The sequence below is a fragment of the Lepus europaeus genome, chromosome 10 (genome assembly GCF_033115175.1).
Source record: "Lepus europaeus isolate LE1 chromosome 10, mLepTim1.pri, whole genome shotgun sequence".
Lineage (NCBI taxonomy): Eukaryota > Metazoa > Chordata > Mammalia > Lagomorpha > Leporidae > Lepus > Lepus europaeus.
In genome coordinates this window covers 98714081-98785018 of record NC_084836.1, presented here as the reverse complement: position 1 = coordinate 98785018, position 70938 = coordinate 98714081, and the positions used below count along the sequence as shown (strand labels likewise).

Here is a 70938-nt window from a genome sequence, read left to right as displayed (position 1 = left end):
CCAGGACTGGGGAATCTCCACCATCTTGGGGCTTTGTTCTTTTCAAACCCCGCCCCCTTCCACACCACGGCCGAACCTGAGAGGAGAAGGGAGGCAAGCCTGGTCCTCCGCCCCCTGGGCCTCCCCCCCCCCCCCCCCCCCCCCCCCCCCGGCAGGAGCAGAGCAGATATTCGATCAGTCTTGGGGCTGTGACATCACACTGCGCAGATGGCCCACTCCCTGGGCTGAGGGCTCGTGTTACAGGCCATCAGGCCTCTGCAGACCAGGCTCCCGGACCTTCACTCCCTCCACTGGCGAGAGTCAGGAGCCCCAGCCCACATGGCCCGCTGAGCCCCAGGAGGCAGGACCTGCATGGCAGCAGGGGCTCACTGGTGTGAAGACTTCCGGGGCCCTGCGGACCAGGTGCTGCCTCCCCCCATCCTCAAACACCTTCATCTTCCTGCCCCCTAGCACCTGCTTCCTTGCCTGGTCTTCAGAGAGTTTGGAAGGAGGCTGGGAATATTCCACAAGCGAATGGGAACAAACAGCAATTGATGCGGCCAGAGCGCCCAGGCCACCGACTGCACCCGAGTCCTCCCCACGGAGCTGGTAGCCGCACTTTACGACTGAGGCAGGAGGGCCAGTCCCAAATATTTAGATTGTTCTGCTGGATAAGGGACCCAACGTGGAGGGGGAGGTGACCAAGGCCAGCCTCATGCCCATAGAAACACTTGACTGTATAAAATGCATGACTGCAGGAAATTAGACCCCAAGACCCAAACCAGGCTGTAGGAGACTTTGGACTTAGCCCAGGTCAACCAGGGGGCTTGGAAGCAGTACCCCGAGAGCTGCTGCTGATTGGCAATGGTGGGCTCCAAGGCCAGGCCAGCAAATGGCATGGAGAGCGGTCAGTGCCCAGAGGACACCCTCTTGCCATGAAGGGGTAGCCAGAAGCAGAGCCCGGGTTCCCATCCCCATGGTAGAACCAGAGGGACCCCAGGGGTCATTCCGTCCCAGCCCTCCCTTACAGACAGGGTGGCTGAGGCCTGGATAGGGAAGGGGCGCGGGTTGGTCCACACGGGTGCTACAGGCGCATCCTTCTCCCCTCCTCATGCAGCTGCCTCCCACCCTAGATGGTCCAGGCCGAAAAGGGCCCTGCCAAGGGCACCCAACACAAGCATGTGGCTGATGAGGCCAGCAGGAGTCCCAGACCCCAGGCACGGGGTGGGCAACCTTCCAAACACTCCCAGTCCTCAGGCCATGAAACCTCACCTTCCAGGAGCAGCAGTTTCCAAACTTTTGTATTTTTAGCAGCAGAAGCCATCCTCCAACCAAAACCTTTTGCAAAACTTCAAGCTACAAAACAGCTCCCTGGGCTCCCACTGTAGTGGGGCCTGGGTCAGGCCCCAGGGGGCTCCCCCTCCACCCCTGAGACTCCTCCCACTGGCCCCAGGTGGAGCTCCGTTTGAAACCCCCAGGCCTTGGGGCCGTGGAGCTAAAGCAGCCAGACTTGCAGGCTCCTACTTAGGACCGCTGCAGGGTGTGGCTGGGCTCCGGGAGCTGGACAACTTCATTCTCCACCAGGGCCTGGCCCCCATCGCCGCTGAGCTGTCTCATGCGCAGGTTGATGGAGCCATAGGTCTTCCTGCAACCTCTGCCGGGGACAAAGGTCCGCCGGCGGTAGAGCTCGCCCTTGCACAGGGAGACCAGCAGTAGCACGGACAGTAGCATGCCGCCCACTGTGAGCAGCCCCAGGCCCGCAATGATGCACTTGTCCAGGTGGGAGCCCAGGCGGGCGTAGTACATCTCCAGCCGTTCCATCTCCCTCGCTGTCACTGTGTCCGGGTTGACGCGGGCCTCGCGGGGGATGGCATATGCTGTCACTACCAGGAGGATCCCACTCACCAGGAAAACCAGGGCGAACACGAAGCCGTAATCCACGGGGCGGCTCACGGGCTCCAGGCCCAGCCCCTCCTCCGAGTGCACAGACAGATCGTCCTGCTGGGATCGGGACAGTGAAGGGACACCCCCAGTGGGACTGGCATTCGTGGCGTTCTGGAAACGGGTCTCGTGCTCCTCCGAGGAGAAACAGGCATTCTCCACACCCTCCCTGGGTGGGGCGCCTGGGCCCAGGGGAGCTGTTCTCCTTGGGACCTGGGGGCCATTGCTCAGCGACTTCAGTTCCAGACCAGGGGAAGATGCCATTTGAGGGGAGGGTCCCAGCTCATCCCTTGGCCCCTTGGCCGCTAGAAGAGAAAACAAAAAGTTGGTTGAACTGACTGAGCAAACCTCTCGCACGTGCCTGCTGGTGCCGACCTCACACTGTGTGGTTTCCCCTCGGGAGAGCTCACCACACAGAGGGGAGATGGACCAAGCAGGGAAGGCCCTGTTAGCATCCTGCTCCCCCACTGGCTGCTGTGTGGCTGTGGGCAACTCACCTCGCCTCTGTGGGCCTCGGTTTCCCCACCTATAAAAGGACAATAACTCTACTACCCCCTACTTCCCAAGAGAGATGCCAAGATTGAGATAAACCACACTCAGTACTCAGAAGTGAGTGCTCAGTAAGGACTAGCAATGGGCTGTCACCACGGTGGAGGCAATGTAGCTTCAAATCCCAGTTCTACCACTTGAGCTTAGGCAAGTGATGTGACCTCCTCTCCAGACTTGGTGTGCCCATCTGTAAAATGGGAATAAAAACGCCTCTCCCTCATGAGGTTGTTGTGAGGATTTCATCAAACTGAGGCATGCAAAGCCTGCAGACTCAGGAAGTGACCACTGTTGGCAGGGGTGGGGGGAGGACTATGGTGGAGATGGCCATGGTGTTATGGGAACAAACAAGAAAGTCTGGGAAGCTTCTGGGGGGTTGCTGGCATTTAAGCCAGACTTCGGAGGATGAGCCCGAAACTCCCCAGCAGTGAGAATGAGGAGGTCACGCTGGGAAGGGGCAGGGATGACCTTCAGAGGTCAGCCAGGGTCACGTGCAATCCCTGTCCCACGGCAGAACCACATCATTCCACGTGCACACGCCAGAGCCCCAGGCACACAATCCGCACATGGCACGGAGCCCGCCAGGCGGAGAGGGGCTCTGTGCCACACACACACACACACACTTTCTCTCTCCTTTCCTATAACAGGATATTCTCTGTACGCTCAGTGCTTCTCTGTGTGTGAACACAAGCAAGTGAAGTGAGGATGCGTAGAGTGAACCAAGGAAGAAAGCTCAAGGAGCCTGCACGCGGGAATGCACTGTCCGATCCTTCTGACCTTCCCCTCACACGGACTTGCATCCTCTGAGCACACCCCGGGCTCTCCATCTGGGCGCAAAGCCCGCGTCTCCTTCCCACACACGTCCACCACCACCTCCCTCCTCCCACAGATGCCCCCAAGCACCTACTTCCTGCTGGGTGCTTCACGGGGGAGCATCTCAGACAACCCTCAGCAGACCGCACACCCAGGGAGCGCCATCTCCAGTGTGTAAAGCGAGATCACGCCGCCCGCGTGTGGGGGAGCAAGGAATCGCAGGCAGCGACCCTAAGAGGTGTTGGCACCCACACCCTGCAAACCCACGCTCCTGGGCTGCTGGCTGCACTCTGCCCCCGCTCCCAGGCTCCTCCAACCCTGCCTGTGGGCCTTCCACTTCATCCACCTGTTTCACAGCCACCAAGAGCATCTCGGAGGGCAGGAGTAAGTCTGAATTCCACCTGCAGCCCTGGCCTCCTGCCCTCCTGCCCTCGTGCCCTCCTGCCCTCCTGCTCTTTCCGGGGAACAGAAGAAAGGAGAGCGGGGCTGGTTGGCTTTTCACTCCTAGCACTGAGTGCCCAGCCCTAAATAGGGCCCACAGAGGGTGGGCGTGCCCAGATGCCCCTCCCATGCCAGCCCTCAGCACCTTGCATAGAACTCTGCTCCCGGCGCGGCTCGGGTCCCCGTTTCTAGACTGACACACTGACACCCCCGTCAGGGCACCCGAATTCCCGGAGCAGGGCTCTCCACCTTACAGGAACCCGAAACTTTTTCCTTAGGATGTGGGAGTGAGGCAGCAGAGAACAGGAGGCCCCTCCTCCCTCTCTGCTCTCATGTCCAGAGACGCCCACCAGGTACGCCAGTCCCAGCCTACTCCACTACTCAGAAGCAGAAACAATATCAGGCGGGCTCCTGCCCGCCTCACACCCAGCAGCGCTGCCATTCCCACCCCCGGTCCACATTCGCTCCCCAGAGGCTGTGCCCACACGGGGACCCACAGACAGGGGAAGCCACGTAGTGGGACCCACAGATGCACTGACGCCAGTGGTACCCAGACCCCAGGAGGGGTAGGGCTGGTCACACGCACAAAAACAGGGACAGACTGTTTGGGACTGCAAAGACCTGAGACCCCCGGGGCCCAGCATCCCACCCGCGATCCCTGACACCCGCGGAGAGGGCCGTGCAGCCGGGGCGAGCGCTGCTTCCCAAACCCGATCACAGACACACGCACAAGTTGTACACAAAGCCCCGGGCGCGCCGACACGCACACGCAGGTCCACGCTGCCAGACCCAAAGTTCCGCGCAGAAAGCCCCAGCTCCCCGGCTGCCCACCGGGCCCGCGCGCCCGCCGGCCCACGGTTCACGCCCCCTGCTCCTGCCCTTGACCACCAACGCTACCGGCCCGCCCAGGCCGAACGGGGCCCGGCCGGGTGGCGCCTGCCTCGGAGCAGCCAGGCGGCCTAGGGAGGCCGGGCTCGGCAGGGGCCGGTGTGCGCCCGGGTCCCCGGGCCGCGTGTCCTTCGGCGGGCCGCGAGGTCAGGCCACTGTCCTTCGCCGCCACTCCCCGCCTCGGGCCCTCAGCCTCCCGCCGCCCCCGGCAGGTCCCGCCCCGCGTGCGTACCTGTGCCGGGCCTCGCTCTCTGCCTCCCCACGCGGGCGGCGAAGGGCACCGGGCTGCCGAGGGTGCGTCCTCCCCGGGCGCCCGCCCACCTCCCTGCAGCCGGCGCCGCCCGCGGGGGTCTCAGCTGCGGCGCAGCCCCGGAGGGCGCGGGCCCGACCGCCGCCGCCGTCTCTTCCCTCTCCGGCTCCCGCCCCCTTCCCGGCCCGGCTGGGAGCCGCCGCCGAGGCGCACGTACCTGCTCGCGCCGCGCCGGGCTGTACCGCGGCGGCGGCGGCGGCCGCTGGGGGGCTCCAGGAGGGAGGGACCGGGGAAGGGGCGGGGGCCGGGGATCCTCGAGCACCGCGGATCGAGCTCCGCCCGCAGCTGGCGAGGGCGTCTGGAGAGTTAGCACGGCGGGCGATGGACCGGGGATGGCGTTGGGGGGCACCAAGGCATCCCCCTCCCTCCGGAGGGCGGGTCTGCGCCGCCTGCTCCCGGGCTTAGGGAACCCGAGCCGTGAGCCTGCGATCCCCGGGCGCAGGGGCGGGGCGGGGGGCTGCTGGAGGAAGGGACCCTCTCCCCGCCGCTGGAGAGCGCTATGGCGCCAGGCCCGGATGCCCTCAGCTCTGCACACATGCACATGCCCGCACACACGCACACATGCACGCAGCCCCAGGTAGGACCCAGGTGCCCTCCCGGGCCCTTAGGGCCGGCCAGTCGCCCCGGGCGCGTGCAGCTGCATGGCTCAAGGGCGCCCCCTGAAGGCTGAGAAGTAGTCTCTGACGGGCCCCCCCACCAGCTCGGTTTCTGCAGGTTCTTCTTACCCTGTGGGACAGCGGCTCCTCCAAGTCCCAGCCGCAGTGCCTCCTCCCCTGGGAAGCCTGTCCGATCCCCTCACCCGCACCGCCTCGCCCTAGAATCCTCTCAACTTCCATCTTCCTTTGCCTCCATTATCGACCTCATCTCTCACAGGTGTGCTTTTCCAGTTACTGGCCTGCCTCCTCCATCAGACTGGCAGCTCCTAGAGAAGAAGGCCCACGTGGATCCCCCAGCACTCAGGGTGGTTTGGTATACGGGGGACAAGTGATGAGGAGGGGTGACCATTACTGTGTATTTCCTACAAACCAAGAGGTTTGACCTGAAGAGCATGGGTGGCACAGGGTTTTCCAGAGGCTCAGTGGGCTCTGTGGCTCCCCCACCTGTGTGAGCCCAGTGTCCACCTCTGTCCATACCACCATGACAGCACAGTCATGGTGCATCAGCAGCTGGCGGCCATCTGGAAGCTCGGATAGACGAGAAGTCCTGTCCTGGCTCCTCAGCCTCCTTGTGGGCAGAGCCTCATCTGTCCTCCTCCAACGCCGAGAGCAGAAGTCCGCCCGGCAGCTGGGGGGCTGGGCCTCCGAGGCCAGCGTCACTGATCCCTGGGCAGGGGCACCCTCTGTCTCCTCCCTGTCTCCTGGCAGCCTGGCCTGCTGTTAGGACTGCAAAGGGAAGCGAACACTGGCCCCAGATGCCTGTGCGAAGCCCGGCTCCACCACTCACAGCAAGTGGCCTGGTGCCCAGGGCTCCCCTCTTGGAGCTCAGTTTACTTATCTGAGTGGACTCTGCAAGATCTACAAGGCCCGGATGACAGCTTCGGCTTTGGGCCGCCACTGCTCCTTGCCTCAGCTGTGCGAGTCCTGCCTTCGCTGTTCTTTGGGCCCCGGGGCCTTTTTCTCCAGGGTGTCCCCAGTGCCCAGTCCTGTTCCTCACTTCCTGTGAGTCTCTACTCAGATGTCACCTGCCCGGAGACATCTTCCCAGCCACCCTTTAAAAACTGGCAGTGCCCCTGCACTTCTTCACTCTGTGCTGCTCTCTGTTGTATTCGTCAGCCCCTGACATTGACTTGGTTCTTGGCTTGTTTATTACTAACTCCGCGAAAACCTAAGTGCCCAGAGGCTGGGAAGGGGCCAACACCTAGGAGGCCTTTATAAATGTTCTTCGAATGAAAAGAAGAAGATGATGTCACGCAACGCACATCCGTGGGGAACCATTCGTAGACGACCAGCTTCTGGGTCAGGGTTTCGCACATAGCAGAGCAGCCCCCTCGCTGTGATCTATTGAAAGTCAGCCCTTGGGGCCGGCACCGTGGCTCACTTGGCTAATCCTCCGCTTGCGGCACCAGCATCCCATATGGGCACCAGGTTCTAGTCCTGGTTGTTCCTCTTCTAGTCCAGCTCTCTGCTGTGGCCCGGAAGGGCAGTGGAGGATGGCCCAAGTGCTTGGGCCCCTGCACCCACATGGGAGACCAGGAAGAAGCATCTGGCTCCTGGCTTCGGATAGGCACAGTGCCGGCCATGGCAGCCATTTGGGGAGTGAACCAACAGAAGGAAGACCTTTCTCTCTGTCTCTCACTGTCTATAACTCTACCTGTCAAATAAATTTAAAAAAAAATTTTTTTAAAGTCACCCTCAAGACAAGGGTTTGTAAATATTATTTTCTAATTTTTATTTAAAAATGGAAAAAAAGAAAAAGCAGAGGATGAGCAAATAGTTCTTGCATGCCTATTATATCCTAGCTAACTAGACAGACTCCGCCCCCACCCTCGAGGACCCCAGGAGAAAACAGTAAGGAAATATGTCATCGCAACTGCAGGAAGTGCTCCCCGGTGAAGGTGCACAGTACTGTGCAAGTCTCAGACAAGGGTGCTAGTCTTGGGGACAGGGGTGGCTACCCTGCAGAAGTGAGGATTGAGCTGAGATCAGAAGACAGCCAGGACAAGAGGGCAAAAAGAGGGATTTCATGAGCAAAGGCCCTGGGGCAGGAGGGAGAATGGTATGAGAGTTGGAGGAAATCCATGTGATTTTAACAGAGGGCTCAGTAACGGACATGCTTGCTGGAGCTGGACTCGTTGGCTTGCCGGCCACTACAGGCACCACTTACAGACCATGAAGCTTGCTCTGTGTGCTCAGAGCAATGGGGAGCCACTGATGAGCATGGGTAAGGGGTGAGCAAAACCTTTTCCTCTTTTGTGTGAGAATTTGACCTTCGGTTAACTGTCAATCCTGTTTCCTGGAAACAGATGAATGCATGTCCACTATGTTACTAAGCAACATTGTTTAGGATAAAAATGCCAAGGAGGATGCTCTAAGGAGGAATGCAGACAGGATTAGAAGTGGAGATGTCACTGGGCACTTGGGGCTCACTCACCGTGGATGCAGATGGTTACAGAGAGAGATGTTCCCTACAGAGGTACGCCTAGCTGCGTGCTGTAGTGTGTTCATGCTCTGAACCTCTCACGATTTCATCGACTCCTCAAAACAACCTGGTCTGCTAGCATGCTAGGCCAGGCTTTTATATACAAGGGGACTTCAAAAAGTCCATGGAAAACGCTCATCTCTTTTCATTCCATTCTCCCAAGAACTTTATCATGAACTTTCTGAAGCCTCTTGGTGGGTTTGGGAATGCTCATGCGTGCATGTGAGAGTGTGAGTGTGTGTGTGTATGTGTATGTGTGCATGTGTGTATTTCCTACTCTGTCAGCCGAGAAGCCCAGAGGCAATGACAGCCCGCACTCCACAGCCACGAGCACTCCCAGCACTGAGATCTTGGTTTCTAACCCCATTCCCCAATAAAAGCAACCAGGGCCCCTTAGGAAACTGTTTCTAGGATTAAGGCAGCACACACAAGGAGTCTTCCAAAAGTTCATGGGAAGTGCATACTATGGAAAAGCTACACATGGATTTCAAAATGTTTTTGTACCAAAAATACATGTATCTTTTAATTCCATTTTCTAAGATCTTTTTAAAGAACCCTCATGCACAATGATCCTGGAGCATCTTATACTGCCAGAAAGTAAAGGCATGCCACACACACACACATACATACATATATACACACATACACATGTATATTCACATACACATATATACATGCCTACACACATACACAAACACACACACACAATGAAGGGGATATGCCAAGGGACACAGGAACCAACCAAAAGATCTCAATGCTGGGGCCAGCGTTGTAGCACAGCAGGTTAAGCCACCACCTGCAATGCTGGCATCCATGATGAGTGTCCCAGCTGCTCTATTTCTGACCCAGCTCTCTGCTAATGCTCCAGTTCCAATGCAGGTCCCTGCTAAAGCAGCAGAAGATGGACCATTGCCACCCACGTGGGAGACCTGGATGGAGTTCCAGCTCCTGGCTTTGACTTGGCCTAACCTCTGGCCCATTGCAGCCATTTGGAGAGCGAACCAGTGGTTAGAAGATTATCTCTCTCTCTCTCTTTTTCTCTCTCTCCCTCCATGTGTGTGCATATGTGTCTCCCTCTCTAACAACTACACAAGTAAATTTTAAGAAAAGTTCTCTATGCTAAAGCTGGGATAATTTTAATAACAAAATAAAGTAATATTGGATTGTAACTGAAAACGTGAAATGAACATCCATAAGTACATGCTAATATAAATAACTAAAAAAATAAAATGAGCAAATGAAGAGGAAAGATGAATGTACATGCAGAACCTCAAATCTGCAGATCCCTGGTCCTCAGGTGGAGTTGCAGGACTGAAACCCTGCGGTGTGGGCTGTGCCCTGGAACTTCCTTTCCAAGGCCATCTTGTGGAAAGGGGGAAAGGGACCTTTTACTTCGGAGGAACTCAAACTGGATGACCACAGCCAAGTGGTCAAGGTCAACACCAGCCACGAAATCCTGTGGCTGTCACGTGTCCTGGATGTGATGCAATAACAATGGCACTTGACCTCTGTGATTTTCCTCCTCAAAGCCCACAGCCCCAGTCTAATTGTGAGAAAAATATCATGTGAATCTAAATTAAGGGACATCCTGAAAAATACCCAACTAGCTCTCAGAACTGTCAAGGTCATCAGAAGCCAAGGAAAGTCTGAGAAACTGTCACAAACAAGAGGTGCCAAGGAGACATGGCAACTAAATGGCATCTGTGATGGCATCTGGGGACAGAAAAGGGCTTTGTGTAAAAACAGAAATGAAGTTTAGACTCTAACTAACAATAATAAAACAATAATGTCTCATTAATTGTAACAAGTGTATCACACTAACATGAGACTTTAATGACAGAGGAAACCCGGTACTTGGTATACAGGAACTCTGCACTGTCTTCCCAGTTTTTCTGAGAATCTAAAAGTAGTCCTCAAAAAATAAAGCAGTTGTTTGGAAGGGCTATAAATACCTGGTAGGGGCTGGCGCCGTGGCTCAGTAGGCTAATCCTCCACCTTGCAGCGCTGGCACACCGGGTTCTAGTCCCGGTTGGGGCACCGGATTCTGTCCCGGTTGCCCCTCTTCCAGACCAGCTCTCTGCTATGGCCAGGGAGTGCAGTGGAGGATGGCCCAAGTCCTTGGGCCCTGCACCCCATGGGAGACCAGGAGAAGCACCTGGCTCCTGCCTTCAGATCAGCGCGGTGCGCCAGCCACAGCACACCAGCCGTGGCGGCCATTGGAGGGTGAACCAATGGCAAAAGGAAGACCTTTCTCTCTGTCTCTCTCTCTCTCTCTCACTGTCCACTCTGCCTGTAAAAAAAAAAAAAAAAAAAAAAAAAAAACCCTAGTGGGAAACCATACTGGGGGCTGCTTCCTGAACATGGTCAGAGACATAACAGCAGATCCAAAGTTATTGGCTCCCATGAGATAAAACTTTAAGCCAGGACTAACCTTGTACTCTTGGGGATTCATTTTCTCTCTGAGTGGTACTGCTCTGCCAGTGCAAGAAGGACTCTCACCCAGAGGAGCGCCTGATGACTGAGCACCATAGCAGAAAGCTGAGGTTCCTGTCCTGTGTCCTTCAGGGTAGCTCAACGCCAACTGTGGCTTAAGCTCACCTGTTGAGGCTGAGTGTGCAGCTGAACTTGAGATGATCCCCTTGAGGATGCTGGAGGGGTTGATAAGCAGAGAGTGATGTGGTCACAGGAAAAAGTTTTTGCTCTAGCCATGTCCTAGGAGGTTGTTGTGGTCATGTTGACACCTGGTAAGGCCTTGATCAGTTAACTGCAATTACGTATCTGGGGAGACCTGTGACCTGCGAGAGAGAGTGAGGACCATAGACCATTAGAGAATCACTTCATCTAGAATTTCCCAAAGGCAGGTAGCACATGGCATAATTCAGGGTGTCATGTGGACTTTAGGTGTTTATGTGTTTAGGTTATCTATTGCTATGTATTCAGCCACTACAACAACTCAACAGCTTAAAAGGAAATCATAACTTACCTGCTCATGCTTTTGTGTTTTGGGCTGCCCTCAGCTGGGACAGCTCAACTCTCCTCTGTACGGTGTCAGCTGGGAAGCCACGTCAGGTAGGAGCTGGCTGGACAAATACAGACTTGACCATGTGCCTGTGGGCTTGGCTTTGTCAGCCAGATTTTTCCACTCCCATCCACATGGTTTCTCCACGTGGCTAGCTTGGGCTTCCTTACACAATGGTGGTCTCAAGGTAGTCAGAGTTCTTATACAGCCCTCAACTTTCCCCAGAGCACAAAAGAAGTTTCTGGATGTTCAGGCTTAAATCTAACACTGGCCCAGCACTGCCCCATTGCCTTCTATCACTGACTGCAGGCCACAGGCCAGCCCACCCTCAAGGGGAGGGTTCCACATGAGGGTGCAAACACTGGGCAACATGGATCATTGGGGGCTATCAAAGTAACAGCCTCCCATCCTCTCTGCTACGTCCATGGCCATATCTATACCAGTGTGTGTGTGTGTGTGTATGTGTATCTGTGTGATTGTTTCATTGGCTGAGTTTTTAAGTTATTTTAAAAAATAAATGTGTATATATAACTAGCTCGTGGGACTAGAGATATCATGGCTAACATTGCTTAAAGTATGTGGGCGGGGGGAGGATGAGTCTATGTGAAGCAAGAGCAATAGAGTCTGCTGGTTTCCTCCAAGATTTCTTTCCCCAGGGTAGAATGTGTGATCAACAGCCAGCACAGTGCACCCAAAACAAGGATTCCATTTCCCAGCCTCCCTTGCAGCTAGGTATGATCAAGCAGCTGGAAGGCCAGAGGAGGTGATGTGGTCAAAACACAGCAAATGTTCTGTAATTAAGAGGATGTTTCCTTCTCCCCGCCCCCTTTTCTTGCCTGCTTCCCAGATGTAGACACCTCATAGCTTGAGCTTGAGCATCCGTCTTGGAGCATAAGAGGAGAGTAACAAAACTGAAGGAACCCGGATCCCAGATGACCAGACAGAAACACCAGCCTGGGACAGTCCCCATACTTTCATATGTAAGAGAAATAGACTTCTATGTCATGTATGCTACTATTAATTGAGACTTCTGCCTCCCGGAAGAACTATTCCTATTAAGAGACCCAATTTAGAGACACATATAAGTCAGTCAAAGAGGAAGTGATAGGCTGAGTTGGAAAAGATGTATATGAGTGGCTGAAGTTTGAGAAACACAAACCCAAACCATCACCCTGGTGCCATGGGAAGCAACTGAGAAAGCAGCCAGCAGACTTGGGAAGACTGCATACAGGAAGTGGGTGGAAAGAGAGCAGGCAGCAAGGGAAAGTGTTCCTGAAAGAGGAAACGACTTTTTTTTTTTTTTTTGACAGGCAGAGTGGACAGTGAGAGAGAGGCAGAGAGAAAGGTTTTCCTTTGCCGTTGATTCACCCTCCAATGGCCGCCGCGGCTGGTGCGCTGCGGCTGGCGCACCGCGCTGATCTGAAGGCAGGAGCCGGGTGCTTCTCCTGGTCTCCCATGGGGTGCAGGGCCCAGGCACTTGGGCCATCCTCCACTGCCTTCCCGGGCCACAGCAGAGAGCTGGCCTGGAAGAGGGGCAACCGGGACAGAATCCGGAGCCCCGACCGGGACTAGAACCTGGTGTGCCGGCACCGCAAGGCGGAGGATTAGCCTAGTGAGCTGCGGCGCCGGCCAGGAAACGACATTTAAAAGGCCCAGAGATAACTTAATAGCAATGCATTGCTTGTCTGTTCATTTTATCTGATAAATATCTATATGGCCCTCCCCATATGTCAGGCATGTGCTTTGCAAGTATTAGTGCACTCAGTTATCTTAACCACCTTAGCATGTTTGCTACTATTATTAGCCCATTTTAAGGAATTCAAGGCACTGACTCATTAATGACCATGGCCAAGGTCATGGGCCTGCTGTCTCAAAATCAGACCTCAGCTCCATGCTTCTAATGACTATGCCAGGTTTCATCATAATTTTCAAAGCACTCAAAAACATTTTGAGAGGTTGATGATGTCATCCCCATTTTCACGTTTGGGAAAATCCAGTACAAAGAAGAGAAGCTATTATCCTACCCTAAACCATGCAGAGGTAGCAGAAGGCCAGTCAGACCCAAGGGGCCCTGACTTCCAGATTCATTGAGAGACCTCAGATAGGCCTACGTCCCAGGGTTGATGAGCCAGCCACACGCCTGCTCTCCCCTGTGCCCCTTGGTTTTCAAACTCTGTCTCGGAATCAGGCTGAGTTCTGGAGTCTGGGCTTGTTTGCTTGTTTCATATTTCCCCCCAACACCACCTGGGCTCCGTGGTTTGCCTGGAGCACCTATGCTTTCACAGAGCCCTCCTGATGTCACAGCACCCAGCATGGTTTAGGGATTTCAGGAAATGAATCAGTGGCGCCCTCTAGCCTCTGGGGGCAGTGTCTGCACCCACACCTACAGGCGTGCACCTCTGGCCATCCTGGCTGGTGTTCCCAGTATTGGCGAATGGCAAACCTGGCTGCTCTGTTCTCTCCTTGCTGTGGAAAGAGAAAAGAGGAGTGCAGGGGAGGGTGGGAAATTAAGATCCACATTCTCAGCTTCTGTTCACCAATCGCAGGAGACCTGGGTTCCGTCTACCATATAGTTCTGCCATCCTCACCTTGTGTTCCAAGTGATAGCTCCTGCTCCAGCCCTTATCATTACACTGCAGCCACCAGGAGGAGGACATGGGGGAGGGGAGGTAATCTCCTCGTCCCTTTAAGGGCACAACCCACACATTGTACTCATTACCTCCTTTGATATCCCATTGGCCAGGATTTAATCACTTTGCCTACTTATCTGCAAGGGAGTCTGGGAAATGTAGTCTTTTGAGAAGGGATATTGAGAGACAACCTCAATTTTTGTCATAGCTGCTGACTTGCTATGAACTAACCTGGGCCATAGTTTCTCCTTTTACAAATTATTTCCTTCACATATACATTCACACACACACTCAAACACTGGCAGACGTGTGGTATAAAGATGTTTGAATGAGTTGATTGTTAATGGACCACCTGATTAGCTGGACCACAAGCCCTGTGAAGTCGGAAGTGAGATGCTTCCAACTCACCACTGTATCCCCAGCCTGTACCACGGGGTCTGGCACACAGAGACTGAGCCACTGGCCGCCCAGGAATTTGAATGGACAGCCATTCCGGCTTTCTCTTCTGATTGTGGCATTTTCCTCACTCAAAGCTGCAGCTCCTCATCTCCATGTGCCAAGTCTTTTCTGAGCCTGTGAAGTAAAATGTGCTCTGAGTCAGAATCCCAAGAGTGAATTAAAAATAAATGACAGTGTATCAAAACAAGTTAACCACAAAAAATGGCTTTCCAGGGTAATTAGGTACCTGCACTGGGGACAGAGGACAGGTGCCTGGCTATCAAGTGCTCCCAGCAAGGACTCTGCTGGGCCTGGTTTGAGCCCCCACGTGGCCCTCTGGTGCTTCAAGACCCTCCCCATACAGGTCAGGAGAGGTTCGAATTCCAGCTCTGCTTACTGGAGTGGTCCTAGGAAAATCCGTGCCTCACCAAGCCTCAGTTTCCTCATCTGCAGAAAGTTGTTAACAATAGGGTAGACGTGTAATCATCTGTAAAATGCAATTCACAGGCGGAGGCGCCCAGAGCTTGTCTGTCGTCCTTTCACAGTGCACCTGGTCCAAGAACTACAGAACAGTCACTCATTAAATAGTTAGGCTCATACAACTTAATGATAGTTGTTCACACAGCATCGCAGATGTCAGTGTTCCCCTCAGAATTGTAACTATCTTGCAGTGTGTTCTTCTTCCATGCCTCAGGGTGCCTTGGCAGTTTGGGAACCACAGTCCTAGATTTTGAAGATGAAATGAGGCTGTGTATGTCCAAGGCTTAGCATGATGTCTGGTCTGGAGTAGAAGATCAACACATTGCTGACTGTCCTAAGTTATTGTGAAGTCTTGCTCTGAGACCACTTTCTTTCTAGTTCTTTCTCCGTCTCCTGCCACTGCTGTGCAACATTTCCTGTCTCCATCTCTGGCCACTCAGGGTTTCTGATTGTCACCTTCCCTCTGAGTCCTGACAAGCCTGGTCCCACTTCTGAACTGATCCCTTCCTAGTGCGGCATTCTCACTCCCACTTCTCTACCCTCCCTAACTGCACACACTTGCCTTGATCTTTCTGTAGGTGAGGTGTGCATTCCTGTGCATTAGCATTTGAAAGTCAGAGTTACACAGAGAGAGGAGAGGCAGAGAGTCTTCCATCCAGTGGTTCACTGCCCAGTTGGCTGCAACGGCCGGAGCTTGGCCAATGGCATGTAACAAAGACAACGATGTCATAGTTTTGAGCTTAGGACTAAAGCAAAGAGTGCATCCCTGCATGCATGATTCTAGGAAGACAGGGAACCCACGGACCAGCCTCAGACCTGCAGATCTGCTGCCAGTAGCACACAATCCCAACCAACGCACAGACTCAGGAGTGAAAATTAGTGATGTTTGTTTAAAACTATGGCGTTTGGGGGAGGTTTGTTAACACAGTGTGCTTGGGATAACCCAACTCCTCTGTCTCCGCAAACCCCAAGTCTCCAAGAACAGCTCTGCTTGGATCATTTGGTTGCCACACGGAGCACAGTTACTGGCATACCAGCCACTCAGGAACCAAGGATCTCCCTCCTGTCCAGTGTGCAGATGGCCTCCTTGGGCTGGGACACCCATCTCTGCTCCAAGCCATTGTCCCATGACGAGGGGGCCAGGTGACACAATGCCTGGTGACCTGCCAGGGAGGAGCCAATTCTGGAAGGTTGTGAATGTGCCAGATGGGAGTCTCTCAGATACACTTTGGTTCTAAAGAGTGATGGCTGAACGAGCAGACATTGCACAGAAAAATTTTACCTGCATGTGACAGTCAGAATGCATCTGAGACTGTAAACTCCAGGGTATGAGAAATGTGGGCTTCCTTATGCCTCAGTCTAGTAACTGCTTTGAGCCTTGTTTTGCCTAAGAGGGAAAGGATGAGGCCCATGCTCACAAAGAAAGTTTGGTAAAGCCAGAGGTGGAGCCCAGGTGTTCTGGCTTCCTATACAGCATCTCTTATCTCCCCCAGTGGTTCTCACACTTGGAAGGAGTCCCAGGTCCCACCCCCAAGCCAGTGCAGTCCCTTCTCTGGCCTCCCCACTCATCTGGGCTATGCTTCTGCACCCCACTGGCCAAATGGCCACTGCCTGGAAGAAGTCAAACAACCCCTTCCTCCCACTGAGTCCCAACCTGCCCCTTTATGGGCACCCACTGCCCTAGCTCTATCTTCTGGAAATGCAATAAATATCACTCTTCTCTTTAATTTATAGATGCTACAGTCTTTACTTCTATAAATTCTATTGAGTTCTTTTTAAAATACCGTTTTTATTGTATGTTGTCCCCTTTTTGTATGCCTTTCTTCCCAAAATATTTTAGAATTGTGTTCACCTGGAGTTCTTGGGGGAAGGGGGTTCCAGTACCGCAGTGGATGTTCTGCCTCCCACTTATGCTGGATGGTTCCCTTGTGTTTTTTTAAAAAAATATTTATTTATTTATTTGAAAGTCAGAGTTACACAGAGAGAGAAGGAGAGGCAGAGGGAGAGGGAGGGAGGGAGGGAGAGAGAGAGAGAGAGGTCTTCCATTTGCTAGTTTACTCCCCAATTGGCCACAACAGTCAGAGTTACACCAAACCAAAGCCAGGAGCCAGGAGTTTCTTCTGGGTCTCCCACGTGGGTTCAGGGACCCAAGGACTTGGGCCATCTTCTACTGCTTTCCCAGGCCATAGCAGAGAGCTGGATCGGAAGTGGAGCAGCTGGGACTCAAACCGGCGCCCATATGGGATGCTGGCACTGCAGGTGGCGGCTGTACTCGCTACACCACAGTGCCCGCCCTCCCTTGTGTGCTTTGTAATTTGGGGTTATGGCTTCATCTTCAGCAGATCTCTTTCTGTGGGTATCTTGTGCAGCCTCCCTCCAGCATGGATTGAGTTTGGCAAGTCAGCTCAGATCCTTATCTGAGATCACTAGGCTAATTCTTGGTCTGGGCCTCTACTTCATGTGTATGAAGTAAATTTACAAAAATTAATCCCTATAAGGAGAAAAAATCCTCTTTATTTTCATTAGAGCATTTATTTGGTTTTTATTTTCTTCTATCCACTGGGATATCAGAGCCAGGAAAACAAGGACTCTCTGTCTCTCTCTGTCTCTCTGTCTCTGTCTCTGTCTCTCTCTCTCTGTCTCTCTGTCTCTGTCTCTCTCTCTGTCTCTGTCTCTGTCTCTCTCTCTTTGCTTTGGGTCTGCTTCTTGCAGAACTTGGTACGCAGTCAGTAGATGCTCAATAAGTATTTACTGAAAGAATACTCATTGCTTGGGGTGTTGTGAAGCAGAAACTGTGTCAGTGAGGATTGTGTGTCCTGTAAGAAGCGAGTGTCCAATGACAAATGCAATCTATTGGCCCCCTCAACAGAGCTGCTGCTTTTGATTCCATGACTCAAGAGTTTCAAAACTCTGTCAGTTTCTTGGCCTTTGTCTGTGGTTGCAAGATGGTTACTGTGGCTCCAGGCATTGCATCCTATTCAAGGCAGAAGAAAGGGAGAGAAAATAGGAGTAAAGGGGAAATACCGGTGACATTTTCCATTTATCTGTTTGTAAAAAATTATTCAAGACAGATAGAGTGAGGGGTGGAGGGAGAGAGAGAGAGAGAGAGAGAGAGAGAACTGGGCCAGGCCAAAGCCAAAACAAGAACTCAATGGGCATCGGGGACTTATTTACTTGAGCCATAGCTAGTGCCTCCCAGAATCTGTATCAGCAGGAAACTGGAATCCGGAGCAGGAGTTGAGACTTGAACCCAGACCTTCCAATATGGGACCCAGGCATCTTTACTGGCATCTTAACCACGAAGCCAAATGCCCACCCCCATTTTTCCTTTCATTAGAAAGCTTCTCTTGGACTTAAGAAGTTTCTCCTTTGATCACATTTTCTAAAAATGAATCATGGGCATTCCAGAAGCAAAGGAACTTGGAAAGTGAGCCTATCCCTTTATCTAAATCCTGTAGATAAATGAGTAAGAAGGAAAATGGATTAGAGACACAGGGGAGCATCAGCCTCATATGAGGTAGACACATATTTGATATGCAAAGCACAAGCTTGGAAGGGGCTGGGGATGGTGGCACTGTGGCACAGTGAGTTGAGCTGCAACCTGCAACATTGACATCTCATATGGGTACCAGTTCAAGTCCCAGCTGCTCTGCTTCCAACCCAGCTCCCTGCTAATGTGCATGGGAAAGCAGAAGAAGATGGCACCAGGATTTGGACCCCTGCCACCCATGTGGGAGACCCGGACAGAATTCCTGGCTCCTGACTTCAGCCTGGCCTAGCCTGACCCATGGCAGCCATTGGGGGAGTAAGTTGGTGGTTGAAAGATCTCTGTCTCTCCTTCTCTCTCTGTAAAACTGCCTTTCAAATAAAAAATAAATCTAAAAAACAAAACAAAAAACACAAAAAAACCGATGGGCTCTCAGGCAGGAACCCCTGTTTTCATGATAATGATTATCGGTATCACTTAAAGATTGATGGTTTCTGAGATCCTACTGGCATCAGACCTGCCTGGCTCTGGATGCAGCAGCCACGGAGGCATCCATACCCTTGATGGTCTTCCTCTCTCCTTCCTCTCTCCCTCCCTCCTTCCTCTTTATTCTGTTCAAAGCACTGAAACCTTAAAAAAAAAAAAAAAGCCAAATTACATTTTCCAGTGTGAGCTACTTTCTGCTCTCATTAACTACAACCTCGGTGACTTGGCCGGACTCTGCTGCCAGCTTGACGGAGGTGGGAGGCTCTGTGAGTCAGAGGTCCCTCGGGCCCATCACTGGGGCAGTGTCAAGGTCTCTCCCAAGGACACGGAGATGAAAACAGCAGAGGAGCCAACCCCAAGTCTTGGGCAGACCCTGGAATGGCTGAGAAAGGAACTGGTAAGCCTTGCGTTTCTTTTGCCGGAGGCTCCCACCCCATATTTTCCAGGGTTCCCTGGTCTTCCTTCGCAGGTGCCCTGTTGGCTGAGGCACAGGCTTCGGGCTGGGGTATGGGCCCTGCATGTACCCCCCGAGACCAGCCACACAGCACACAAAGGCAATCTCAGGTGTTAGAATAAGTAGGTCGTGGCCTACATAGGAGGCACGGGGTGCAGTGTCTGCCAGACAGGTTTTAGGATTGCGCTGGCTCCTGGGCACATGCCCAGCTCTCGGCTCTGCAGCCTTGAGCGAGAGGCTTTACCTTTTTGCGCCTTCATTTCCTTATCACACAATGTGGATAACAATCGTGCCCACATTGCAGAGGTTACTGTAAGGATTCAGCAAGGAGGTTCACCGAGCGTACAGGGTACTTTCCAAAAGTTCGTGGAAAATGGAAGTAAGAGATAAGTTCATTTTGGTGCAAAAAAAATTGAAACCCATGTATATCAGAGATCTCAAAAAATTCATGAAAATCTCTGTCTCTCTGACTTTCAAATAAATAAAGATTATTTTTTAAAAAGAGGTCACGTGTTTTGCACAGACAGTTAAGCCATCACTTGAGACACCTGCGTACTGCATCAGAGCACTTGGGGTTGGAGTCCTGCGCTTTTTCTCCATTGCAGTTTCCTGAGAATGTACACTGCAGGTGGCAGCAGGTATCAACCACGTGGGAAACCTGGATTGAGCTCCTGGCTCCTGACTTTGGCCTGACCCAGGCTTGGATGCTGAGGGCATTTGGGGAGTGAATCAGCAGGAGATCTCTTTCTGTCTCTTTTCCTCTATCTCTCTGCTTTTCAAATAAATAAATAACTTTTTAAAAGCCTTGTTTAAGGCCGGCGACGTGGCTTAACAGGCTAATCCTCTGCCTTGCGGCGCCGGCACACCGGGTTCTAGTCCTGGTCGGGGCACCGATCCTGTCCTGGTTGCCCCTCTTCCAGGCCAGCTCTCTGCTGTGGCCAGGGAGTGCAGTGGAGGATGGCCCAAGTGCTTGGGCCCTGCACCCCACGGGAGACCAGGATAAGCACCTGGCTCCTGCCATCGGAACAGCGCGGTGCGCCGGCCACAGCGCGCCTGCCGCGGCGGCCATTGGAGGGTGAACCAACGGCAAAAAGGAAGACCTTTCTCTCTGTCTCCCTCTACTGTCCACTCTGCCTGTCAAAAAAAAAAAAAAAAAAAAAAAAAAAAAAAAAAAAAGCCTTGTTTAGTTTTTGAGAGGCAGAACAATAGAGACAGAGAGATCTTCCACCCACACCCAGATGGCTGCAACAGCTGGGGCTGGCCCAGGAACTCCACAGAGGTTTCCCCACATCAGTGGCAGGGACCCAAGAACTTAAGCCATCATTCACTGCTCACCCATGTACATTAGCAGGGAGCTCGCCCAGCTACGTTAGCAGAAGCAGAGCAGCTGGGACTTAAACTGGTGCCCCAATATAGGATGCCAGAGTTGCAGGCAGCAGCTTAACCTGCTGCCACAAAGAATTTTTTTAATTCATGAAAATGCATATTATCAGAGAACTATGAGTGGATTTCAAAAATACGGAGCACCAAAATAAACAAACAAAAAAAAGATTTATTTTATTTATTTGAAAGACAGAGTTACAGAAAAAGGGAAAAACAGAGAAAGAGAGAGATCTTCCATCTGCTGGTTTGCTCCCCAAATGGCTGCAACAGCTGGAGCTGGGCCAATCTGAAGCCAGAAGCCAGGAACTCCTTCCAGGTCTCCCACACAGGTACAGGGGCCCAAAGACTTGGGCCATCTTCTACTGCTTTCCCAAGCCATAGCGGAGAGTTGGATAGGAAGTAGAGCAGCCGGGACTCAAACCGGAGTGCATATGGGATGCTGGCCTGGCAGGCTAGAGTGTTAACTCTCTGCACCACAGCACCAGCCTGCAAACTTACTTTTTAATTCCATTTTCCAGGGTTTTTGAAGTACCGTATTGCTCTTAGCACCCAGATGTTGGCTATTATAATCCTGACCCATGTGGACATGAATTCCATCCGCTGTCTTAGCTCAGATCCTCTCAAAAGCAGAGGCTCAGACGAAGAGTGGAGAACTGATGATGTATGTGAAGGGGCAAGCCTGGAGTGCTGAGGGACAGGACAACTGGGAGTTGAGGCAAGGGCAGCACAATGCCAGGCTGTGCATGGTGTTATGGAGCTGACTTCCGGAGGAGCCTTAAAGACGCCCAGCAGGTCTCACAGCAGCAGACTTTCCCCCTGTGGGACTTCTCTGCAGCGGCTGACAGAGACACTGCCCCTGGCAGAGAGAGATGTGAAATGCATGGTCCAGATTGTCCTCATCTTTCACTTCCTGTTCTAAAGATCCAGCCCTTGGGGCACTAACTCTCCTGCACACCTGAGTTACATCCGTTGCTCTCTTGATGGCTGCTTGGGGAAGCCAGACTTTATTCCCTTCTTTGTGGCATTTTCTCCAAGTCCAAAACTAGAAGACTGCCCCCAAAGAGTGTAGGGACACCAGACAAGGGAGAGAAGGAGGCAGTGCAGGGACTTGAAGAAAGAAGCTTGTATTGCAACACACCTGTCTGTCATTATGGGAGGGAAAGATGGGTTTGTGTTTGTCCTAGAAGGATCTTTTTGGGTTGCCAGGCAACAGGCCAGCTGGGACCCACCCCTGTCTTTACCCCACAGAGAGGGCCTAACCCCATAGGGGCTTCTCTTGGGACTAGGGGATTCCAGCAGGGGCTGCAGCTCCTTCCAGCCCACAGGTACCCAGGGCTGGACAGCTGGACTTCCCCAGGCTCCCTGAACACTGGGGGCCTAAGCTGAGACTGCTTGGTGCCTGAAAACAAAGCGCCTGTTTCCCCACAGAGGGAGCAATGCCCAGGGGCGGAGGGGAGGTAGGTAACCTGAAACAGTCTCCGTGTCTCCCCATGACGCCAAGAGATGGAGTGGGGCTTGAGCCTCCTCGTACTGATCCTGGACATCTGGATCGCATGGAATTTGCATGACAATAAGGGCCCCTCCAGAGCCCACCCAAGAAGCCCCACTTGATGGTTGTCAGAGAAGGACCAGCACTGGATGGTGCCTGCATGGAGCAGAGGGGACAAATTAGGGAGGCCAGTGACTACCACAGTCGAAAGCACTCTCCCCTTCTTTGCCTGGGATCCTGTGGACCCCAGGGTCTTGGTGGGATCCAAGGAGGGGGAAGAGCCACAGACACCCGTAACCACACGGCTGACCCGCCTGATGCCTGTCTGAGTGCCTGTGCAGAGCTGGGCACTGCAGAGATTGAGCACCACACCTGCTCTGGACCTCTTGCCTTGTGAGATAAGACACTTCTCCACCACGCAGGGTCTCCTGGCCTCCCAGCCAGCGTCACCATGTCCACTGCCTCCCTTAACGCGGCTGCCCTGTTGGGTACCCCATGTTGTTCTCACCACACATACCCCGAACTGGTGCTGAAGGATGGGTGAAGAGATGTACGGGAGGAAATCCCTAGAGCGGAGGAGACATGGATTGAGTGTTTTCCTAGGAATTGGGAAGGGACCTCCCACAACCACCTGCTTTGCTACTGGAAGAATCCCAGTGTTCTCAAGGGTTTGGCCTACACCTTCACCTGCAAGCACTCTCTTCCCAGCTTCTCACTGTCCCGGCAGGATTTCTCATGCCTCAGAGGAGCCCATGGACTTGCTCCTTGTCTGGAAAACCACAACACTGCTTTTAATGGGAGAACAACATTAACACAGTTGTCATCCCTGGCTCCAGGGCCCCTGTAGATACCAAAACCCATGGATGCTCAAGTCCCTTTTAGAAAATGGATATTGGGGCTGGCATTGTGGCACAGTGGGTTAAGCCGCTGCCTGCAATGCTGGCGTCCTTTATGTTCAAGTCCCAGCTGCTCTGCTTTTGATCCAGCTCCCTACTAATGTGCTTGGGAAAGCAGCAGCAGATGTCCCAAGTACTTGGGCCCCTGGATCTGCATGGGAGATCTGGCTTGAGTTCCAGCTTCCAGACTTCTGCCTGGCCCAGCCCCAACCATTGTGGCCATTTGGGGAGTGAACTAGCAGATGGAAGCGCTCTCTCGCTCTCTCTCTCTCTCTCTCTGTAACTCTGACTCTTAAATAAATAAATAAATCTTTAAAAAAAAGGGGAAATGCATATAACCAACACGCATCCTCCTGTATACTTTACAGCACCTCCAGATGACTTCTACTACTGAATACCATGTAAATGCTATGTAAATACTTGTGATCCTGTATTGTTTGGGGATTAGTGACAAGAAATGAAAGTCTGAACATTTTCAATATAGAGGCATTTTTTTCCCCAAAGCTTTTTGAGCTGCAGTTGCTTGAATCCAAACGTGGTACCTAGAGCCATGGAGGGCTGATGATAATTATCTGTGGGAAAGAGAGGGGAGAAAGTGAGACTGCAAGTCAGGCCATGTGCTGTGCTTCAAGCAGCGTGGGAAGGGAAAGCTGGACCCATGTACACTGATGGCCCCTGGAGAAGGATTCTTTGAGTTCCAGCATGAAATAAAGGGAGAGACTTTAATTATATGCCCTTGGGGCCGGCGCTGTGGCTTAGTAAGTTAAGCCTCTGCCTGCAGTGCTGGCATCCCATACGGGCATAGATTTGAGTCCTCGCTGCTCCACTTCCAATCTAGCTCCTTGCTAATGGCCCAGGAAAGCAGTGAAAGATGGCCCAAGTGCTTGGGCCCCTGCACCCGCATGGGAGAGTCAGAAGAAGCTCCTGGTTCCTGGCTCTTGGCTTCGGATCAGCCCAGCTCCAGCCGTTGTGGCCCTTTGGGGAGTGAACCAGTGGATGGAAGACCTCCCTGTCTCTCCCTCTTTCTGTCTAAAACTCTGTTTCTCAAATAAATAAATAAATCTCTAAAAAAGAAAATAATAATATGATCTTAGGAGCTGTTAAATTTCATATCCAGTGTAAGAATTATTTAGTCAGAAAATAAAATGTTAGCATTTAGAGATTTTTAATGTATTCATTCTAGAGAAAGAGCGCATGAACGCGTGCCGCCCTCTGTTGGTTCAGTCTCCAAGGGCCTGCAATGGCTGGAACGAGCCAGGAGGCAGGAAATCAGGGCAGGTTTCCCCCGGAGGAGGCAGGGCCCCAACCACCTGAGCCCCTCTGCTGCCTTCTGAGGTCGTCATTTGCAGACGCTGAAGCCAGGGCTTTGGCTGCTCATCCAACTGGGGTCCTCCTCCACAGGAAGCCGGCAACCAAACGCCAAAAGCCTGCCCAACATTTTAACATTTTCAAAGGGAACACGAAAGAGAGAAAATGTGTGGGGAAAAATTCCTAGGGGAAAATGGGAGAAAGATTGGAGACGAACGAGCGGTGGCGGTAGAGCTTCAGTGCAGTGGTTCTCAGGCCTTTTGGTCTTAGGGTCCCTTTATGCTTGCAAAGTTTATCAAGGACACCAGTCTTTCATCCATGTGAGTATATCAATACTGACTGAATTAGAAACCAAAACTTAGGACATTTTAATATTTATTTATCAATGCATTTAAAATAATAACCTCATCACCTGTTGATAAAATCTGATTTAAAATAACTATTTTTCAAAGCAAATATTCAGCGAGGAGTAATATTGCTTTACTTGCTTGCAAATTGCTTTGATGCCTGGCTTAACAGAAGACAGCTGGATTCCCCTGTCTGCTTCTGCCTCCAATCTGTTGAGATATTACAGGTCATTAGCTTCTGGAAAACTCCACTGTGTGCTACTAAGAGGATGACAGTGAAAAAGGAAAACAGTGTCTTATTCTTGTGAAGAAGGTAGGTTTTTTTTTTTAAGATTTATTTTATTTACTTGAAAGGCAGAGAGTTACAGAGAGGAAGAGAGAGAGAGAGAATGGGAGAGAGAGAGAGAGAGAGAGAGAGAGAGAGAGAGAGAGAGAGAGAGAGAGAGAATCTTCCATCTGCTGGTTCACTCCTCAAATGGCCGCAAGCGCCAGGGCTGGGCAAGACTGAAGCCAGGAGCCAGAAGTTTCTTCCAGGTTTCCCACGAGGGTGCAGGGGCCCAAGCACCCACTGCTTTCCCAGGCCATTAGCAAGGAACTGGATCAGAAGTACAGCAGTCAGGACACAAACCCATGTGGGATGATGGTGCTGCAGGTGGTGGCTTTACCAGCTACTCCACAACGCTGGTCCTGTGAAGGTAGTTTTGACCTCACTGAACTCCTGAAAGGGTTTTGGGAACCCAAGCATTCCCGGATCTTATGTTGAGAATCACTGTTCCAACAGCCTCCAACCTGCCAGCTTTATCTTGTTTCACTAAGAAGCCATTCTCGTCTTAGTACCTACAAAATGATCCGTTAGTTACAGCGAAGATAAAAGGAGAGAGTGGAGTTACACACATCACGTTTTAGAGCACGTTTTTCTGCACATTCATTCATGCAGTCCTCGTTTGTAGAAAGTCGTTTGCTTTCTGCTTTGCAGACAAAGCAGCAGGCTTTGGTGGATACAGTGCTGTCAGGTTGCACACCTGCCAAGAAGGCTTGTCTTTGATGCGACAGTGACAGGAAGGGGTTTTATGGGGACCCAGCCATGCTCTGCACACCCCCTCACAGGCTCTTTTTCTGTCACAGGCTGAGATGCAGCTCCAGGACCAGCAGCTCCTGCTCACGCTCAGGCATCTGCACAGGGTCCTGGAGGAGCTGCGGGCAGAGACCGCCCACTGGGAGGACACCAGGTCCAGCGCAGGGACCTCCCCGATCAGAGCTCGGACGGGATCCGAGGGCAGGGGCTGCCCGTCTGTCTCCGCGAGGCAGCTGGCCCAGCTCCGAGCAGAAGAAAGCAGACGGAACTCCCTCCCTTAACTGGCCAGAGACGACAATGGGCTTACACCCTCCCACTCCAGTCTAAGGTGACTCTGGTGTTTCGGTGGGGAGAGCATCCGAATGGGAGTCAGGAAGCCAGACTCTGAGTTCATCTCTGTCCCCATCCTCTGTGTGTCCCTGGACCTATCTGTCCACATCTCTGTGTCTCTGGTTCCATTTCTGTCATGTATTAGAGGTTTCTTGTGAGGCCCTGGTAAGTTACTGGCTGTGAACACATTTTGAAAACACTACCAGGGTATATGGCTCTGGCAAGTACCACAGTGGTCATCCTATTCTTGGGAATCTCCCACAAGGCAGCTGTTCAAAGGAGCTGGCTATGTAAAGATGGCATCCAAGGGTCGCCATGGTGAGAAATCAAACCCTGTGTAGTGCTCAGCGACTGTCTTCTATTTTCTCAGCAGGTCTTCCTGTTCCCCTTCATTTGATAATAACAGGCCCTCTTGCCACCCTGGCCTTAGAGCTGGGCATGTTATTAGGCCTGGCCCATTATATAATTCATAGTTGCCCTTATGCTATTGGCCCAGTGGGTGGGCATGTGACTCGACAGAGCCAATCACCGTCCTTCCCCGGGATTGCTATCTGGATGCTGTTTCCACTACAATTAGAAAGTGAAGGCTGCCAGTGAGCATGTGCCATGACAGGGGACTGACTGTGGTAAGGAGGAGAGGCACAAATCTGCAGAGAGGAGCAGAGAGGGCTGCCCCAGAGACAGGGAGGCGGAGTGCCTGATTTCAGGCCCTAGTCTTGTGTTACCTCAGCATTCTTCCCAGTGGCTGAAGCCAGGAAACTCTACCACTACCACCCATAGGCACACACATTGGTTTGTCTTGCTTAAGCCGTTGTGAGCAGGGTTTCCTTCCTTTGCAACCAGAAGGGTCCCAAGGAATACATCCAGATGTTCCACAAAGCACCAGACAGTAATCATTAAGAAATGACATCTCATTCATTCATTCAGGATCTGTGACAACGACCTCCCTAACAACAAGCATCAAGCTCATAATATGAGGGAACTTCAAAAAGTTCATGGAAAATGCAATTAAAAGACAATTTTAGTTGGGTGTGGAAAACTTTTGAAATCCATGCATATTCCTGGATCTTGAAAGTGTTCATGGAAAATGAATATTATGAAAAAACTATGCATGTATTTAAAAATATTTTTGTGCCAGAATGAGCACCTTTTAACTCCATTGTTCACGAACTTTTGAAATATCCTTATACAACAGCACACTCCATTGTAAAGGTCTGCAGTCATGATTTTTTAAAAAATTTATCTCCTGGGGCCGGCGCTGTGGCGCAGCAGGTTAATGCCCTGGCCTGAAGCACTGGCATCCCATATGGATGCTGGTTCTAGTCACAGCTGCTCCACTTCCTATCCAGCTCTCTACTATGGCCTGGGAAAGCAGTAGAAGATGGCCTAGGTCCTTGGGTCCCTGCACCCACGTGGGAGACCTGAAGGAAACTCCAGGCTCCTGGCTTCAGATAGGCGCAGCTCCGACTGTTGTGGCCATCTATGGAGTGAACCAGCAGATGGAAGACCTCTCTATCTGTCTCTACCTCTCTCTGTAACTCCTGTCTTTCAAATAAATAAAATAAATTTTTTAAAAAAAATTTTTATCTCCTGGCCAAAAGAAGGGGGAAAGGAGGTAAAAATAAAAAAAGCCATCCTGTGAAGATAATCTGATTATTGGTAGCTTTTTCATTTTTAAAAATCTACTTGCATGTAGTTAAATCTCAAAAAAAAAAAAAAAAAAAGATAAATGAAACCCAACCATTGCCCTCACATAGGAGAAGGAAGGAGTTAACAGGGTTCAAGAGAGTGCAATGGTAATGAATGGTCGATAGGTGAGGATTGGGCAGGGGGGAAGGGGACGCTTTACTCGAGAGTAAAGTCAGCCTGCACAGGACAGAGCCAGTGTGGCTAGGACTTGGAAGAAGAAGCTGCAGCCCGAAGCCGAAACTTTCGGATCTGAACATTTCAGGTGTAGAAGAGTCCTCTTTGGGGACATTACCGTGAATGTATGACTTAGCTGCTCTGAACCCCTGCGAGGTACTCCTTAACAATAAAACAATAAAGTTAGCAGCCCTCAAAAAAAAAAAAAAGATCATTTTCATGGCTTTGAAAAAGTAAATCTGGGCCGGCGCCGCGGCTCACTAGGCTAATCCTCCACCTTGTGGCACCGGCACACCAGGTTCTAGTCCCAGTCGGGGCACCAGAATTCTGTCCCGGATGCCCCTCTTCCAGGCCAGCTCTCTGCTGTGGCCCGGGAAGGCAGTGGAGGATGGCCCAAGTGCTTGGGCCCTGCACCCCATGGGAAACCAGGAGAAGCACCTGGCTCCTGCCTTCAGATCAGCGCGGTGCGCCGGCCACAGCGCGCCAGCCACGGTGGCCATTGGAGGGTGAACCAACAGCAAAGGAAGACCTTTCTCTCTGTCTCTCTCTCTCTCACTGTCCACTCTGCCTGTCAAAAAAGAAAAAAGAAAAAGTAAATCTGTTGCACACAGAGGCAGAGTGGAGGGGGTACATTACACACAATCTGTAGTCAGACTGACCTGAGAGTTTTACATAACGTTTGACAGCAAAAAAATCCCTGCTCTGGGAGGCTGGGGCTGTGCCCCTACACAGCATGGACGTGTGTCACCGGCTGGTCCCGGTCAGGCCAGGCTGGAGGAGAGAGAAGGGCTCGTCCCCTTCCCTGGGAGCACGCTCCAGCAGTGCTGCCTCGCCACCCGGCAGCAGTTCCAAGCTGAGGCATCACCTGCTCCAGGGTGTAGTCCCAACCCCACGGGGTCCTTGCCTAAGCCCAGAGACAGTAGTTCTGCTAGCCAGGCCCCCTCCTCTCCAGTCTGACTCCCTGCCCTTCCACGGGGCGCCCAGTCCCAGCAGAACACAGCTCCCCTTCTGAGACATCTGAATTTCAGCTCCACGAAGCTTTCTCCGCATTTGGAAGCTTTGATAGTCTCAGCTTCTTTCCTTTGTTCCCTCAGGCCTGGGGGTGGTAGAGGCTCCCTGTAATTGCTACCTTCAAGTTCTTTTTATAACCTTCCTCTCACCCACTTAGGCACTTTATACCTAGTTAGTAATTCTTTATATGAAATTCTGTGTTAAAATAACTGATGTGGTTTCTGTCTCCTACCTGTCCCCAACTGACAATTTTTTGCTACTCTTCCCCCCACCCCTGTCATCGTTTTTGTTCATGTCTCCCAGCGCAATTTATGTCTCAGAGTTGAACTGGAGGCACGGGGATGCCCAAGTTGACCACAAATCTGTTTTCTGAAATGGGCTGTTCATTTGCACTGCCACAACCCATGCATGAGAGTTCCTGGGGCTCCGCATCGGGCCAACACTTATCAATCTTCTTGATGTTTGCTAGTATGATGGATGCAAGATGGAATTTGATGATGTTCATAACGTGTGTGGTCTGATTACAGATGTGTTTGCTGGTGCTGGTATTGTGGAACAGCAGGTTAAGCCACCACCTGCGATGCCGGCACCCCACATGAGCACTGGTTCGAGTCCCGGCTGCTCCACTTCCTATCCAGCTCCCTGCTAATTCATCTGAGAAAGCAGTGGGAGATGGCCCAAGTCCTTGGATCCTTGCCACTCATGTGGGAGACCAGGATGGAGTTCCAGGTCCTGGCCATCTGGGGAGTGAATGAGTGAATGGTAGATCTTTCTCTCTGTGTAACTCTGCCTTCAAGTAAATAAAGAAATCTTTTTAAAAAATGTGCTTGCTACCCCTTATTGTAATTCCAGCTCTAATGTTTCATTACTGTTTGCTTTAAATAACAGCTCCTCAGCCTCTCTGAGCTTCAGTTACCTCATCTGCAAGAAAAGGGATAATAACAGTGATTACTCAGAGGATTGCTGTGTGGATTAAATGGGATAATGTGCATAAACCACTTTATGGAGCCCTTGGCAATGGAAAGGGTAACAAATGTCTGCTTGTTCTTACTGCTATGGGATTGGTGTGTGAAACCGTGACCATGACAGACAGACAAGCGACATGCACCCATCACCTGGAGAGACCTCTGCCTGGTATTCAGGCATGCAAAGTAGACAGGACATCAGCTCCCATGCACAGTGCCAACCACCAGCACCTCTGCCTCTCCCAGCTTCCCACAGCTGGGCCCACAAACCAAACTCCCCACCCTCAAATCTGGAAAGATGGACCCAGAGTCCTCTGAACCTGCCCCCCTCTTGTGGACTATTTGGGCTTCTCCAAGAACACACATCTGGAATCAACTCTCAGTTTCTGATCCCAGGTCTGTGCAGGCTCATTCTGAGCCAGGTGCTGGGGCCCTGGAGGTTGGGGTGGGAACAATGTCCCCAGCGAAGGCTGGAAATCACCTCCATCCAGGACAGCCAGTGAGCGGCAGGGGGAGTGCGTGCACTGTGGTTGCAGAAAGCAAAGTCCAGGGTTTTTCCTGCCAAACAATACTATCCTTCCAAGCCTGGCTCCTCCCAGAGTGAGGAGCAGAGGGGACACAGATGGGAAGATCAACAACGGGGTCAGAAACCAAAACTTAGGAGCGAGTAGAAGAACTCTGGGACCCAGAGTGGTGAGGGCAGGCAGGCACTCTCACTATGATTAACGAGAAACTCTAAAAGGCCTGCCTTTCTGTGGAAGCCACCCTGAACCGTACAGACAGCATGAGTTGTGCATACTGGTGTGCAACAAACTGCCCCAAGTTAGAACAGCAGTCCTATGATTATTGCAACAACTACTCATCATTGTCATAATCCTATTTCCCACAGTCCTGGGAGTTGCTGCAGCACAGCTTTGTCTCTCTCAGCGTGTCTGTGTCAGAGGCTTACTAGCTCATGTCTGGCAGTGGATGCTGGCACTTGCATGGGACCTTAGCAGAGACTGGCCGCTGGGGCCCCTGCACACGACCCTCCATGGGTCTGAGCTTCTTCACAGCACTGGGCTGGGGCTTTGCCTTCTGGTCTTTCTCCATCTTTTCAGTTCCACTCCTACTCTTAGTGATTTCTTGAAGTTAATGTCTATAGGGAGGGATTTTGATTGGTCAGCTCATTTTATTTTAGGATTTTATTTTTATTTGAAAATCAGAGAGAGAGAGAGAGAGAGAGAGAGAGAGAGAGAGAGAGAGAGGCAGAAAGAGATCTTCCAGCTGCTTGTTCACTTCCCAGATGGCCTCAACAGCCAGGGCTGGGTCAGGCAGAAGCCAGGATCCAGGAGCTTCATCTGGATCTCCCACATGGGTGCAGGGACCCAAGGACTTGGGCCAGAGAGCTGGATAGGAAGTGGAGCAGCCGGACATCCTATATGGGATGCCAGGACTGCAAACGGCGGCTTTACCCGCTATGCCACAGTGCTGGCCCCAAGTCAGCTCAGTTTTTGACACTGGACACATTCTAGGTTATTGGCATATATTTCCTCCTCCTCGTCTTCCTCCTGTTTCTTCTCTTCTTCCTCCTCCTTTCTCCTCTCCCCCCTACTTCTTCCTCCTCTCCTTCCCTCCTCCATTCGTCCCCTTCTTCCTTCTTCTCCTCTCCTTCCTCCACAGCAGCAACACATAGGTAATATAACGCAGTGATTCCAAGTGAGCACTTTGACATCAGGCTGCTTGGGTCTGAATTCCAGGTCTGCTACTCATCGGTTTTGTGACATTGGGCAGATGATGTAAGTTTCTATGTTTCATTTTGCTCCTCTATAAAGTGGGGATGATGACAGAAACTACCTCGCAGGGCAATCTGTCAAATGCAATGCATGGCCAAGAAGAATTTCACATAGCTGGAGCGCACTTGGGTCCTGTCACAGGGCTCATGCTTGCTGAATGACTGCCACGCAGACACCAGGACACAACATTCGACTACTAAATACGTGTTAACACTTCCGTTTGGCAGAGGAGAAAACTGAGAACCAGAGAGCAATGCCCTGGGGCAAAAGCAGGACAGCTGAGAAGAAATGAAACCAGAGGTTCAAAGATGCCTTTTAGGCAGGTGTTTTCGGCTCCTTACCCTGAGTAGATGATTACTATGCTGTATGCGGGCGCCACCTAGTGTCCATGTAGTGTCATTCTTCCCAGGATCTCCCTCCTTGGGCTCCTTCACCATCTGCTTGCTCATTGTGGGGCATCTTATCAGGAGGCCCTCCGAGGATGACGCTTTCTGGCATCAGAGACCTGGGTATGAACTTCAACTTGGCCATTGACTGAGTTACCTGGGGGCAAGCCACTTCTCCCCCTCTGGTCCTCCCTTTAGTCTTTAAAATGAAAATGACACCTCTCAGAGCTGTAGAAACCATCTTGGGCGAATGCTTTGCAAGCTGGGTATAGCTGGGGCCAATAGAAAGAAACATTGTCTGTAATCAAATACTCCTGGATTCCTTCAAAAAGTGCTTACTGTGCACCTGCTGTATGCCAGGTACTGCTGGGGATGCAGGGATAAATACAACACAAAGTTCATGTTTTCATGCAGTTAACATTATGGCATCCCCTTTTTGTGTCACTCATTCGCTTGTGAGTATGTTTCTGATGCAACAATGTGTTACACACTTTCCGGAGGAATGGTCAGAGGATATCCAGTGTGGCTGGGGCCAGGGGTTGAGGGGCAGTGTGTGGGTGGGACCTGAAGCTGGCACAGTTCAAGGAACTCCGTAAGAGAAGGAGTACAGAGTCACAAATACAGGATTAAGCTAGAAAGGGAATTTTTTTTAGAATGAAAGGAAAAATAACTAATTACAAACTTTAAAAACCGACAAACATCACAAAAATCTAGACACATAGCACATTTATTAATTAGCTGTATGATATGACTCTATACTAATTTTTCTTCACATTTTTGCTATATAGTCTCTGATCATCTGGTCATAAGGCAATGCTTTTCTTGTATTATTTCCTAAAAGGAGACTAGAGAGAAGTCTCCTACAAGGTCGAGTAACTGTGGGAATGGATATTTTGAACAACTTGCTTTAAGCTATAAAGCTTAACACCACATATATTTTTAGGATTCTTGTCTAATGTGGGGAAGCCCCTCCGTTCCTTTCATCCATAGCCTGTAAGTCTGGTTGTATAGTGACTGATTCTAAACATGGAATTAACAACACAGTAAACAGTTCATTGTCAATGCCCCCATTTAGATGTATATTATGAGTTCTCTATTTTCTTCATTCATATCAGTATTTCATGTCAAACAACAAATTTAAATCTTTCCCAATGCATATCTATGATATAACCCAATTGATTAGATTATCAGAAAATTGAGAGTAATCCATGCCTTTGATTTGAAATGTATCTATTCCCCTTTTTGAATTACTACTTTTGTTGTGGTCTACAGGCCATTTCATTTGTAAGCACCAGACATTGCTAAGACAAACATGCCACGTAAGATATGACCCTGTTTAATGATATCATAAAACACTCATCTTCTGGACCAACACTGTGGTATAGTAGGCTAAGCCTCCGCCTGCAGCGCTGGCATCCTATATGGGCACCAGTTTGTGTGTTGGCTGCTCCTCTTTCAATTCAGCTCTCTGCTGTGGCCTGGGAAAGCAGTAGAAGATGGCCCAAGTCCTTGCGCCCCTGCACCTGCATGGAGACCTGGAAAAAGCTCCGGGCTCCTGGCTTTGGATCTGCTCAGCTCTGGTCATTGTGGCATTTGGGGAGTGAACCAGCAGGTGGGAGACCTTTCTCTCTGTCTCTCCCTTTCTCTGTCTGAAACTTTACCTCTCAAATAATAATTTTAAAAAACACTCATGGCCAGTGCCGCGGCTCAATAGGCTAATCCTCCGCCTTGTGGTGCCGGCACACCGGGTTCTAGTCCCGGTCGGGGCGCCGAATTCTGTCCCGGTTGCCCCTCTTCCAGGCCAGCTCTCTGCTGTGGCCAGGGAGTGCAGTGGAGGATGGCCCAAGTGTTTGGGCTCTGCACCCCATGGGAGACCAGGAGAAGCACCTGGCTCCTGCCATCGGATCAGTGCGGTGCGCCGGCCCTAGCGCACCAGCCGTGGCGGCCATTGGAGGGTGAACCAACGGCAAAAAGGAAGACCTTTCTCTCTGTCTCTCTCTCTCACTATCCACTCTGCCTGTCAAAAAAAAGAAAGAAAGAAAGAAAGAAAGAAAGAAAGAAAGAAAGAAAGAAAGAAAGAAAGAAAGAAAGAAAGAAAGAAAGAAAAGAAAAGAAAAAAGAAAAACCCCTGGCGGTCCGCTACTTCGGAGACTCTGACCTTCCCCGGCTCGCACTGACCCCTGCCCACCCCCGGCCAGGCCCGCCCCGTCCCGAGCCTGGATGTTTCTAGATGGAATTCACTCGGTGAAGTAAAGCTGGGGGGAGCTGCCCGGGACCAGAGGGCAGCGGCGTGGCGAGCGCGAGGAAGCCGCGTCGGGACACGCAGGGGACTGCAGCTGGCGGGAGACCCCGGGCTGGGGCGAGGAGGAGGAGGAGGAGGAGGAAGGTGCTGGGGGCGTTGGCCAGGACTGGGAGGAGCAGACGGAGACCGACAAGGGCAGGCTCGCCTCAGAGTGAAACTGAGGCAAGAGGGGTCCCCGCCGCCACCGGGCGAGAGGAACCCGGGCCGCGCCTCCGGCCCCTGAGGGGATGCGAGCGGCGGCGTTCTCCTCTCAGACTAAGCTCTCGGGGTTCAGCGCCGCGGGCTGAGGGGTCGCTGAGGGGCCGCGACCCCCATCACAGAGCCCACCGGCCTCAGGCAGCGCCCTACTTTCAGCGCCGGGTCTGAGAGAAGCGCGTCGGAACAAGAGCTGAGAGGAGCCGCCGAGCCCTCACGTCGGGTCTGAGGCACTTAGCTGCGCAGCCGCTCGTTCGCGGAGCGCTGTGGGGCGGGGCGAGGGGCGGGGCGAGGGGCGGGGCGTGGGTGGGGACTGGGAGGGCGCGCGGGGGCGGGGCGTACAGGGGCGGGACGTGCGGGGGCGTGGCGAGGGGCGTCAGCGGGGGCAGTGGGCGAGAGGCAGGACGGACAGAAGGCTGGGCGGACAGAGGGCGGGAGGCACCAGTCAGAGGTCTTTGGTGTTGCGCTGGCGCTCAGACCCCGGTGGTCATCTGTGCAGGCGAATGGCAGGGCCACGGCTTCGCCCCATGGTCCCATTGTGAAACGTGAACCTTGCCACCTGATCTCTGAAATCCAGCCTCCTCCCTGGAGCACTTTTTAATTTAATCCCCTGAACCTCAGTTTTTCTCATCTGTAAAATGGAAATGATGATAAAGGTATCTGTCCATAGGATATTACAGGAAATAAATGAGATGAAGCATGTGAAGAGCCTAGCAATAATAAGGGCTTAATAAATATTAACTTATTAATATTAACTTAATTATTATTGTTACCACTTACAAGATCATTCGCATTGACTCCCCCTTCCTTCCCCTTCGGGGACAGCAAACATTTCTTTTTTGTTTTTTTCTTCCTTTCTTAAGACTTATTTATTTCAAATGCAGAGTTATAGAGAGACATTATCTATCCTCCGGTTCACTCCCTAAATGGCCACAATGGCCAGGGCTGGGCCAGGCCAAATCCAGGAGACAGGAGTTTCATCCCAGTCTCCCACATGGGTGGCAGGGGACCAAGCACTTGAGCAGGGAACTGGATTCGATGTGGAGCAGCCAGGGCGCCGGATTCTGTCCCGGTTGCCCCTCTTCCAGGCCAGCTCTCTGCTGTGGCCTGGGAGTACAGTGGAGGATGGCCCAAGTGCCTGGGCCCTGCACCCCATGGGAGACCAGGAGAAGCACCTGGCTCCTGCCATCGGATCAGCGCGGTGCACTGGCCGCAGCGCGCTTGCCGCGGCGGCCATTGGAGGGTGAACCAACGGCAAAGGAAGACCTTTCTCTCTGCTTCTCTCTCCCACTGTTCACTCTGCCTGTCAAAAAAAAAAAAAAAAAACACTCATCTTCCTACATGGATGCACCAGCTGTTTGCTGTTCTCTTCAAACACAAAACCCTGATGTCTTCTGGTCTGTGAAGAAAACACAGGCAGTGCAGTCGTAACTGACACGCCGCACTGCCAACAGAGATCTCCACCTGCAAAGAGCTTCTTTCACCAGACTCGATGACAACTCTGCTTACAGTTTCATGTGTCTGATGATTGGAAGAATTTTCCAGAGACTAGATTCTGGTTCTGTACATTTCAAATCTTGCTTCCTCTCCAGTTTAGGTGCATAGTCTGGATGCTGGACAGTAACACAGTGGGTCAGAGTGCGGGGTGAGTCAGCTTGGCAGGCAGTCCTACACTGAGATAGGTAGCCGTGACCTAACTATAGATTGAAGTGATGTGGAACCCTAACAACAGAACCCTCCACACATGAAGTCAGTGCACACCTAACCCACCTCTGCCTTAGCTGCACCCCTCAGGCACTCCATCGCCACCAACCTAGCATGAGAGAGGGAGCTGGAGTAGAAAGAGGCCTTGATCTTAAAGGATTATGGTTACATACCCCATTTCTGCAAAGTTTACAAAAAGCCATACCCATGCGAACCCATTGCTACATTGCTACCCCAGCCTTGGAGGGGCCCATGTAAGTGAGGGCCCTGAAGCTGAAGATTCATCAGTGTCCAGGTAGACGCACCTGGGTGAAATGAAGCCAGGAGGAGGAGGAAGGGGGGGCCCACACAGGCTCTTGTCATTGCTAGGGGTGGAGTTTCAGCTTTATTTACAAAGCAACAGAAAGACTTAAAGGCCCTCAAAAGAGGGGGGATGGGGTACCGCAGTCTGATCCATATTTGCCAAAGACCACTCTGCAGTCAGTGTGGAGGACAGGTTCTAGGGAGGCAGGGACAGGACGGGTGGCTGAGGAGACTGTGACAGTGCTGCTAGGAGGGAGATGGCCGAGATCAGGACGGAGTGATGGGCCTGCTGGTGGACCACCATCAACGCGCACACAAGGGTAGCATCATGGTTGCCTCCCAGACTCCTGCACGAGTGGCTGTGCCCCCATTGTCTAAGGGAATGTTGCCACTAGTCCCAACTCTGTGACCCTACAGACAGCTTTTAGTGCCCGGGCCATTTCCTCATGCTAAAAGGGGGGAAACTACTATTTTGGGAGGTTGTTTGCAGAGTAAATGAGCCAACCCGTGAGAATGCCACCAAGGATCTGGGCCTTATCTATAACCTTCTATTGGTTGCCACTGCTATCCCAAGATTTATTAGCATTCACTGTGATGCTCAAACAAACAAGCCAGTCTCGAGTTCTTAGGCCCTGGTATAATTTCTCTCAGGTTCTAGCAATTGGTTTTGGCTATTCAAAGCTGTGGCATTCCATGGGGCTGGCTTCATGGCACAGGGGATTAAGCTGTCGCCTGTGACACTAGCATCCTACATGGACATTGATTGAGCCCTGGCTGCTCCACATCGAATCCAGTTCCCTGCTCAAGTGCTTGGTCCCCTGCCACCCATGTGGGAGACTGGGATGAAACTCCTGTCTCCTGGATTTGGCCTGGCCCAGCCCTGGCCATTGTGGCCATTTAGGGAGTGAACCGGAGGATAATGTCCCTCTATAACTCTGCATTTGAAATAAATAAGTCTTAAGAAAGGAAGAAAAAAACAAAAAAGAAATGTTTGCTGTCCCCGAAGGGGAAGGAAGGGGGAGTCAATGCGAATGATCTTGTAAGTGGTAACAATAATAATTAAGTTAATATTAATAAGTTAATATTTATTAAGCCCTTATTATTGCTAGGCTCTTCACATGCTTCATCTCATTTATTTCCTGTAATATCCTATGGACAGATACCTTTATCATCATTTCCATTTTACAGATGAGAAAAACTGAGGTTCAGGGGATTAAATTAAAAAGTGCTCCAGGGAGGAGGCTGGATTTCAGAGATCAGGTGGCAAGGTTCACGTTTCACAATGGGACCATGGGGCGAAGCCGTGGCCCTGCCATTCGCCTGCACAGATGACCACCGGGGTCTGAGCGCCAGCGCAACACCAAAGACCTCTGACTGGTGCCTCCCGCCCTCTGTCCGCCCAGCCTTCTGTCCGTCCTGCCTCTCGCCCACTGCCCCCGCTGACGCCCCTCGCCACGCCCCCGCACGTCCCGCCCCTGTACGCCCCGCCCCCGCGCGCCCTCCCAGTCCCCACCCACGCCCCGCCCCTCGCCCCGCCCCTCGCCCCGCCCCACAGCGCTCCGCGAACGAGCGGCTGCGCAGCTAAGTGCCTCAGACCCGACGTGAGGGCTCGGCGGCTCCTCTCAGCTCTTGTTCCGACGCGCTTCTCTCAGACCCGGCGCTGAAAGTAGGGCGCTGCCTGAGGCCGGTGGGCTCTGTGATGGGGGTCGCGGCCCCTCAGCGACCCCTCAGCCCGCGGCGCTGAACCCCGAGAGCTTAGTCTGAGAGGAGAACGCCGCCGCTCGCATCCCCTCAGGGGCCGGAGGCGCGGCCCGGGTTCCTCTCGCCCGGTGGCGGCGGGGACCCCTCTTGCCTCAGTTTCACTCTGAGGCGAGCCTGCCCTTGTCGGTCTCCGTCTGCTCCTCCCAGTCCTGGCCAACGCCCCCAGCACCTTCCTCCTCCTCCTCCTCCTCCTCGCCCCAGCCCGGGGTCTCCCGCCAGCTGCAGTCCCCTGCGTGTCCCGACGCGGCTTCCTCGCGCTCGCCACGCCGCTGCCCTCTGGTCCCGGGCAGCTCCCCCCAGCTTTACTTCACCGAGTGAATTCCATCTAGAAACATCCAGGCTCGGGACGGGGCGGGCCTGGCCGGGGGTGGGCAGGGGTCAGTGCCAGCCGGGGAAGGTCAGAGTCTCCGAGTAGCGGACCGCCAGGGGTTTTTCTTTTTTCTTTTCTTTTCTTTCTTTCTTTCTTTCTTTTTTTTTTTTTTTTTTTTTTTTTTTTTTTTTTTTTTTGACAGGCAGAGTGGATAGTGAGAGAGAGACAGAGAGAAAGGTCTTCCTTTTTGCCGTTGGTTCACCCTCCAATGGCCGCCACGGCTGGTGCGCTAGGGCCGGCGCACCGCACTGATCCGATGGCAGGAGCCAGGTGCTTCTCCTGGTCTCCCATGGGGTGCAGGGCCCAAGGACTTGGGCCATCCTCCACTGCCTTCCCGGGCCATAGCAGAGAGCTGGCCTGGAAGAGGGGCAACAGGGACAGAATTCGGCGCCCCGACCCGGACTAGAACCTGGTGTGCCTGCGCAAGGTGGAGAATTAGCCTGTTAAGCCACGGCGCCGGCCCCACCAAGGGTTTTTCAAACGTCTGTTCCCAGCGAAGTGCATTTTATAGTACTTGACACACCTGGGAGCAGTTTTAAAAAATAAATTGGAATTTATTCCAAAATACCAGAACTCGGACCGGAAAGGAAGAAAGCGCGTCCAGAGCCAGGGGCAAGCCTTCGCCGCCGGCCTCCTCAGGACCCTGGGGCCCTGGGGTCTGGGAGATGGCCTTTAGTCTGGGCGCAGTGATGAGATTCTTGGTGGTAGAAATGGACACGGATCCGAGTTCACTTGCGTTTTTAATTCTGTGGCAGACTTTCGGTGGTCGTTTGGTCTCGTCTTTCAAACGTTTCAGTAGAAAAGAAGCAGGTAGAAGCTTCCATCTTGGCAGGTTATGTTTACTTATATATAAGTGAAGATTGATTCTCCTTTAGGAGCCAGCCAAAGTGCTACAGTATCCCCTCTTTGTTTCTGGCTTTAAAAATAGAGCCTTAAGGTATTAACAAGGGTAGGACAATTTGTAGAAATGTACATTAATTTTCGCGTTTTTAAGTGAAGATTTTGTTTTGCCACTCTTATTTCAAAACATCTGCATTTGACTTTTTGTTTCCTTCCTTGTTGTCTTCCAATTCTTTTCCTATGGTTTCTTGTTTTTGTCATTTTTCCACTTTATTGCCCTTTGGAGTTCTATTAATTTAGCTTCTTAGGGACGGGCTAGTTTACATTCTAAATAAGCTTCTTTCATCAGAAAATAATTTGAACTGAATGATACATTGAGTTAGAAGATAATCAGATTTTTTATAATTAATGAAAATATTTTTACTGTAAAAATCACTGAATGGTTTTTGTATCAAATTCTAAATATCTTTTCATATTCTCTCTAGTTAGTTAAATACAGCTAAGGAATACAGGCAATATGTTCTACACCCACGTTCTTATGAATAAACGAGGGCCATTGGCCAAAATATGGCTTGCAGCTCACTGGGAGAGAAAACTCACAAAGGCCCAAGTGTTTGAATGTAACCTGGAGATAACCATTGAAAGAATTATTTCACCTAAGGTAGGTTATTGATTAAGCTGACAGTTTGTATTTGCCATGACTTCTAAAGAAGAAAGGAATCAAAATATATTTATAACATGAAATATGTTTCCAAAGAAGTTTTTTTTAAAAGATTCATTTTATTTATTTGAAAGGCAGAGTTACAGAGAGAGAGGAAGATAAAGAGAGAGAGATTTCTATCCACTGGTTCACTGCCCAAATGGCCACAACGGCCAGGGCTGGGCCAGGCTGAAGCCAGGAGCCAGGAACTCCATCCAGGTTTCCCACATGGGTGCAGGGGAGCCAGGAACTCTGTCCAGCTCTCCCACTTGGGCCATGGTATAATTAGCACATTAGCAGGGAGCTGGATTGGAAGAGGAGCAGCTGGGACTGGAACCTGGGGCCCATATGGGATGCCCATATCGCAGGTGGCAGCTTAACCCCAAATGCCACAACACTGGCTCCATAAGGAAGTTTTACTTCTCAAATGGTCTGTTTTAATTTCTGTAGCATTTTTCGGGATATAAACATACTTGTGTTTTGGTTTCTGTTAGTAGTTAACTGTATCATATATTTAGCATGAATAGATTGAACACTGAAAGATAAAGGCCATGTTTTGTGAATATTTCATAATCCTTTCTTATTACTTAACAACATTTCAAACACATAATAAGTACCTGATAAGTATTGCTTAGAAAATAATGAATGAGGCTGGCGCCGTGGCTCACTAGGCTAATCCTCTGCCTGCGGTGCCAGCACCCTGGGTTCTAGTCCCGGTTGGGGCGCCGGATTCTGTCCCGGTTGCTCCTCTTCCAGTCCAGCTCTCTGCTGTGGCCTGGGAAGGCAGTGGAGGATGGCCCAAGTGCTTGGGCCCTGCACCCACATGGGAGACCAGGAGGAAGCACCTGGCTCCTGGCTTCAGATGGGCGCAATACGCTGGCCGTAGCAGCCACTTGGGGGGTGAACCAACGGAAAAAGGAAGACCTTTCTCTCTGTCTCTCTCTCTCTCTCTCACTGTCTAACTCTGCCTGTCCAAAAATAATAATAATAATAATGAATGAATGAAAGGGGAAGGTAGAAAAAAGGATTAATGATAAATTAAAAAATGTGAAAACACATTATAAGTAAAGTACTATTTTCGCTGTAAAACAGCTATTAAAATATTAATACTTTCATAGGTTAGGCATTTTTCTGCTTGAAAGAAAAATGAATTATAATTGAAAAACTATTGTGTGTTAGGCACTAGGCTAGACTTTTTTAGTGTTTTTTTTTTTTTTTACTTTAAAATGTTATTTACTTGTTTATTTTATTTATCTGAAAGGCAGAGAGACAGACTGATCTCCCATCCGCTAGTTCACTCCCTAAATGTCCACAACAGCTGAGGCTAAGCTAAGCCAAAGCCAGGAGTCTGGAACTCAATCCAGGCTTCCCACATAGGTTGCAGGAACCTGGTACCTGAACCATCACCTGGTGTCTCCCAGTGTGTGTGTTAGCAGGAAGTGAAATAGAGAGTGGAGCCAGGGTTGAAACCTGGGCACTCCAGTATTGAATGTGGGCAGCCTAAGTGGCAGGCAGCTAAACTGCTATGCCAAATGCCTGCCCCTCTTAATTTATTTAATCTTCATACCACCCCTATGAGAGTGTCTTCTTTGAACTTCAGTGAAGTGTGGTAGTTAGCATGAGCTTTTGAGTTAGTCAGATTTATGTTTAATAACTGCTTTCCCAATAGTTTTATTATTTTGGCATATTACTTAACACATCTAAGTCTGTTTTCTCTCCTGTAAACAAAGGTAGTTGTCAAAATTATCTTAATGTATTAAAAAGCTATTAGGACAATGCTTATAAGTATATAATAAATTATAGCCATTTTTATTAACTGAAGTTCAGGACGGTTAAGTGTGGCTCAGCCTCAGACTTGAACACAAGTCTGTCTGAGTTTGTATTCTTCCCATAATGCCAACAACAGCACACTTCACTTAAATGCCACATTATGTTGTCTTCATTGCATAAAACAAGGAAATTAATCATTTTTACAAGGTGAGGCAAAAGTTAAATTATTTGCTTTAAATAAGAATATGAAATGTCTGCTTTAAAAAAAAGGCATTCTTATGATTTCAGTAATTTTCAAAGAACAGGATTTATGAACCTAATTTTTATTATTCTAATACTTTAAAAACTTATTGAAAGGTGAAAATTGCACTTCGAACTTCAGGACACCTTCTTCTTGGAGTTGTTCGAATCTACAATAGGAAAGCCAAATATCTTTTGGCAGATTGCAGCGAAGCATTTCTTAAAATGAAGATGACATTTCGCCCAGGTATATATGCAATGTTGAGCTGTCTCATTTCACTTGGTTCTTTTACATTGGTTGTTTGGGTGGGCTCTTTCAATTGGCAGTACTCTGTAATTGCAGGTGAGAATAGTGAATACAAACTTCATTTTGACTGAATCTTGTTTCCATGGTTAAGGATAATTATATTATTTCCCTTGCTTTTTCCCCATATTTTCAGGAAAAGATTATGCATTCCAAATATTGTAATATTCCCACCTATTTATAAAAGAAATATACTTAAAATCATCACACTTATGTAGGAAACTCTGATATTCCATTTTCAGTGATTCATTTCATCTGTCATATATTTTTGCCTCTATGAGAGAAATTAGAAATAGTGTGATTAAAAAATAAATATCAATAATTATCATTGTTTTTAGAACTCTCAGGACTCTAAATAACATGCTATTTATGAAACAGTATCAAAAATCCCTTGACATTTCCAAATACTAGAGATTTATTTGTGTCATGAATATAATCCATTGAAAATTTAATTTACATAATATCTGTTCCACTTATCTCCCACCTTGTAGTATGATTATTTAGGTATAGGTCTTACCTCTATTACTTCTCTTCAGGCTCCTTGAAGACAGCAGCTTAATTTTTTGAATCTCTTATAGTACCTGTCTCAGTGCCTTATGCATAACACTATTCCCCCAATCAACATTTGGTGAATTGGGATTGATAGGTTTCTTTTTTTAAAATCATCTTCATTTAAAATGTGGTAGAATCGCTAAGTAGATTTATGCTCATTTCAAATATGGTTCATTTGTTCATTTACTATATCTTTTATATATTCCACAAATATTTATTGATCTACCTTGTACAAAACACTATATTTGCCTCTGGAATATAGGACAAACAAGATCAATAAGATCCTTTTTAGTCTGGTAAAGAAATCAGATAACGAAAAGGTTTTGTAAAAGTATTGCAACAATTATAGATTATAATTGTGTTATAAAGTAAAATAAACAGAGAACTACACTTTAGTTAGGAGACTTGGGAACAGCCTTTCTGAGGGGATAGAATTTAAGCTGAGACTTGAAAAATAAGTACCAATCCATATGAAAAGTTCGTGAGGGAATAACATTGTACACCAATGGAATTTCTAGGACAAAGGTCTTATGGGGAGAAATTGCTTGACATTTTCAAGGAACAAAATGGCTAATATGTTAGAAGTATCACCAATGAGGCAGGGATTAGGGTGTCTGACAGTTTGTAGGACTGGAGAGGTCTTGATTAGAAATTTGGATTTTATTTGAATGCACTGGAAGAGTAGCTAAAGCATTTTAAACATGGGCATCATCTGATCTATTTGGTTTTTAAAAATATCACCCTGGCTGCTTTATGGAAAACAAATTGTGAGAGGCAGAAGTAGATACAGGGAAACCAGTATAGGGGACTAAGCAGAAGTTCGATGAGAGAAAATAAAGATTTAGTTGGGACTTTAAAAAGTTTTATGTAGCATTATTGCTTATTGAAGTCAATTTTTAAATTCTTTTCAGGACTGGTTGACCTTCCAAAAGAGAATTTTGAAGCGGCTTACAGCACTATCACATTACCAGAAGAATTTTATGATTTTGATACCCATAATATGAAGTAAATCATTTTATTTATTTTCCTTCAATTTGATTTTCTTGATATTTTGTTATTGTTCTATTCAGATTTCATGAAGGCAAATGAAATGAAGTTAACAGCTAACAAGTAAAACGTGTAATTGGCAAAGACTTAAAGTTAGTGTGAAAAAGCAAACTGCTGAATACATAGGCTGCAGTATGGACAGTGTATTCATCTATTCCTTTGGTAAATATTCATCAGATGCCTTCCATGTGCCAGGCACTGAAGAGCTAACAATGAATTAAACACGGCTCCTGGCCTCATGAATCTTACACTGTAGTTGTGGTAGACAGATGATAAACAAATGAGCAAGCATGATATTCCAAGTGATGATCAGAATTATAAAGAGAAATAAAAAATTAAATAAATAAATGAAACAATGGGCAGGAAAGGCTTTTCTGATGGAGTAAGAACAGAAACCCGAAGGAGGTGAAGGCAGAAATCATTCAGTAATGTGGGGGAAAAAAACGTTCCAGGTAAAGCAAGTGGTAAGGCCCTATGGTAGAGCACACTGAACGTTTTCAAGGAACAGCAAGAAGGCAAATGAGACTGGAGTGTTCATGACCTGCTGAACTGTAGGAGATGAGATAAGAGAGGCAGCTAGGAGTGTAGATGTAGGGTATGATAGGCTGTAGCAGGATTTTCATTTTACTCAGAGGAGAAGTACAAGAGGGTTTCAAATCAAGGAGTGAGCAGTCTGACTTGATTTCAATGTGCTCCCTCTGGCTACTCACTGTCAGAAGGAAAGGGAGGAAGTAGAGAGCCTATGACAAGATTAATGCGGTAAAAGGACAAATGAGAAAAGATAGTATCTGTGATCAGTTCTCAGTCTTCAGTTTATCAAGGTAGCAGCAGTCAAATTATGGATTTCTCTGGAAGGCAGAGCCAACAGAATTTTTTTTTTTTTTGACATGCAGAGTGGACAGTGAGAGAGAGAGACAGAGAGAAAGGTCTTCCTTTTTCCGTTGGTTCACCCCACAATGGCTGCTGTGGCCGGCGTGCTGTGGCTGGCGCACCGCACTGATCTGAAGCCAGGAACCAGATGCTTCTCCTGGTCTCTCATGCAGGTGCAGGGCCCAAGGACTTGGGCCATCCTCCACTGCCCTCCCAGGCCACAGCGGAGAGCTGGACTGGAAGAGGTGCAACCGGGACAGAATCCCGCGCCCCGACCAGGACTAGAACTCGGGGTGCCAGCGCCGCAGGCAGAGGATTAGCCTGGTGAGCCATGGCGCTGGCCAGAGCCAACAGAATTTGCTAACAAATTAGACATGGCTCTAAGAGAAAAAAAGTGTATGTATGATTTTGGGTACAGAATAAAGTAACTATATAATGAGATTAGAATAGCTAGGGAATGAGAAGTTTAAGGGGGGCTGAGACAAAGAGAAGGAAGGTTTTGGACATGTTTTAAGATGACAGTTACACATGTACTATGATCTGAATGTATGTTTTCCCCTAAAATTCATATATTGAAGCCTCCCCCAAGGTGTTAGTATTTAGAGGTGGGAACTTTGGGAAGTAATTAGATCATGAAGGCAGAACCCTCTCCTGAGTGACGTTAGTACCATTTTAAAAGAGGCCTGAAAAAGCCTCCTAGCCCCTTCTACAACGTGAAGCTCTAACCAGGTACGAAATCTGCTGGTGCCTTGATTTAAGGCTTCCTATCATTCAGAATTGTGAGCAATAAATTTTTGATTTTTATAAATTACACAGTCTAAGGTGTTTTAGCAGCCTTAATGGACTAAGACAACATCAACATGAAGTAGGTAGGTGATTGAATATCTTGGTCTGAGGTTCAGAAGGGAGGTGGTTAGTAGTCTTGGATATGAGAAAAAAAAACTAGCAAAGGAGACAAAAATGAGCAGATGGAAAGAAAATCAAGACAGTGGTGTCTCAGAAGCCAAGAGACGATTATGTTCCATGAAGGAGTTGTCTTAGTCTGTTTGGGCTTCTATAACAATATACTATAAAGTAGGTAGCTTGTGAACAATAGAAATTTATTTTCACAGTTCTAGAGTCTGAGTAGTTGAAGATCCAACTGCTAGCAGATTCAGTGTCTGGAGAGGGCCTCCTTCCTGGGTCATAGATAGCAATCTTATCACCATGGCCCTACAAGGTAGAAAGGGCAAAGCAGAGACCAGCATTGTGGAGTATCCTGTATTGGCCCTGGTTCATGTCCCATATGGTCTACTTCTGATCCAGCTCCCTGGTAATGGCATGGGAAAAGCATCAGAGGATGATGGCTCAAGTACTTGGGTCCCTGCTACCCATATAGGAGACCCAGATGAAGCTCTTGGCTCTTGGCTTTGGCCTGGCCCATCCCTGGACATTGTGGCCGTCTAGGAAGTAGACCAGTGGATAGAAGATCTTTCTCTCTCTCTCTCTCTCTCTCTCTCTCTCTCTCTCTCTCTCTGACTTTCAAATAAATACAAAAATATTTCACAAAAAAGAAGGAAGAGAAGAAGGGACAAAGCAGCTTTCTGACTGGGGCTGCTTGTATACAGGCGCTAATTCATTCATGAGGGCTCTACCTTCACGACCTAATCACCTCCCAAAGGTCTTGCCTCCTAATACCTTCACCTTGGTGATTACATTTCTTTTTTTTTTTTAAGACCTATTTTATTCATTTGAAAGACAGAGTTACAGAGAGAGGTAGAGACAGAGAGAGAGATCTTCCATCCACTGGTTCACTCCCTAGATGACCGCAATGGCCAGAACTGTGCCGATCTGAAGCCAGGAGCCAGGAGCTTCTTCTGGATCTCCCAAATGGGTACAGGGGCCCAAGAACTTGGGCCATCTTCTACTGCTATCCCAGGCCATAATAGAGAGCTAGATCAGAAGAGGAGCAGCCAGAACTAGAACTGGCACCTATATGGGATGCCAGCGCTTCAGGCCAGGACTTTAACCCACTGCGCCACAGCGCCAGCCCCTTGGTGATTACATTTCAACATATGAGCTTTGGGGGTAGAAACATTCAGTCTGTATCAAGTGCAAACATCTATTTCAAATGCTGTTGGTTAGGACCAAGAAGTATTTGGCTATATATATGTCAAACTAATGTTTATAATACTATTGAGAAAATAAATTTTTTATAATAAAGCCTGATTTTGTTTTAGGTTTTTTTCATTGTACTGAAAAATTACTGTGTTCTGCTTACATGTTTTCCTTAATCTTGTATTTCTCTATAGTGCTGTTGATGTTTCAGAACAGTTTACTCAGAATCAAAGTAAACCCGAAGAAATTACACTTAGAGAAGAATATGGCAATGATCTACTTTTCCAAGCTGAGAGCTTTGGTAATAGTATTTGAGAAATCAAAATTTATAATCAAAATGCAAATATAGTAAGTTATATACAAATAATAAATTAATTTTATCCTGAAATAATGCCAGTAGAAATATCTACAGAATCAATCTTTTAATGTATAATCTCCCAATCAGTTTTTCCTTGCCTCTTTCTAGCAGAACTGCCAATGCTAAGAAGCAGTGTTAGGCTATACTTTCCTTCTCAGTATATATTCTATGTTGAATTCCTGCTGTATGTCAGATACTATCAAGACATAGGCAGCACCAAAGTTTAAAGGAGCAATTTTGCTCTCAAGGAACTTCAGACTGGGAGAGAGACATGTAAATAGTTGCTATAGTTAAAAAAGTATGTATATGCAAGGTTTTACATGTATGTTCATAAAATACCTTCAAAATATCATATGTATGATACCAATTACAAAATAACAGATATTAAGTCAACTTGAGGGTGAAGAGGAGAAAATACTACCACCCAAAGATACATATTAATTATGAAACAGAAGTTGATTTTTAAAAGATTTATTTATTTATTTATTTATTTAAAAGGCATACTTACAGAGAAAGAGGGAGAGACAGAGTGAGAGATCTTCAATCTGTTGGTTCACTCCCCATATGGCTGCAATGGCTTGAGTTGGGCCAATCTGAATCCAGGAGCCAGGAGCTTCATCCTGGTCTCCCATGTGAGTGCAGGGACCCAACCACTTGGGCCATCTTCTACTGCTTTTGCAGGCACCTAGCAGGGAGCTGAATCAGAAGTGCAATAGTCAGGACACAAACCAGTGTCCACATGGGATGCCACACAGGTGGCAGCTTAACCCACCATGCCACAACGCTGGCCCAAGAAGTTGACTTTTTAAATGTTAAAGTCTGGGAGTGGGCATGGGTGCAGCAATTAGAATGCCATTTAGGATGTCCACATGCCATGTCAGAGTCTTTCCAGATGAAAATGACCTTCCAGATGATCCATCAGTAAATCAAAAAAAGAAGAGGAGGAAGATTAAAAAGAAAAAAGAAGACCCACATAAAGCCATATGAAAAAATTGTATTATGTCATAGATACGTAAAAGATCCTGAAATCTGTTGAATAGGAATAATAACAGATCACATATAATGAACAAGAACCAAAAATGGCATTATCAGGGCAGGCATCTAGCATGGCAGTTAAGATATGGTTTGAGATGCCCAGATTCCATATCAGAGTGCCTGAGTTTGAGTCCTGGCTCCACTCCTGATTTCTGCTTCCTAGTAATGCAAACCCTGTGAAGCAGCAGATGATGGCCAAGTAGTTGAGTCCATGCCACCCAAATGGGGAACTTCAATTGACTTCCCAGCTCTGGCTCTTATGGGCATTTGGAGAGTTAACTAGCAGTCTCTCTCTCTCTCTCTCTCTCTCTCTCTCTCTCTCTCTCTCTCCCTCTCTTTCTCTCTCTCTCTCTCTCTCCCTCCCCCCCTCCTTCGTTCCCTTCCTCTCCCGCCTCTCCTGCCACTCCAAATAAAGTAAGTAAAAATTTTAAATGTTAGAATCTGCTTGGGTGAGATGATTATATTTTAAAATTGAAGTGGCATGGTACAATTTAACTATGTAGTGTTTGTTCTTTTTTCTGGCATCTACCTCTCTTGTTTTATGATATGTATACATCTTTTGTATTGGTCTGCAAACTTGATGAGAGTAGAATCTGTCATGTTCATCTTTGAATTTCTTATAGGAGAAGTATGCCCTAAATCTGTTTTGGTTTGGGAAGGGGGGTAAAGGAAGTAACATTTGAACTACTTCTTTAACCTCAACATCTCATTCTCACTCTATTTCCATAACTCTTAAAATCTGCAATTATGTTTCTCAGACAACCTGTGGTGAAGGACTGGTTTATAATTTCTGTCAATTTTTATAAAATACAATAAAAATAAATTTTAAAATTTAAAAATAAAAGTACATGCTTCAGGCCGGCGCCACGGCTCAATAGGCTAATCCTCCGCCTTGCAGCGCCAGCACACCGGGTTCTAATCCCGGTCGGGGCGCCAGATTCTGTCCCGGTTGCCCCTCTTCCAGGCCAGCTCTCTGCTGTGGCCAGGGAGGGCAGAGGAGGATGGCCCAAGTGCTTGGGCCCTGCACCCCATGGGAGAGCAGGAGAAGCACCTGGCTCCTGCCATCGGATCAGCGGGGTGCGCCAGCCGCAGCGCACCAGCCACGGCGGCCATTGGAGGGTGAACCAAGGGCAAAAGGAAGACCTTTCTCTCTGTCTCTCTCTCTCTCACTGTCCACTCTGCCTGTCAAAAATAAATAAATAAATTTTAAAAAGTACATGCTTCAAATTGTTGTTATTAGAGCCAATGTATATAAAAGTACTATATCAAATTGCTATAAAACTTTCTTTTTTTTCCTAAGCTTTTATCTATTTGAGAGGAAGAGTTACAGACAGAGAGTGGGAGAGACAGAGAGAAAGATCTCCCATCTGCTGGTTCACTCTCCAAATGGCCGCAACGGCCAGAGCTAGGCTGATCCCAAGCCAGGAGTCTCTTCCGGGTTCCCTGTGCTGGTGTAGAAACCCAAGCACTTGGGCCATCTTTTACTGCTTTTCCCAGGACATAACAGAGAGCTGGATTGGAAGAGGAGCAGCTGAGACACTAACCGTCACTCATTTGGAATGCCACTGCCACAGGAGGAGGCTTAGCCTACTACACCACAGTGCCAGCCTCTAGTTTTATACAATTTTAAAGTGACCTTACACTAAAGTTTTAACAGCTATTATCCTCTTTTGATAGAGTTATCAAAACTATATAAATAAAACTAATTAATGTGATATTCTAAATTCCAGTCTTGGAAAGCTTTTTCTTTAGCATATAAATCATAACAAGCTTTATAATTATAATTATAAATCTTAGAGAAATGTATTTAGGTTCAAAATATGAAGAATAGTTATCTAATTATAGCTACTTCATTATAGTGATTTACCAAGAACCTGATGCCTTAATATTAACATAGGAAAAAAATGCTCCATATTCCCTTTCCTTTTTTTTAGGAGGGGGGTTAAAAATTTATTTGGGGTCAGCACAGTGGCATAGCAGGTAAAGCCGCCACCTGCAGTGCTGGCATCCCACATGGGCGCCGGTTCAAGTCCCAGTGCTTCACTTCCAATCCAGCTCTCGGCTATGGCCTAGGAAAGCAGTAGAAGATGGCCCAAGCCCTTGGGCCCCTGCACCCACGTGGGAAACCCGGAAGAGGCTCCTGGTTTCAGATCAGCACCGCACTGACCGTTGCGGCCAACTGGGGAGTGAACCAATGGATGGAAGACCTCTCTCTCTCTCTCTCTCTCTCTCTCTCTCTCTGCCTCTCCTTCTTTCTCTATGTAACCTTGACTTCCAAATAAATAAATAAATCTTTAAAAATATTTATTTATTTGAGACGCAGAGTTACAGGAGGGAGAGGTCTTCCATTTGCTGTTCACTCCCCGAATGACTGCAATAGCCGGAGCTTGGCTAATCTGAAGCCAGGAGCTTCTTCCAGGTCTTCCACACAGGTGCAGGGGCCCAAGTACTTGGGCCGTCTTCCACTGCTTTCCCAGGCCATCAGCAGGGAACTGGATCAGAAATGGAGTAGCCAGGACTTGAAACAGCACACATATGGAATGCTGATGCTGCAGGCAGAGGCTTAATCTACTGTGCCACAGCACCGCCCCTTTTTCTTCCTTCCTTCCTTCCTTCCTTCCTTCCTTCCTTCCTTCCTTCCTTCATTTTTAAAGATTTATTTGAAAGGTAGAGTTACAGAGAGAGAGACAGAGACAGAGAGACAGAGAGGGGTCTTCCATCTGCTGGTTCACTCCCCAAATGGCTGCAGCAAACAGTCCTGGGCCAGAGGCCAGGAGCCAGGAGCTTCCTCTATGTCTTCCACATGGGTGCAGTGGCCCAAGCACTCTGCTTCTTTCCCAAGCTCATTAGTAGGGAGCTGGATTGGAAGTAAAACAGCTGGGACTCGACTGGCACCCACATCGGATGCCAGTGTTGTAGGTGGTGGTTTTACCTGCTTCGCCACAATGCTGGTCCCTGTTTCCCTTTTTTCTTTTGGTTACTTTCAACTACACTTTCTATTAGCTTCATACTAGTGCTTATTTTAAAATATTTTTTTCTGAAATGTCTCTTAGATATTTCTCTATTTCTTCACCCACCAGTATAGATCACTAATACCAAAGGCCTGGAGTACTGCAACGCCCTCCTATAAATCATTCTCCCAGTCTCTTTGCACATTTTAGACATCTCTGCGAATGAATGGTCTTTAAATTCTTTTTTCTCATATTTCATTTCTCTGCTTAGTTTCTTTGGATCACTGTGATGTATTTACCGAATGCCTTGCCTGTCCTTTAGGTCCTCTACCAACTTATCACCTTCTTTATTTTATTAACTTTATTTTACCTTAATACAGACAACTTACTCTAATCAAATATCTTATTATCCAACTGATACAATTTAGTTTTGTGTCTCCTATAAAAATTCAAAATACTGGGAAGAAATATTCTTGGTAGACCAAAAGACCTGGTTTTGAACCGGAACTTTATCTGTTGACTTGCTGTAGGACACTGGGCAGATTGCATGACCTGTGAGTCTTACTGCTCTATCTGTAAAGCTGGAATACTACTAGCAACATTTCAGGGTTATTTCCCTTATTCCCACTAAAATTCTGTCCACCGACATGGTTTTTCTCTCTTTCAAATATTACCTCAAACCTAATGTCCTTTAGGAAATGTTTAATATTAACCCACCCTATTCTGGAATATATTAGAAGATTAAAGACAATAATTACTTGTTTTGTGATGCTCAATGCTCAGAATACAGTATCTGTAAATGTTTTATTGCTTGTGCTTCTGGGGCCTTTTCCAAGAAGTCTTTGCCTATGCCAAATGTTATTCTCTGATTGGTGAAACTGATTTTTCTTTTGAGAGCTATCAAGCCATATGTGAATGATGGAAGCACATTCTTAGCTCTTTTTGGAAAAGTGGCTGAATCTTTTCTATCAAGGATGATAAAGTTTGCTTTTTCCAACTCTTCTAGAAGATGTGGGTCTATAGAAGAATTTTCAGTATGAGTGATACCTCATGATTTTCTTACTATCTAATGCTAAGATGAGTTATTAGAGGGAGGTCAGAGAAGACCAGCCTCTGACCTTAGGGGTTTCAGACTTCAGACCTAGAGATTCAAATTCACACGAGGGAAAGAATATGCAGGACCTGACTTGTGGTCCCATGGAAGTTTCAGTAGTGGTGGTAACTATCAGAACGCAGGCTTTAGAGTCAGAGAGAGTTGTCATTTATAAGGCTGTGACAGTGTTGAAGTTACAAAACCTCATTGTGGATGTATTTCCTCATCTGTAAATGAGGACTACAATAACATCTTCTATTATATAATAAAATATACATAATAAGTACTCAGCTAATGTTAGTTGACTGGATTTGTGAATGAATGCTGTAAGCCATTCTTAAATATTTTTCCCAAGTTTTCATTTCCTAAGAATGCAGATAGGCTCCTTATATTCCAACTTTCCATTATGGATAAAAAATAGTACAAGTAGTTGTCCTTGAATTAATAGTCAAGCAGAACTTGATCTACCTAAAGTAAGAAATCATCCCACTGCCATAGCAATTCTACCTTCTAGGAAATCATTAAACTATATCACAACTATAAACTATCTAATGTTTTATAATTTTTTTCTGTTGTACTAGGAAGAGTATTAACTAGAAATCGTAGTCTAATGATTAACTGAGTGACTTTAGTTAAATAATTCACACACAATTTCAGCTTTTCCTTTACTTATCCATAAAATGAGGGAACATTGCACCAGATAATATGTGAATTTCCTTTAAAATATTCTGTGTTCCTATGACTAACAGTGTTAATGATGTGCATTTACTTAGGGGATGAACCTGAAATTCTCAGAAGACATAGCTTCTTTGATGACAACATATTACTGAATTGCAGTGGCCCTGTAGCTGAGCATAGTTCTGGAAGCCCCACTGGAGAAAAATCTCTGTTCTATGACAGTGGAGATGCATTCGGAGATGAAGGAGCTGCGGGAGAAATGATTGGTATGCTGTCTGTCATACAGAAATATTTATGACAATCATTACTACTATGTATTAGTAAGTTTCTAACAGTGTACTAAGATCTCAGATATGTTCTATGTCATGTAGGTCAGCACACTTTTTTACATAAGTTTTCAAAGTGTATGGGATATTTGATTAGGCCTAAGTACACAGCCAGCTGTTTAAACACATTTTCCCTAGAGATTGGGAAATACTGTTTCTATTTTTATAAATTCCTAATTCGTGGAAGAGAAAGAGTGAAGTTAATATATTTCTCATAAAATATACTGGATAATACAGGGGGAAAACATTATTTTCTTTAACATAATTATGGGACAATGATAGCCAGCATTGTGGCACAGCAAGTAAAGCCACCGTCTGTGGCACCAGCATCCCATATAGCTCTTCCTTTCAAATAAATTAATGAATCTTAAAAAAAAAAAAAATGGGACGGTGATTCCACAGTTTTCCAGCATTTTATATTGTTGTTTTATATTTATATTATGATATTATTCTAAAACAATTCTAAAAATAAGGTAGACAAAAACTGGGAAATCCAAATTCATGTATGTTAAAGACTGTTTATTGACTATTCATATCAGACTTTAAAAAAATTATCTGGCTCACATTAAAAGTCTGTAATCCTTTCACAATGTTGCATAATGTTAATAAATGGTTAGTGAACAAATGATAAAATGAAATCTGTATGACAAAAATATTTATTACGTTTTTCAAGATAATCTGTTGCAAGATGATGAGAATATCCTGTTAGAAGACACGCACTTGAGCAGAGAAATTACCCTGCCTCCTGAGCCTCCCAATACTGTAATGGGTATGTTGAAAAATTTCTTTGTGCACAAAGTGAACAGATACTGATGTTCAAATTAAGTAGTACCAGAACTTCTGACTTCAAATAGCAGTATAATATAGTGAAAGATAATAAGGAACATTGTCCCTGAAACGTTTTTAGTCTGACTCTCTACAATACATAACAGGAAATTGGGTTCTGAGAGGTATAATGAAGGACATTTAACCAGGAGTGGGTTTAGTATGAGAGCACAGTTAAGTACTCAGCCAAAACACTGCTTTTGAATCATTAAAATATATGCTACGTGGTAAGAAAAAATATTAATTAGTATGCTTTCACAGTCTTCATACAATTTGAGACAGTACAAATGTGGGGTTATATTTTCCCTACTTAAAATTGATAATGAGACTACCTCAAATGATTTCAAGTCTTTTGGCCTGATTTTTCTTAAAAGTATAATTGCCCCATTTTGTTTCTTTACAACTTTTAATGTTATATTTGGTTTATTACCCAATAGTAGAAATTAAAAATATGAGAATTAGGCAATAAAAACATTAGATATGATTTGTATGAGTCATCTGATGAGTGATTTAACAGAATACAACATTTTTATGTCAGTATTTATTGCAGTTGTTACCACTGTTTTTAATTCCACTGTAACTATATAGCCCAGTCTTAGATGTTGCATATGCAAAGGGGGATGAGAATACTGACGCACCTGAATATTGTGAGTCCCAGACCATGTAGTCCCTAAATCTTTTTATCTCTGTTGAATATATGAGTCAAAGAACCAGATGCAATATGAATCTTCAGTCAGTCCATCTTTTACTTTCCCATATAATCCTCTAGCTTGTAACGTAGCCATGTTCTTTTTTTTTAATAATTACTTTGTTGGCGATGTTGCTTAATAAAACCAGATGATCCAGAGCAAGTATGTCTACCTGAAAATGAAAAAGTGAATGAATCAATATGGTTATCAAATGAAGAGGAAAGATTTACCCTTGACCCAATCAATGTTTCAGGTCAGAGGCATTCATGAATGTTTTTATTTTATTTTTGATACACTGCTAATTTATTTGAAGATATTTGAATAATTTATGAAATACTATAAGAGACAGTCAATCTAGTAATAGAACTTATATTACAATAGGATAGTAGTGTGAATAAAATTTGAGATGATTCTTTGATTATATTAAGTCCTGTTCAAACCATGTATCTAGTTTTAGAAACTAGAAAAAAATAAAACTGTTTTCACTTTAAGAAGTTATTGAGCCATTAGTTGATGTTAGGTGCAGGAATGTGAAAGAACAGTTCTTGCTTTCAAGAAATTTACAGTCTAATCAAGAAGGTAAACATTCAAGTGAAAATAATAGAAGGCAGAATAAAAAGGATCAGAAGAGACATTATGCCCTCTGACATTGTACCTCAAGTGTGTTTTTAGGAATAAACAATAAGAATGGATTTTAAAACCAACTGGGTCCTTCAGGAGCTCCCTAGTTTTAAGTAGTATAATTTATATGAGTTTCAGTTTACAGAATCAAGCATGCAGGGAATGAAATATTTTGAATTTTTTTCTTTATGGAATTAACTCTGAGCTTCTATCACACTGGCTTGACAGGGAATTCAGTCTGCATAATTCCCTCATCCACCCTGAGCTGTGTGGCACCAAAGTTCACAGGAAGGGTGAGGGAAGTGGAAAGGAACACAGCAGTTTGTGGTGCCCGCTGTCCCAGCCTACAGAGCCTCTGTGATCATCACATAGCCAGCCCTTCTAGAATCTTGTCGCATTCCTAGGATTTTACCGATGCACATCGGCAAACAGGTCCCTGTTCCTTCTGGCTCCATCTGATCTCAGATCTTCACAAATTCCAAAAAACCTGACCTCTGTCCCCCTTTGCAGCTTTACTAAAGAAAGGCTTCTACTTTCTGTCTGCTAAAATTCTTTAAAGGAACAAAATCCCATGGACTTAGCTACTGGGTGGGGAAAATACACTCGATAAATAAAACTTACTGTATTAGAAAGTTATCCTCAGGAAACATAAGAAACACAAAGAAAGTTATCCTAGGCATTTTAAGAAATCCCCTGATTGGGTGACTTTTTTCTCAAGAGAGACTCTGCTCCACATTTTCTCATTTGCCAACTTAGCAGGTCAATACAGTTCCTCCTAAGCACTTTTGAGTAACACTTATAAAATAGATTAGTTATTGGCTGCTCAAGTACTCTGGGTATAAACAAAATTCATAAAACAGAGAAGAAGGATTTTCTTCCCAATGCAACTCTGTAGGTTGTATTGTGGTAGACATTTCTTGGATGCGCATGCAGTGCCTAGAATATAATTTTGAGGAGTTGTACAACCAATCACATTTATGCCTATTTCTCACATTTAGATATTGCTGAGAAAAGGAAAGGCAAAAAGAGGAGATTGCTGATAGATCCTGTCAAGGAGATCAGCAGCAAAAGTATGCATAAACAGCTTACTTCCTTTGTGGATACACTCATGGTTTTGGAACTTGCACCTCCTACCCAAAGATTAATGATGTGGAAGAAGAGGGGAGGAGTGGACACACTTCTGTCAACTGCTGCCCAGGATTTGATTCATACTGAACTGAAAATGGTAACAGTTTCCATCCTTCTACATGAGTGTAGTGTTTGGTTATAAATAAATAAATGCATATTTATGTATATATATGCAACAGAATTTAAGCTTGGGAAAAATACTTCCTCATTTTTTAATTAAATTCCTGGATATGCATATATGGATTATGGTTTTTACTTTTCAGCATTGTGCTTGCCTGTATTTTATTCAATTACTTGAATTCCTTTATTAGAAACCAAGAAACAAAATGTATATATTTTTCTAGTTGTTCACAAGGTGCTTTCTGTCTTCTGGTTTGAAACTTGGGAGAAAATTGATGCAGAAAGAGTCAGTAAGGGAAGAAGTGGGAAGCCAAAACATAGTAGGTAAGACTTCCTGATCTCTTGATGTTGAGGGGAAGGTTGTGGAAACAAAAATTTTATTTTACATTTCAAAATGAAGATGGGAGTTCATTCTTTCCAGGGTTGGGAAACAGCCAGCCCGTAGAATCATTTGGTCTGGCCCTATCAAGGCAACTAAAGGCATGACTCAAAATTCAATAAATTCATAGCAGGATAATTTTTAAGTTGACAATTTTGTATGGCCCACAAATGATGTTATAAATATCCAATTGAGTCTTGGCAAAAAATTTCCTCACCCTTATTCGCGTATAATGCTATCTCTAGAAAGATGTTTGAACTGAAAAGAAATTATTACTTCAGTATTACATGTTTCTACTTTTCAGATTAATTTTTGTCCTAGAGGTTTCATTTTAAAAATTTTATATACATGAATCATTCTTGTTCTCTTTCCCACCTACTCTTTCTTCAAAGGCAGCACTCATAAATTCTCAAAAAAGGAAATTTTTGTATCAAGCAAGATAATGTTTCATTTTAAAACACCTAGCATGAAAAATACCAGAGGAATAAGAACATCACTTATACAATACAGTTAACCTGAGACAGAGGTATCTCCATCTATCCAGAGGGCACATGGAGTATTAATAATCATTGATCATTACTGTGACAATCATAAAGTAATAATAAAACTGACTTATGTAGTGAGCTTTCACTTCTTGATCACCTTCCTGAAGACATTAAAATCAACTGAACAATAATACCAAGATGGGCTGGAACTAAGCATTTTGTCTTGAGAGTGAAATGTGTGAGAGTGGGTGTGGAGGAGAAGACAGTTGGCAGAGGATGGGAAGTGGAGGTGAAAAAGAGACAGAAGACCAAAAGTGAAGATAAATATGTGAGACTTGGGGAGCTTTAAGAAAGTTTGTGCACCCTTTGCTTAAATGCTTGGATTCCAACTTGTTTGTCAAACATCCTGTTTTTCTAATAACCATATCCCAATTCAAGTTTGAAAGATATTTTGGTGAAATCTTTTTTGCTTCTTTGATAATTCAGAGACCTCCATGATGGAAGACCCAGATTCCCAGCCAGAGTTACATCCATCCCGAACTTGGAAAGATGTGATTAATGGATCTAAGTGTAGCTTTCATGAGGATATCAGTAAAAATATGAACTCTGAGGTGAGTTAACAAGAGAAAATCATAAAATTATTTTTATGACACATTTAGTCCTGGAAATATTGGGACCCCAGCATATATTTTGTATTTATAATTCATATTTCATCTTCTGTTATATAATTTCTGTAATAAGCAGAGCACTGTGGAATAAAGCATGATATTATTCTATATAACAATATTCTCTAGAATTTTGTGATAGTAAATCATGACATAAGGTGGGATCATACTAAAACAGTATTTCACATCATGCATTAAATGAACAGTTATCCATACTTGAGTCCAGTTATATGCTGAGAAACCTACTAGGCCCCTTATTCAATATGATATGGAATCTTTCAGGGCTTTATCCAATAAACCTCTGTTTTGTTTCTCATAAATTTATCCTTCTTAACTCTAAGAATAATATGGTTTAGACCCACCAATTACCTTGGCCTTGAATCTGAAAGACTATTCAAGGACCAGTGACCAAAACAAAATTTAAAAAATTTTATTTGAAGGCATAATTTTTACTTGAAAAATATAACTATTTGAAAACAGAGTTGGAAACAATCTGCTTCAAAATAGTTTATTCAGTTGTCACATTAATACATTCAAATGTAAATATTATAGCCGTACCATAAAAATGAACCACTGCTTTTCTGGTCTGTTGCATCATTATTGTATTTGGATAATCACTCTGGGAATTCAAAGCTAACGCACACTGAAACTTAATGCCCTTGGAAAAAAAGACAATTTCACAGAATGTGTTTTATTAAATATTTGATAATATGCTAGATATTGAACTATTTGGATGCATGTACTATTCTCTTCCTTACTTGGGTTTGAACATTTCTTAGAATATACCTACTGAAAATTATAACTATATAAACTTATCTAGCTTCTGGTTCATTGGAAGAGAATTATTACTGCAATTATTGTAGATTCATTAGCAAAATATATTTTTCCCATGTGCTTGAAGTAGGAAGAGATGGATATACCTGTTCTCTTGAATCTTCACTCCTTTACCCTATGGTGTACTTTAACCTTCAAATCCATTCATATTTTGCTTTCAAACATGGTGAACAAATGTGAAATATGCTCAAATTTGGGGGTACCCATAAGTTTGAAGAGACAGAAAATACTGATTCTGAATAATCATTTTATAATCTTCATGAAATAATTCTATATAAAGTAACTGCAAAATTGAAAGTAAAATATTCAATAGTCATAGAAACTAAAAGAGAAAAATCTCAAGGTTCTATAATTAATGTTTATTAAAAATAAGATATCACTTATCATATGACTACACTTTTTAAAAGCTGAAGTGAAAAATCAAACTATGTTAGAGGAAGCTCTTAAGATCAAGAATAAGGGCTGGTGCTGTGACTATGTAGGTAAAGCCGGAGCCTAGGACACTGGCATGCCAAATGGGCAGCAGTTTGAGACCTGGATGCTCCATTTCTGATCCAGCTCCTTTCTAATGGCCTGGAAAAACAGTGGAAGATGGCCCAAGTTCTTGGGCCCCTGCACCATGTGGAAGACCCAGAGGAAGCTCTAGCTCTTGGCTTCAGCTTGGCCCAACCCTGGCTGCTGTGGCCATTTTGGGGGTGAATCAGCAGATGGAAAATTCTCTCTCTCTCTCTCTCTTTCGGTAACTATGTGTTTCAAATAAATAAATAATTTTTTTTTTGACAGGCAGAGTGGACAGTGAGAGAGAGAGACAGAGAGAAAGGTCCTCCTTTACCGTTGGTTCACCCTCCAATGGCCAGCGCGGCCGGCGCGCTTTGGCTGGCGCACCGCACTGATCCGATGGCAGGAGCCAGGCTTCTTCTCCTGGTCTCCCATGGGGTGCAGGGCCCAAGGACTTGGGCCATCCTCCACTGCACTCCCAGGCCACAGCAGAGAGCTGGCCTGGAAGAGGAGCAACCGGGACAGAATCTGGCGCCCCAACCGGGACTAGAACCCAGTGTGCCGGCGCCGCTAGGCAGAGGATTAGCCTGTTGAGCCACGGCGCCGGCCTAAATAAATAAATTTTCAAAAGATGCTCTATAGAAAAAAGATCAGGGATAACAGCTGGGGAATGAAGCTTAGAGAAAGATTGAAGAAGAAAAGGGATGATGGCTTTTACAGCAACATAAAGGGGCAGAAATTATGGGGAATGGAGTATTTCTGGCTTTTTCTTTTTCCATTTTCTTTTATGTCTTCCCATCTATAGAGCATAGTTTTTTCTTCCCTTTTGCTGGTGACAGCTCCAGCAGTGGTAGCAAGAATGCTGTCATGGTCCTGTATACAGATATTAATATCCCTTCCCTCATTCTCACTCCCTCTGCTTACCCATTGCAGAGCTTTTCCCTCTGCCACCTGTACTGGCCTGAGACTAGAGGTAGGGAACCGGGGCTAGATAAAATGTTTCAAAGGAAAGAGGTCTCAGTAGCACAGTGGTGGAGACTTGATAGAAGGCCTGCTGTGGAGAGAACAGGAAGGAAAACAGTAGGAAGCAAGAAGGGACAGGCTTGCAAGTTCTTCATTTGTGGGAGGCATATGTAAAACAGGAAAATTTAAGTCAGGGACTGCCTATTGGGATATTTCCAAAATAATCTTAGAACATGTGGTATAATTTTAATAATTTTAAGTAGCTTGAGAATTGAATTAGCAAAATTGGATTACCTCTGATAACCACTAGCAAAATTACTTATCTTCCTTCTAATTTGCTTTAACAGGATATTGTTGAAATGGTTTCGTCAGCTGCTGAAGAATCATCTTTGATGAACGCTTTCACAGCACAGGAAATTGAAAATTGTCTGGTTGAATTGGTAAATATATGTGTAGTCTTAGGAATGTTCTTAAAAACTTTGTTCCTAAATAAGGTCTTATAGACCTAGAAAGTGGTTTTTAGAGTTGTTGTGTGACATTTTAAATTTATCATTTAAATTGTGATCACAGTAAAGATGTTTAATAAAGCATTCAGAATTGCCACTTTTTCTTTCCTTCTTTCTTTTGGAACTTTAAGCAATTTTAAAAGACAATGTTGAACTTTATGTTCATGAAAGGTAATGAAAGGTTTTAAAATGTTGTGAATCACTGTTTTAATTTACTCTTAAAACATCTCTAGAGGGCCGGTGCCGCGGCTCAATAGGCTAATCCTCTGCCTGCGGCGCTAGCACCCCGGGTTCTAGTCCCAGTTGGGGCGCGGGATTCTGTCCTGGTTGCCCCTTCTCCAGTCCAGCTCTCTGCTGTGGCCCGGGAAGGCAGTGGAAGATGGCCCAAGTCCTTGGGCCCTGCACCCACATGGGAGACCAGGAGAAGCACCTGGCTCCTGGCTTCGGATCAGTGCGGTGCACTGGTCGCAGCACGCCGGCCACAGCGGCCATTGGAGGGTGAACCAACGGTAAAGGAGGACCTTTCTCTCTGTCTCTCTCTCTCACTGTCCACTCTGCCTGTCAAAAAATTTAAAAAAAAATCTCTAGAGAAACATAGGTTTAGGTTTAGGGTATTTGAAATTCCATTTTATTTCATTTACAAAAAAAGTATGGGCACTTTTTATAACATTTTTCTCAAAGCCTATATATGTATAAGACATCTGGAAACCAGAAAAAGAAAATGGTCTACTCAGCAGGCCAAAAATGGATAGTAAAAATCAGAAGTAAAATCTGGATCACCTGATTCCCTTTGTGTTACTACCTTATTTCTCTGGTCCTTGGCCCAGAGTACAGAAGGCATTTTTTAGATTGTAAGGAATTTTAGTATAACTTTTTCAGTAACTAATATCAAAACATCTCTTAATGCCTGGTGTCAATTTGATTTTAAATAAATTATTTTTATAATGAGTTCCAAGACTATTCAATTATTTTTTCAGACATAGAAAACAGGCCAAATTTTCTGGATAATCTAGGACAGAATAAGGAATTTGAACTTTCTACTTGAAACATCCAAGCCACTGAGCCAGAGGCAGATTGATTCATTTTCACCATTCTCTTTGATTCCGTAGATACAGATTGTTTTCATACATGGTCAAGCAAACAACACAGTACAAGTTCAGCTGTTTTAGTAATCCACTGGGCTTTCCACACAATAGATTCACTTGTACAGTTTCCAGATAGATCAAGTGAACAGGCTTTAGCAATAGGCAGAGACTATTTCTTCTGAGCTTTGTTCTGGTTTAGTTGTATGGTATTGGTGAAGCTTTGGTCTCATGGATTGTTTTTTAATATTTATTCATTTATTTGAAAACCAGAGTTACAGAGAAGGAGAACCAGAAGCAGAGAGAGAGAGAGAGAGAGAGAATCTTCCATCTGCTGGTTCACTCTTCAAATGGTCACTAAGGCTGGGGCTGGGCCAGGCCAAAGCAAGGAACCAGAAACCCACCCCCACACACACCTTCCACCCTGTGTCTCCCACATGGATGCAGGGGCCCAAGTGCTTGGGTCATCTTCTGCTGCCTTCCCAGGCACATTAGCTGGGAGCAGGATTGGAAACGGAGCAGTGGGGACTGGAAGCGGTGCCCATATGGGATGCCGACACTGCAGGTGAAGGCTTAACCCTCTATGCCACAGCACTGGCCTCATCTCATGGACCTTTAACAAAGAGGTTTTTACATTTCAAAAATATCATTTGTGTATTTAATAATAAAATAAACATTTTTGTAAGTGCATAAACCCATTTATCCAAGGACAGACCAGAAATGGATAAACATACTGTAGCTGGAGGGATTTGAAGAACTCTTCTTAATAACTGACTATGTTTTCAAATCAGCTGCTTTTGGACATAAGATACAACATATGCAAGATCAGGAAGTAGGTATAGCTGGTGGGAATGGGAATCCAGCAGTTCCTAGACAGAATCAGAATCCCTTAGCCTCAAATGATTTTAAATGCCATTCAGAATCTTCTGGAGCTTTCTGAACGCATCGTGGTTTCCATGAAATTGAAAGCACTTGTAGGAAGTGTGTGGGCTCCGGAACTATCTGTGTAGGCCAGAAAAACAGTGGGCATGTGATAAGGGTGCCAGATATGCTGTTAGGCTGCATGGGCAGAGCTAGCCTAGAAAAAATGATAAAGTAGGTCAGACTTGCGTCACTCTCCTTTCCCCAACCCTTTGTAGGCCTGCTCTTTTATCAGATTCATCAACACCTTTCCTATGCCCAGTTTCTGTCCTCAGCTAATAAGGTATTAGATGATAAGGAACTAGAGTTCTTGCAAAGGTATTTCAGCTTTACACTTTCAAAATATTGAGGTATTTCTGAAAAATAAAACTTTAAAGACAAGAGAATGAATCTTTTGAGATAACATGACAGGCTCTTTCTGAAAGGTTTCTAACACAATTGTAGACAAACTACTAAACACCAGTTATTTTTAGAGCTTCTGTATCACCGGTAAGTTCAGATAAAGGGGTTGATGAAGCAATTTTTCTATAGCTTTATATTTGCTCCTGTCAGCTGAGTTTAAACTGACCAGAAGTAGGATAGTCCTAGCTGCAAGAGGCTGTCTTTGCCAACTTTACTTTCCATAGTACTAAGGGCACAATGCCCTGGGACACGTTACCAATAGAGACTGCAGAATCTTCTACTTTGGAGTCCCTTCTTAGAAGACCACCTGGGAGTATAGGTGTACTCCTGCAAAAGTTAATCTATGTTAGTCTTATTTTTTCATTTATCAGGCTATGAGCTCTTTATTTTACAGGACCCAGCATTATAGTCAATTTTCTTATTACAGTTAACTCTATGCTTGGCAAACAGTAAGCATTCAGTAAATTTTACTTAAATATTTTGTCAACCATTCAAACAGGACTCCTCAGGGAACGAACAAAGTGTTGATACAGAGAGATGGAATCGAAGAATGCTTCAGATGTTAAATAGTTTACGGGTAAGGCAGAGGGTTTGTTAACCATATTTTTATTACAAATAAATAAAATATTGAGTTCAATCATCTAAATATTTATGAAAACAAAACTATTTGTCTTATGTTTTGTGAGGCAAATTTCTCTAGAGTGAGATGATTTTGAAAGATATACCCAGGGCTAAATATAGGAGTTTAGTTTTGTTGTGTGTATATTCAAATCAACTTTTAACCAATGCTTGTGTCCCTAGACATCTATTCGCAGGCCTATTCTTAATTTTTTTAGGAAGCCATCAACTAATTCTAATTATTGAACTAAGCTTTTAACAGTTTGGGTGGTGACTTGGGTAGTTTTAAATTTTATGTTTTATCAAAATAATGCATGTTTATAATTTTTAAAATTTAGATAATACTGTGCTATAAAACTTAGTCTTAGGGCCGGCGCTGTGGCTCAATAGGCTAATCCTCCGCCTGCAGCGCCAGGTTCTAGTCCCGGTTGGGGCGCCGGATTCTGTCCCAGTTGCCCCTCTTCCAGGCCAGCTCTCTGCTGTGGCCCAGGAGTGCAGTGGAGGATGGCCCAAGTGGTTGGGCCCTGCACCCCATGGGAGACCAGGAGAAGCACCTGGCTCCTGGCTTCGGATCAGTGCAGTGCGCTGGCTGCAGTGCGCCGGCCACGGTGGCCATTGGAGGGTGAACCAACAGAAAAAAAAGAAGACCTTTCTCTCTGTCTCTCTCTCTCACTGTCCACTCTGCCTGTCAAAAACAAAAAACAAAAAACAAAAAACTTAGTCTTACTTTTTCTTATCCATAAATCCTGCTCATCAGAAGCAACTGAATTAAACTGTCTTTTTTAGTCATTCTTCTAATTGGCATGTGTTTATTACTCATTCTTGATATGTCAGCTTTTTATCTAGTGACTTCTTTTGACAGAGAATAAAAATTTATATTCCCCAGGCCGGCGCCGTGGCTTAACAGGCTAATCCTCCGCCTTGTGGCGCCGGCACACCGGGTTCTAGTCCCGGTTGGGGCGCCGGATTCTATCCCGGTTGCCCCTCTTCCAGGCCAGCTCTCCGCTATGGCCCGGGAAGGCAGTGGAGGATGGCCCAAGTCCTTGGGCCCTGCACCCGCATGGGAGACCAGGAAAAGCACCTGGCTCCTGGCTTCGGATCAGTGTGATGCGCCGGCCGCAGCGGCCATTGGAGGGTGAACCAACAGCAAAAAGGAAGACCTTTCTCTCTGTCTCTCTCTCTCACTGTCCACTCTGCCTGTCAAAAAATAAATAAATAAAGTTAAAAAAAATTTATATTCCCCATCCCAGTATACTTTCAGCATAGTATTCAGTGTTTACAGTGTTATAATTATGACATTTAGGATGAAGATTGAGGGTAACGGGAAGTCAAAATATCAGCGGCTCAAAAGACACAGGAGTTTATTTCTCTCTCAGGGATAAGTCCAATCCAGAATGGCAGCCATGCTTACAGAGTTGTCAGGGACTCAGGTGCCTTTTGTTTTCCCCCTCTTTTTCAAGATCGGGAATGGCAGACTCCCCACCATATGTGTATTCCAATCAACAACAAAGTTTCCATTAACGATACAACCCAGAAATTGTGTCACTTTGTCACATCTACTCATCAGCTAAAATAGAATATTATAAAAACCAGTAACAGTCACACATGAATTTTATTGGAAAGAGAAGCAAGGCAACCAGTTGGTACCAATACTCCTTACCAGAGTGTGTCCCTCAACAGCGAGATACACAGCTTTTTATAGTATTCTGTCCACTAGGGCTCACAATTTCAAACCTCTGGTATGCAGTGATCAATAAAAGTCTCAGAATATGGTTGTAAGATAACAGCTCACAATAACAAACCCAGGAACAATAACAAACCCAAGATATGGATGTAAGAAAACAGGTACAGGGCCCAATTCTGTCAACTTAGGCAGAACATTTGGGTTGGTCCTTTCTCATTTCCTTGGAATTTGAGCCCACATAGTTTCACAAGATATACCCTTAGCAATCAAAGCTAATACATACAAAAGCAAGAAATCTGCAATTAGCTTTTAGCCACACTCACTCCATTTTGATTTTGACTCTACAACTTTTCACATTTCATTGACCAGCACTTACTTAGTCACATTGACACACCTAGTTGGGAAAGTCCTTATCTGATAGCCTTAGGTCCCCCTAAAAATTCCACTACCATGGAAGAAGGGGAGAGTAGATGTTAAAGGATACTGGCTGTCACTACAGACTATCAAAAAATTAGTTCATGTTGAAGCTTCATAGTGCTTCATAGTTACCTTGCTTGTCAACTTTATTATTGCAGCTTAAGTCGTTACCTCATTTTTTTTCATCTGCTTAATGCTTAGTGTATATATATACACACCTACCCTTAGTTATTTTTCCAAACTCTGATGATATAATAAAACCCCTTTGGTGTGGTAAATATGTTCACTGACCCATCAGTTCCATTTTTCCCTTGATGAACCCCTCCTGGAGAACAGCATCCTCTTGTTCCAATTCAAACAAGTTGTTCTGGGGGGCTAAACCACAGTTTTTGTGCTGGGACCTTCCTTTGTTGTAAACATGAGAATCTCTTTGTCTTTCTTGTATTGTATTGGTTCCTCTGTTTGTTGGTGCTTTGGTCTTCCTTCTTTTTTTTTTTTTTTTTTTTTTTTTTTTTTGGTGGTTAATGGCTTCTCCAGATTTCCTGAAACGGAGTGCATAGGAGATAGAGATTAGCAAATAAGCCAAGGAACGTCTTTATTTTACCCTTGATTTGATAAGCTGTCTCTCAGCATAGGTTGAAAATACTTTCTCTTGGCTGTTGAAGTCTTCATAAAATTTCTAAGACTCTTGTGTTATTGAAAGGTCAGATGCTGCCTTGGTTCATGATCCTTTGTAGGTGACCTTTATTCTCTCTGTAAGCTTTAGATCATCTCTTTATCTTTCGTGCTCTGAAATTCTGTGATGGTGTGCTTTGGATTTTTTCCTTCCCTTCACTTACTGAGCTGAATGTGTAGTGGTTTTTTTAATTCAGAAATGTCATTTTATTAAGTTCTGGGAAATTTTTGGACTTCCTCCCTGCTTACCTGTTCTCTCTTTTGAGAGGGCCTGTAGGTCAGATATTGAGTCTCCTGAATTGCTTCTTTAATTTTTTAAAAAGATTTATTCACTTATTTATTTGAAAGGTAGAGTTACAGAGAGAAAGACAGACAGACAGACAGACAGAGAATGAGATCTTCCATCCCCTGATTTACACCTCAAATGGCTGCAACAGTTGGAGCTGGGACAATACAATGCCAGGAGCCAGGAGCTTCTTCCAGATCTCCCACGTGGGTGTAGGGGACCAAGCACTTGGGCCATCCTCTGCTGCTTTCCCAGGCACCTGAGCAGGTAGCTGCATCAGAAGTGGAGCAGCTGGGACACAAACCAGTTCCCACATGGGATGTTGGCACTGTAGGTAGCGGCTTTACCCACTATGCCACAGCGCTGACCCCTATTTTAATACTTTTATATAATTATTTATTTTGTTAGGTTTTTAAAAAGCAGCTTTATTGAGGTATGATTAATATACAATAAATGCTATATAAAGTACAGTATACAATTAGGTTAAGTTTTGACAAATGTGTACCTGGTGGAACTATCACATTCAACATGGTGAACAAATATAAAACCCAGAAGGTTCCCTGTGCCACTTGACAAGCCTTTGACATGTTCCTTCCACTGCCTCCACCAACCCCAAGGGATCACTCTCTGCCTTCCTGCACCAGCATCCTGATTGTTGTTTGGAGGTTATCATTTTCTTCTGTTCCCTTCCTTCTTTCCTTGAATTTTTTTTTTTTTTGGCATACAATGTTAGACATTTTACTCAAATGTCTAGTGGATCCTTGGTTACAGTATTTTTATTTAAGAGTGGGATGCCAAAAATAAAGGATTATATATGCATGATTGGGGCTAATAGACTTATGGTCATTGGATGGTGTTTCCCCCACTACATTGCCAGATGTGTTACCAAAAAGATTTTATCCTTAGAATGGTCAATTTTTTCAGAGGAATCTGAGGGATTCCTGGGCAATTTAAGCATAATACCAGTGGTTCAGGAGCCAAAAGGAGGCAGGGAAGAGGCTGCTTGTCTCATTGTTGACAGTGTGGAATTTCAATAACAGCCATTTGTGGTGGGACACTTCTCACCATCCACAGTGCCAATGTCCCAAGTCCAGAGCCTCACTGGGTGGAATCTCCTTGCCTACTGCTGTGAATAGTGGTCTCTGGCTCTCTGAGGTGATGGAGTAGACAGAGGGTCTGACTGCTCTCATGCAGACAGAGTGATACCTCCAATTCTGAGCTTTCCAGAGTTCTGTATCTCAAAATAATGGGCTTTCTGTTGGCTTTCCTCTCTGCTGGATCTTAGGTTTCAGCTTTCTCAACTCAGCTATGTCCATTACGTCTTCCAGTTTCTTTATCTCCTTCCTGTGTTACTTTTTATTTCTATAACTTCATTTCAGAGGGTTTTCTTAAGGGAACAAAAATAAGAACTTAGGCTGAATGTTACATTCTTGTCCCCTTATCATTCTTCAAGAGAATTCATGAAAAAGCTCTCTCTGCTGTCCCTCAGGCAAATCTATGTCTTGTCTCAAGGAAGGGATTAAATGGAGGCGTGGCTATAGCATCTAGGAAAGATTGCTGACCCCAGAAATAAATACATAAAAGCATTCAACCTTTGGTTGATATATGTACAATAAAGTATTTAACATTAATTTGTGCAATGTTATGGATTGACAAAAACTTCTATACAGTATTTCCAGAAATGTCTCATGACTCTCCAAGGAGATACTGGCCAGGAATCACTACACTGTTTCTAACTAAAGCACTCTGCTTCTGTAAGAATTCGATTTCAAATCCTATTTATGAAAGGAGTTATCCTCATCCAGCGCTAAAAACTCTAGCATACCTCAGTTATTTCTAGAGGGTATGCAGGTGTCATATGGTGAATCCAACGTCTTTTCAATCTGTACAAAGAAACTGGGAGGAGTTTACATACTATAATCTCCTGCTACTGAAACATGTAAATGTGCTTCAACATTTACCACTAGAGTTGTTTATAGTCACGCCCAAACCCCTGATAGGTTGGTCATTTTTATTGCATTTGAAGCTTCCCAAAGTCCTGTGCACTTTTTTTCCTCCCTGCAAATCTAAACTACTCGCACTTCCCACGAGAGAAATTTATGTTAACACTGACTTTGAAAGGATGTAACATTTGTAAAACACATTATATATTTGTATAAAACTTTAGAGGTCTTTTGCATGCATTTTCTCAATGAACCAAGCTTGTGTTCAATGACCTATATTGATTCTGTAAAATTTCTAAAGAATCATTTGCATTTCTCCATTTAAAGATTTCACAATCATTTATTAAAAGTGTCCATATTTTGTTGTTCATCATACATCTACTGTCCACTTTATTTCTGATGGTCTTGTTCTTTCCTTTTTTCTAATTATTTTCCCAGGAATACAATAAGATGGGAATGCAGTCATTTAGTCTGATGAAGTTCTGCAGAAATAGTAACCGAAAACAAGCAGCTGCCAAATTTTATGGCTTTCTTGTCCTAAAAAAACAGCGGGCTATTGAACTGAGCCAGAGTGCTCCCTATGCAGATATTATAGCTACTGTGGGACCAATGTTCCATAAAATATGAAGGAAATCCAGAACATGCAGACTTGTGTCACCACTGGAATTTTGGTGTTGACTGGATTTAATGCAGAAGCCATCTGGAAGCCACTAAAGGTTGATCCCCCTCAGAGACTGGCTGACCTCCTGTATCCTCCCTGTAAGGTCAGGATTATCATAGCCAGACTGGAAATCTGTAAGTTTAAAGAAATAACTACAGCTAAGTAATTCTTAAACTTGGCCTGTTTATGTTGAATGTATAGCATTCATCATTTCCTTAGCTTGAATGTTGCATTTAGGGTACATTTAGGACACATATTTTAAAAACTCTATGTCTTTAAGAAACATTGAAGGATGTTTTTTCAAAAAGCTATTTTTATATTGGATTATTTACTTAAATGTTGTAGAATAAGTTAATAATGAATACTTTCTTATTGCTATAGAAGGAATACATTTACCTGATTCTAATGCATTATCACTGTGATGTAAGCTAATGCCATGGTTTGTAGTCTGGTATCTTTATTAAAAATATTTTAAAATATAATATTTATCTTTGTTTTAAATTACATGAGTGGCTTTTGATCTATTTACAGGTCATTTAACTATTTTGCTTACTAGTTCACAATTATTATAACCCAAAATTAATGTGTTAGCAAAACTAATCTGCTTCTTATGTTAAAAAAAATTAGCAGACCCTTGTTCAGCATGTTATCTGCAGTTATAATTTGAGAAATATCGCTAAAACAAAAAAAAGTTATTGATGTTTACTGAGCATTTTTGACACTAAGATCATTGTTTCCCCTTAGAACAATTTCTTAGCTGAAATTTTAGTTAGGAAATGTTCATGTTATGCTCTGTGAATTCCACAGTACACTGTAAACTGAAGCCTGTGGTATTCTTTATGGAATTACATGACAAACAACAAGTTCTAAATAACCTCTTTGAGGGTATTAATTTTATAATATATAATATATTATATATAATATATAATTTTATAATTAATTTTAAAATAGCCTTTAAATTTTTTCCTTTATTTTTTAAAATCACATGCAGAAAAATTGACTTCTAAGTTTTGATGCATAGTTGTAAAAATTTTAACATATGAAAGACCTTCAGAAAGTTTGTAGAAACGTATGTTATGAAAAAGCTATGCACAGATTTCTATTTTTTACTACAAAATAAACTTCTTGTTATCCTATTTTCATGAACTTTTTCAAGTACCCC

General features: G+C 46.0%; 3 protein-coding genes across 3 annotated transcripts; 2 read left to right on the top strand and 1 right to left on the bottom strand.

The window, feature by feature from the left end:
* Window positions 1-1310: 1310 nt before the first annotated feature.
* Window positions 1311-4852, bottom strand: TMEM74B (transmembrane protein 74B). Its single transcript, XM_062202306.1, has 2 exons — window positions 4841-4852; window positions 1311-2225 (listed from the first exon to the last, which is right to left on the bottom strand). Exon 2 carries the CDS (start codon window positions 2182-2184, stop codon window positions 1504-1506), a length of 681 nt encoding a protein of 226 aa, XP_062058290.1. The 5' UTR covers window positions 2185-2225; window positions 4841-4852; the 3' UTR covers window positions 1311-1503.
* Window positions 4853-18912: 14060 nt separating this feature from the next.
* C10H20orf202 (chromosome 10 C20orf202 homolog) lies at window positions 18913-25829 on the top strand. The gene is made up of 2 exons (XM_062202305.1): window positions 18913-18993; window positions 25599-25829. The coding sequence occupies exons 1-2, from the start codon at window positions 18928-18930 to the stop codon at window positions 25827-25829; spliced, it is 297 nt and encodes a 98-aa protein (XP_062058289.1). The 5' UTR covers window positions 18913-18927.
* Window positions 25830-39870: 14041 nt separating this feature from the next.
* Window positions 39871-69742, top strand: RAD21L1 (RAD21 cohesin complex component like 1). Its single transcript, XM_062203966.1, has 13 exons — window positions 39871-40014; window positions 42181-42310; window positions 43831-43924; window positions 47128-47234; window positions 53144-53314; window positions 54048-54134; window positions 55019-55141; window positions 56508-56734; window positions 56982-57081; window positions 58108-58232; window positions 60929-61021; window positions 63992-64069; window positions 69554-69742. The coding sequence occupies exons 1-13, from the start codon at window positions 39871-39873 to the stop codon at window positions 69740-69742; spliced, it is 1668 nt and encodes a 555-aa protein (XP_062059950.1).
* Window positions 69743-70938: the final 1196 nt, after the last annotated feature.

What these genes read in the sequence shown, in the direction of transcription:
- C10H20orf202 (XM_062202305.1), top strand. Translation starts at nt 18,928, where the DNA reads ATGAAAACAGCAGAGGAGCCAACCCCAAGTCTTGGGCAGACCCTGGAA. An exon ending in AATGGCTGAGAAAGGAACTG is followed by an intron (nt 18,994 to 25,598) that starts GTAAGCCTTGCG and finishes TTTCTGTCACAG; the next exon opens with GCTGAGATGCAGCTCCAGGA.
- RAD21L1 (XM_062203966.1), top strand. Translation starts at nt 39,871, where the DNA reads ATGTTCTACACCCACGTTCTTATGAATAAACGAGGGCCATTGGCCAAA. An exon ending in TTTGATACCCATAATATGAA is followed by an intron (nt 43,925 to 47,127) that starts GTAAATCATTTT and finishes ATTTCTCTATAG; the next exon opens with TGCTGTTGATGTTTCAGAAC. An exon ending in GCCTCCTGAGCCTCCCAATA is followed by an intron (nt 54,135 to 55,018) that starts CTGTAATGGGTA and finishes TTTGTTGGCGAT; the next exon opens with GTTGCTTAATAAAACCAGAT.
- TMEM74B (XM_062202306.1), bottom strand. Translation starts at nt 2,184, where the DNA reads ATGGCATCTTCCCCTGGTCTGGAACTGAAGTCGCTGAGCAATGGCCCC.